Below are 72,089 nucleotides of genomic sequence, written 5' to 3'. Positions count from 1 at the left end.
TCCGACGAGTTGGCGCATGTGTGTTGACTACCGAAAATTGAATTTGGTCACTAGGAAAGATCACTTTTCCTTACCCTTCCTAGACCAAGTTTTGGAAAGAGTTGCAGGACACAAATTCTATTGTTTTCTCGACGGCTATTCCGGGTACTACCAAATCGAAATTTCACCTGAGGATCAAGAAAAAACTACTTTCACTTGTCCTTTTGGTACATTCGCTTTCCAACGAATGCCATTCGGGTTATGTAATGCACCTGCAACATTCCAAAGATACATGCTCAGCATTTTTGAAGATATGAACGAGAAGTTTTTGGAAGTGTTTATGGATGATTTCTCTGTTTTTGGCGATTCTTTTGATGATTACTTGTCACATCTACAAGCAGTCTTAGCTCGATGTATGGAAAAGAATTTGATACTGAATTGGAAGAAATGCCACTTTATGGTGCCAAAGGAAATTGTCCTAGGACATATTGTTTCATCGAAGGGCATGGAAGTTGATAGAGCTAAGATTGATTTAATCACCAAGCTACCTGCACCCAAGACGGTTAGAGATGTTAGATCATTTTTGGGTCATGCCGGATTTTATATGAGGTTCATCAAGGACTTTAGTGTCATAGCTCGACCATTATGTAACCTCCTATCCCTTGATACACCGTTCAATTGGACTGAAACATGTCAAGAGGCATTCGAAAAGTTGAAGTCTATGCTTAGCACTGCACCCATCGTGCGACCACCTGATTGGTCATTACCTTTTGAGATCATGTGCGATGCTAGTGACTATGCGATAGGAGCTGTCCTAGGACAACGCAAGGATAATAAGCCATATGTCATTTACTATGCAAGCAAAACCTTAAACGATGCCCAAATAAATTACACCACCATCGAGAAGGAATTGCTTGCAGTAGTATTTGCATTAGACAAATTTCGCTCTTATATCCTTGGTGCTCCTATTGTTATCTTCACGGACCATGCAGCGCTAAAATATTTGCTGGATAAGAAAGAGGCCAAACCACACTTAATACGACGGATACTTCTACTCCAAGAATTTAACATCACAATCAAAGATAAAAAGGGAGTAGAGAATGTGGTTGCTGACCATTTATCACGGCTAGTTTTTATTGATTCGGTGCCACAGTTTTCCATCAAGGACTCATTCCCCGAAGAGCAGTTATTTGCACTTTCAACTATGCCATGGTATGCTGACATTGTAAACTTTCTTGTCACGAATTGGATGCCAGAGCATTGGAGATTGAATGATAAGAATAATTTCTTGCGTGAAGTAAGGAGTTATTATTATGATGCCCCCTATTTGTTCAAGTATTGCAATGATCAAATCTTTAGAAGATGCATACCGGATCATGAGATGCAAAGTGTACTCTCTTTTTATCATGCCAGTGCTTGCGGAGGATACTTTGCATCTGTGAAAACGGCAGCTAAGGTGTTGCAATGTGGTTTTTATTGGCCTATACTATTTAAAGATGCCCACGAGTTCTATAGGACATGTGACCCATGTCAACGTATTGGAAGTCTAACTCGTAGGCATATGATGCCTCTTCAGCCCATTACTGCTATTAAAATTTTTGACATATGGGGCATCGATTTCATGGGCCCATTCCCACCGTCTTTTGGATATGAGTACATTTTAGTCGGTGTTGAGTACGTGTCTAAATGGGTAGAAGCTGTCGCCTGTAGAACCAATGATCACAAACCTGTTTTGAAATTTCTGAAAGAAAATATTTTTTAATGATTTAGGATACCTAAGATCATAATTAGTGATGGTGGAAAGCACTTTTGTAATAAGCCTTTCAAGATCTTATTGAAAAAGTATGGTGTCACCCATAGAGTTGCTACCCCATATCATCCGCAGACTAGTGGCCAAGTAGAGTTAGCCAATCGCGAGATTAAACGAATTTTAGAGAAAACGGTGAACCCATCACGAAAAGATTGGTCCTTGAAACTATCAGATGCATTATGGGCTTATCGTACTGCATATAAAACTATTCTTGGTATGTCCCCGTATCGGTTAGTCTATGAAAAAGCATGTCATCTACCTATTGAAATAGAACATAAATCGTATTGGGCAATTAGAAAATTGAATTTTGATTTACAAGATGCCGGTCTAGCTAGAAAATTGCAATTGAACGAGCTTAACGAGATTCACAGTGTGGAGTGATTGATTATAACCCTATTTGATTTTGATGAGCTCAAAGCATTTGAGTATATCTTTTGTTTACTAATGAATTCAATCGAGTGTTTCAGTGAAAATCTTGTGAATTTATGGTTAAGTGTCTCTAGATTTGATTCAAGACATTTTGGATAAGTTAAGAAGTCAATTTGAACCAAAGCCTGAGACTCGAGTCGACTCCGGGATATTACGAGTCGACTCCAAGCGTATCAGAAGCATTGGCACAGGCTCGAGTCGACTCCGAAACATTACGAGTCGACTCCGACTGAGAACAGACAGACGAACAGAAAGACCCAACTCAAAACCTGTCAGCGAGTCGACTCCTGAAGAGCGCGAGTCGACTCCGATGTTTAGCGAGTCGACTCCGGAGTAGTATGAGTCGACTCCAGGGAGTTACAGACAAAAAGTCAGAGAGCAATTTTCGACCCTGAGAGCCGAGTCGACTCCTGAGGAACGCGAGTCGACTCCGATGGTTGGCAGGTCGACTCCAAAGAAAGCAAGAGTCGACTCTCAGTGTTATACAAGGCAAAAGTCAGAGAGCAGTTTTCGGACACTGAGAGCCGAGTCGACTCCCGCAAAGCCCGAGTCGACTTCGAGACAGCGCTACTCCAAAAGACAGAAGACAGTGTTTTTGTCTCTGAGACGCGAGTCGACTCCAAGACAGTTCGAGTCGACTCCAAGGCAGCGCTACTCCAAAAGACAGAAGACAGTGTTTTTGTCTCTGAGACGCGAGTCGACTCCAAGACAGTTCGAGTCGACTCCAAGGCAGCGCTACTCCAAAAAAGACAGAAGACTGTTTTTTGGATACTGAGAGCCGAGTAGACTCCGGAACAGTTCGAGTCGACTCCAAGACTGCACGAGCCAAAAGACAGAAGATCGAGAGTTCGGGCTCTGAGCGCCGAGTCGACTCCCAGAATTTTCGAGTCGACTCGAGTGAGCAAAGTTGAAGAATACCTCCTTGGATTTCTTGGAATGAGTCGACTCCAAAAATGCCAGGTCAGCTCCAGGTTTTGGCGAGTCGACTCCGGGTTAAGTCGAGTCGACTCCCAGTCGAGAAGCTCACTTTAATTCAAATCCGGAACAGTTGCCGAGCCGACTCCAGAAAAGCATGAGTCGACTCCTGCTACAGCCGAGTCGACTCCAGATCGCGCGAGTCGACTCCGATCCCAACGGACACATTGTCAGGATGTGCAGAATGTGCAGAACGGCTAGTAAAGTGAGTCTAACGGCTAGTTTCCGTAGGGAATGGCTTAAATAGCCACAGAGAACTGTAGCAAAGCAGAGAAGTGACATTCCACTCAAAGAAAACAAGAATCCTCCATCTGCAAACTGATTTCAACGGAAAAGAAGGAAGAGGGCTATTAACTCCATTCAACCAACTCTTCCCAGCATTAAAGAAGTCTCCATCTGCCTTCAAGTCTTCAAGACATTCAAGAGGAGACCCAGAGTTCAAGAAGCCCTCCTCTACATCGTCATAAAATAGTTTGAGGGATCTTAACTTCTCTATTGTTTATATTGCTGAATATCTGCTTTCCTAGAAGCTGTACTTTTTCTCTTTGTTCTTTCTTTCCATTTGGTTCTTACTTGATTCAATCAGGAGATTGAATCAAGGGTGTATAGGTTTGTTGGTGAGCCTAGGTTGAAACCAACGTGTAAGGGTTCGATTGTGATCCCGGAAAAACAATCGGGGTGGTTCTAGTCGGTGAGCCTGGGAAAACCGACCGAGTTCGTTGTGACCTCGTAAAACAACAAGTTTGGTTGTGAGCTTGTAAAACAACCGGCTGTAATCCGAGGGGTTATAGTGAATTCCCAAGTGAGGCTTGGGGAGTGGACGTAGGAGCAAGGGTTAGCTCCGAACCACTATAAAATCATTGTGTTTGTGATTGCATTTGTCTCTCTTACTTTCATTTCATTCACTGCACATAGCATCTAATTAATCAACTTGCAAAAAGGATTAATTAGTATCTCACAAACCATTTAATTGTAATAATTATTTTAAAACCCAATTCACCCCCCCTCTTGGGTTGTCTATCTGGGCAACAAGTGGTATCAGAGCCTGAACTCTTTTACCCAAAGAGTAAAAGATCAAAATGACAACCCCATTTGGATCTTCCCACATTGAGGGCCAGTCCACCCAAAGACCCCCATTCTTTAATGGATCCGACTACTCATATTAGAAGGCTAGGATGAGAATATTTATCCAAGCCCAAGACTATGAGATGTGGACCATTATACTAAATGGACCATACATCCCGTCCATCTATGTAGAGGGTGTCACTGTACCCAAACTTGAAAAGGATTGGGATGACAATGACTTTAGGAAGGCACAACTCAATGCCAAAGCAATGAATGTGCTTTACTGTGCATTAGATAGAAATGAATTCAATAGAGTCTCTACTTGCAATTCTGCAAAAGAGATTTGGGATAGACTTGAAGTGACCCATGAGGGCACGAATCAAGTCAAAGAATCCAAAATAAATATATTAGTTCATAAGTATGAATTATTTAAGATGGATTCTAATGAAACAATCACTTGCATGTTCACTAGATTTACTGATATTGTCAATGGCCTAAAAAGCCTTGGCAAAAATTATACTAACAGTGAGCTTGTCAGGAAGATTCTTCGCTGTCTACCAAGGTCATGGAAAGCTAAGGTGACGGCAATCCAAGAAGCCAAGGACTTGAACAAGCTTCCACTTGAGGAGCTTCTTGGATCCCTAATGACGCACGAGCTCACAATGAAACAACACGGCGAAGAAGAGTCCTCCCACAAGAAAAAGGTAATAGCCCTCAAATCTGTTTCTACTAATAAAGACTTATCTTGCAGCAGCAGCAGTGAAGAGGAAGACAATGAGGGAGATGATGATGAGGCTCTTCTCGTGCGTAAGTTCAGAAGATTCATCAACCGAAAGAAGTCCTCACATCAAAGGAGAGGCCCCTCAAATTCCTATCACAAGGATAAAGGTAAGGAAAGAGAAAATGAGGGGATTGGATGTTATGAGTGTAAAAAGTCGGGGCACTTCAGAGTTGAGTGTCCTTTGCTGAAGAAGGGGAGCAAGTACAAGAAGAAGAAAGTCCTCGTCTCCACCCTATCGGACTCCGACACATCATCATCATCATCGGATGAAGAACAAGAAGAAAAGGCCAATCTATGTTTTATGGCTAACGACAATGAGGTAACATCCGGAACACATTTAGATTTTACTTTCGATGAATTATATGATGCCTTCAATGAATTAATGGATGAGTACAAGACAATAAACCTTAAAAACAAAGAATTAAAACTAACTAACCAAACTCACCTCCGTAAGTATGATACATTAGTTAAGGAAAAAGATATTATTGTTAAAGAAAATTCAGAACTTAAGACAAGCAATCAAATCTTAATTCAAAAGACTAATACCTTAACTAAAGATAACGATAGGCTGAACAAAGAAATATTAGAACTTAAAAACAATAATCATATCATAAAAGAGAGTCTCACAAAAGACCTAAATAATCTAAAAACAGAAAAACAAAAATTGACACTAGAACTTGAAAAGTACAAACCTTTTGTAGAAAAATTTACATATAGCTCAGAAAAATTAGAGATGATACTTAATAGTCAACGAGCTGTATTCAATAGAGCTGGTTTAGGGTATAAACCTAAAAATAAGCAAAAACTCCTTGGTAATTTCTTTGTTAAAGCTGGCGAAAGTAAAACTAAGAAAATAACATGTTTTTGCTGTGGAACATTAGGACATAAAGCAAATGTGTGTGATTATAGAAAAGAAAAAACTAAAAGAAGAATTAAAAGGGTTTGGGTTCCAAAAGGAACCAACATTACTAACCATGAAGGACCCAAGAAAACTTAGGTACCTAAAATTGTATGATTTTCTTGTGTAGGAGTGTCTTGCAGCCAAGGTCGACAAAAATTGTTGGTACTTGGATAGTGGCTGCTCAAGACACATGACGGGTGACAAGGATCAATTCTTCACCCTTGAGCCTAAGAAGGGAGGTGCTGTGACATTTGGAGACAATAACCAAGGTCACATCATTGGTATAGGTAAAGTACAAATTACTCCTTCAACCTTTATTGATAATGTTCGATATGTTGATGGTCTTAAGCATAATCTACTTAGCATTAGTCAATTATGTGATAGAGGTTTTGATGTTTTGTTCAAACCAACCTTATGCATCATAACCAACTCAAATGACAATAGTTTAGTTTTTAAAAGAATAAGACGTGGGAATGTGTATGTAGTAGACCTTGAGGATCTTGCCAAACATAACCCATGTTTAGTTGTTAATGAAACTAAGGATAATGATGCTAGTTGGTTATGGCACCGTAAGTTAGGTCATGCAAGCATGGACACAATATCAAAGCTAGTTAAAAGAGATTCCGTGATAGGTTTGCCAAAACTAAAGTTTGAAAAGAATAAAATATGTGAAGCTTGTCAATATGGCAAACAATCAAGGAACTCCTTTAAATCAATAAATTGTGTCTCTACCTCTAGACCTCTAGAACTACTACACATGGATCTATTCGGACCAACTAGAACCACAAGTCTAGGTGGAAATAAATATGGTCTAGTTATTGTAGATGATTATTCTAGATACACTTGGGTCATGTTCTTAGCTCATAAAGATCAAGCATTTTCAGTCTTTAAGAAATTTCATAAGGAAGTAACAAATGCTAGAGATACTTCAGTCATAGCTATTAGAAGTGACCATGGAACTGAATTTGAAAATCACTTATTTGATGAGTTTTGTAGTAAAAAGGGGATAACTCATAATTTTTCTGCACCTAGGACACCACAACAAAATGGAGTTGTGGAAAGGAAAAATAGAACTCTAGAGAAAATGGCTAGAACCATGTTATGTGAAAGTAACCTCCCTAAGTACTTTTGGGGAGAAGCCATCAATACCTCTTGTCATATATTAAATAGAGTTTTATTGAGACCCATTATAAAGAAAACACCTTATGAACTTTGGAAAAACAGAAAACCAAAAGTGAACTATTTTCATGTCTTTGGATGTAGGTGTTTTGTTCATAATAATGGAAAAGATAATCTAGAAAAATTTGACTCCAAATCTGATGAGGGTATATTTTTGGGGCACTCTACAACTAGTAAAGCCTATAGAGTTTTCAATAAAAGAACCCTAGTTATAGAAGAATCTATACATGTTGTTTTTGATGATTCTAGTGATACCCCTTCTAATAAGAAAGTTAATCTTGATGATGATGCTGAAATTCTTGAAGAAAAGATTGATGAGATGACATTACAAGATAATGAACAAAAATTACTTGGAAATGCATCATCAAGTCAAGAGGCTATTATGGATCATGAGTTGACTAAGGCTTGGAAGTATGCTCACGGGCATCCTAAGGAATTAATTTTAGATGATCCATCTCAACCTGTTAGAACTAGAGCTTCCCTTAGGAACTTAAATAATCATCTAGCTTTTGTCTCACATTTTGAGCCCAAACACATAGAAGAAGCTGAAAAAGATGTAAATTGGATAAATGCAATGCAAGAAGAATTAAACCAATTTACTAGAAACAAGGTATGGAATCTAGTTGAACGACCTTCTGAATATTCAATTATAGGTACCAAATGGATATATAAAAACAAACTTGATGAAAATGGAATTGTAATAAGGAATAAGGCTAGACTAGTAGCAAAGGGGTATAATCAAGAAGAAGGTATAGATTTTGATGAAACCTTTGCTCCTGTAGCTAGACTCGAGGCAATTAGATTATTATTAGCATTTGCATGCTCTAAGAATTTCAAGTTATTTCAAATGGATGTAAAAAGTGCATTTTTAAATGGGTATATTAATGAGGAGGTGTATGTAGAACAACCTCCGGGTTTTGAGAATCATCAATACCCTAATCATGTGTATAAACTGAACAAAGCACTTTATGGTTTGAAACAAGCACCTAGAGCATGGTATGAAAGGCTTAGCAAATTCTTACTAGAACATGAGTTCTCTAGGGGAAATGTAGATACAACATTGTTTCTAAAGAAGAAAAACAAAGATATGTTATTAGTGCAGATTTATGTTGATGATATTATTTTCGGTGCTACTAACAATCGCCTCTGCGAAGAATTTGCTGACTTGATGCAGAGTGAGTTTGAGATGAGCATGATGAGAGAGCTGAACTATTTCCTCGGGCTTCAAATCAAACAATCTGAAGAAGGGATCTTCATCAATCAAGCCAAATACATCAAGGAGATGCTTAAGAGGTTTGATATGGAGGGAAACAAGTCAATCAGCACACCCATGAGCTCATCATGCAAATTAGACCAAGATGAATCAGGTAAATCTGTAGATCAAAAGTTATATAGAGGTATGATAGGATCTTTATTGTATCTCACTGCAAGTAGACCTGATATCATGTTTAGTGTATGCATGTGTGCTAGATATCAGTCTAATCCTAAGGAATCTCATCTAATTGCAGTCAAGAGAATCTTTAAATACCTAATAGGAACAAAAAATATAGGTCTATGGTATTCTAAAGAATCTAGCCTGAACTTAATAGGATACACAGATTCAGACTTTGCTGGATGTAAACTTGATAGAAAAAGCACCAGCGGGTCATGTCAATTCCTAGGAGAAAACTTAATCTCATGGTTTAGCAAGAAACAAAACTCGGTTGCATTATCTACTGCTGAAGCTGAATATGTTGCAGCCGGGAGTTGTTGTGCTCAAATCATGTGGATCAAACAACAATTGGAAGATTATGGCATTAAACAAGATAAAATTCCCATTAATTGTGATAATACAAGTGCCATTAATCTAACTAAAAATCCAATTCAGCATTCAAGAACTAAACATATTGAGATAAGACATCACTTCATAAGAGATCATGTACTGAATGGTGATGTGACACTTCAATTTGTTTGCACTGATGATCAATTAGCTGATATCTTCACTAAACCCTTGAGTGAAGAGAGATTTAGTGTGCTTAGGAGAGGATTAGGAGTGATTGATCCATCCTAGTGATATTCTCTTCTAGTTCATTGATTTTGATGATTAGATTGTGCTAAATATAGAGTTTCTCATATATGATCATCAAATCAGATCATAACTTAGTGATTGTCCCTCATTTGGTACGATAATAGCATGATTTTTAGGTACGTGCCAGAGTTCGAGACGACTCAAGTAAGTTTCAGAGTCGGCTCATACGAGGGAGTCGACTCGCACATAGACGGGAGTCGACTCGAGATCGATGGCCGCATAAGGGGAGTCGACTCGCCCATAGACGGGAGTCGACTCGAGGTCGATGACAGCATTAGGGGAGTCGACTCGCGCATATTTTGGAGTCGACTCGAGGTCGAGTCGACTCGCGACTTACAGGAGTCGACTCGCGGTCGGGATCCAGGTTTTTAACCCTAATCCAAGCATTTAATCAAAACTTCTATTCACCGCCGCCACTGTTCACAAACCCTAGAGCCGTCTCCTACGTCGTCTCCGACCGTCCTTAGGGTTTTTCCCGTCAATCTTCTTCCGTCCTTTAGGTTCATTCCCCTTCCCTAGGTCAAGAATGCCTCGCAAGTCGGTTGTCTCGAGCCGAAAGAGGCCCCAACCTGCGACCGGTGCCGAGCGACGGTCCAGAGCTCGGAACGATCCCGCGAGGCCACAACCTCCGGTTCGTTCCCCGCCGAGGCCGGTTCCCTCGCGACCGTGCGCCGGGAAGGCGGTCTCCACCGGGAGATACGTCAACTTTGACTATCTCTCCCGGGAGGGCTTCACTATAGGAGAGAGGTTAAGGGCCCAAGGTTTAGAGTTCTTGTGTTCATTAGATCTCCCCACATACCCAGGTCTAGTTAGGGAGTTCTATGGAACCGTGCATAGGGGCAATGGGGGTATAGAGGGAACCGTAGCGGGTGTCCCATTATTTATTTCGGAGGATTTCATAGCTCAAATCCTCCATCTTCCCCAAGTAGGGGTATCTCCTACACACCCCGAGGATAGGACTGAGGCCCTTACGGCCATTTTAGGGAGTCCACCCCAGTCCCCACTAGACGAGGTGTCCGCTGGCTCTCTTTCTGTTGAGATGCGGCTCCTCCTGAGCATTATTTCTAGGACACTATTCCCTAAAACCGGCCGTTTTGACTTTGTGTCTGAGAGGGACCTAGCCCTCATGTATTACATTCTCCAAGACACACCTATTAACTTCCCCAAGATGATCTATAGATACCTATGTGAGCCACTAGACAGACCTAGGCTCACCCTCCCTTATGGGATGCTATACACTCTTATCTTTAGGGAGTCCGAGATCCCTATTCCTGAGGGGGAACCCTCTCGCGCATTGCGATGGACAGATCGCATGGGTGAGGGAACCCTACACAGGATGGGGTTTCATAAGGTAGAGGGAACATGGGTCAGGAAACCATCTTCCTCCACACCTACTACCAGACATTTCCCCAGTCCTGACCCTGATTCAGACTTCCCCACCTTTCCCTCCACCTCAGCTCCCACCACCTCAGCCGGACCCTCCTCCTCAGCTCCACCCACTCAGCCGATGGAGGTTCGGATTTCTCCTGAGCAGCTCCGGGAGTTGCGGCAGGAGATTGTTAGAGATCTTCGGGACGATCTTCTGAGGGAGCTCAGAGGTCCAGCACCTGTCCCCTCTTCTGCGTTGGTTCCCTCCCTATCAGCCGTGACCGAGATGACGGCTCATCTGAGGAAGGAGATCTTCAACGTCAGGAGCCTGATACAAGCCCAGTTCTCCAACATGAGCGATGTCACAAGCAACACACGGAAGATGCGAGATGACATCCGACACGATATGGGGACTACTAGTCAGGGGGCCGAGCGCTTAGCGAATGTGCTGATCGCCAAGCTGGACACACTTCAGGAGACTCTGACCGAGCTCTCCACGACACACAGCAGGGCCACCTCGGCCATTATCACCCAGCTAGGGAATGTCACGGACGGGGTCAGTCTCCTCATGGAGCAGTCCAGACTGAGAGGAGGAGCCACATCCTCGAGGAAGCCCTAGCTGATTATGTTTACTTTGACATGTATTTACTGCTTTACTTATTGTATTCACAAATGTACTTACATATACATCAATACAATGAGTAGACAAATTTCTTCAAAATTGTGCATATTGATCTCTACTTGCTTGTGTGTTCAACTCACTTCCTTTTTGATACGATGACAAAAAGGGAGAGAATATATTTAATAGATATGTAAAAGAAAAAAAGAATACATGAAAATCCATAAAAAGAAAAACTTTTAAAACACACAATAATTTGTTCTTAGTGGATTCGATACCTCGAGGCTCATTATCTCTCTGTTGGGGCTCCTAATGGAGTAATCTCCAGAATCTATTCAAGGAATATTCGGAGATTAGTTGAATCATACTCAAGAACAAATTGGCAGAATTTCCCTCTAAAAATCAAAAATTTAAGTTCAAAAGCTTCAATGCACTAAAAGAAAATCCAGAGAATCAAAACAAAGTTGAATGCATATGTTGAGGGGAAGAATCTGAATTTTTAAGAAAGCAAAATCATTAAATATATATAAGCCAAACAATTGATTGCATGACATGAAGGCTTATATGATTCCAAATGAAAGGGAGAGCTTTAACTCCAAAATTTATTGTTTCACACCTTTCAATTCTGGATAAATTAAATAACCAGACACTTGAATTCATTTCAAAAATTTTATTATAAATTTCCTTGTTTGTTGTGCAATTCACCTTACATATACTCAATGTTTTGTCATCATCAAAAAGGGGGAGATTGTGGAGTGATTGATTATAACCCTATTTGATTTTGATGAGCTCAAAGCATTTGAGTATATCTTTTGTTTACTAATGAATTCAATCGAGTGTTTCAGTAAAAATCTTGTGAATTTATGGTTAAGTGTCTCTAGATTTGGTTCAAGACATTTTGGATAAGTTAAGAAGTCAATTTGAACCAAAGCCTGAGACTCGAGTCGACTCCGGGATATTACGAGTCGACTCCAAGCGTATCAGAAGCATTGGCACAGGCTCGAGTCGACTCCGACTGAGAACAGACAGACGAACAGAAAGACCCAACTCAAAACCTGTCAGCGAGTCGACTCCTGAATAGCGCGAGTCGACTCCGATGTTTGGCGAGTCGACTCCGGAGTAGTATGAGTCGACTCCAGGGAGTTACAGACAAAAAGTCAGAGAGCAATTTTCGACCCTGAGAGCCGAGTCGACTCCTGAGGAACGCGAGTCGACTCCGATGGTTGGCAGGTCGACTCCAAAGAAAGCAAGAGTCGACTCTCAGTGTTATACAAGGCAAAAGTCAGAGAGCAGTTTTCGGACACTGAGAGCCGAGTCGACTCCCGCAAAGCCCGAGTCGACTCCGAGATAGCGCTACTCCAAAAGACAGAAGACAGTGTTTTTGTCTCTGAGACGCGAGTCGACTCCAAGACAGTTCGAGTCGACTCCAAGGCAGCGCTACTCCAAAAGACAGAAGACAGTGTTTTTGTCTCTGAGACGCGAGTCGACTCCAAGACAGTTCGAGTCGACTCCAAGGCAGCGCTACTCCAAAAAAGACAGAAGACTGTTTTTTGGATACTGAGAGCCGAGTAGACTCCGGAACAGTTCGAGTCGACTCCAAGACTGCACGAGCCAAAAGACAGAAGATCGGGAGTTCGGGCTCTGAGCGCCGAGTCGACTCCCAGAATTTCCGAGTCGACTCGAGTGAGCAAAGTTGAAGAATACCTCCTTGGATTCCTTGGAATGAGTCGACTCCAAAAATGCCAGGTCAGCTCCAGGTTTTGGCGAGTCGACTCCGGGTTAAGTCGAGTCGACTCCCAGTCGAGAAGCTCACTTTAATTCAAATCCGGAACAGTTGCCGAGCCGACTCCAGAAAAGCATGAGTCGACTCCTGCTACAGCCGAGTCGACTCCAGATCGCGCGAGTCGACTCCGATCCCAACGGACACATTGTCAGGATGTGCAGAATGTGCAGAACGGCTAGTAAAGTGAGTCTAACGGCTAGTTTCCGTAGGGAATGGCTTAAATAGCCACAGAGGACTGTAGCAAAGCAGAGAAGTGACATTCCACTCAAAGAAAACAAGAATCCTCCATCTGCAAACTGATTTCAACGGAAAAGAAGGAAGAGGGCTATTAACTCCATTCAACCAACTCTTCCCAGCATTAAAGAAGTCTCCATCTGCCTTCAAGTCTTCAAGACATTCAAGAGGAGACCCAGAGTTCAAGAAGCCCTCCTCTACATCGTCATAAAATAGTTTGAGGGATCTTAACTTCTCTATTGTTTATATTGCTGAATATCTGCTTTCCTAGAAGCTGTACTTTTTCTCTTTGTTCTTTCTTTCCATTTGGTTCTTACTTGATTCAATCAGGGGATTGAATCAAGGGTGTATAGGTTTGTTGGTGAGCCTAGGTTGAAACCAACATGTAAGGGTTCGATTGTGATCCCGAGAAAACAATCGGGGTGGTTCTAGTCGGTGAGCCTGGGAAAACCGACCGAGTTCGTTGTGACCTCGTAAAACAACAAGTTTGGTTGTGAGCTTGTAAAACAACCGGCTGTAATCCGAGGGGTTATAGTGAATTCCCAAGTGAGGCTTGGGGAGTGGACGTAGGAGCAAGGGTTAGCTCCGAACCACTATAAAATCATTGTGTTTGTGATTGCATTTGTCTCTCTTACTTTCATTTCATTCACTGCACATAGCATCTAATTAATCAACTTGCAAAAAGGATTAATTAGTATCTCACAAACCATTTAATTGTAATAATTATTTTAAAACCCAATTCACCCCCCCTCTTGGGTTGTCTATCTGGGCAACACGCAGAGATGCTTATGATAATGCTAAAATTTGCAAAGAACGAATGAAGATCTTACATGATAAATCAATTTTGAAAAAAACTTTTGAACCTTTGCAAAAAGTTTTTTTATACGACTCTCGCTTACATCTGTTTCCGGGTAAGTTGCGATCGAGATGGATAGGTCCTTACATTATAAAAACTATTTTTCCACATGGGGCAATTGAGATTGAGAATCCATAGGATGGTACGATATTTAAGGTAAATGGACACAGATTAAAACCTTTTTTTGAGAATTTTGTAGATGAAGAGGACTCCTTTTCCTTGGGGGAGCCTTCTTATGACTGAGCATGAAGGTAAAGGTATGTGTATATTAGTTAGATTTTTTTTTCTTTTATTTTGTAGGTTTTTTTTCTGGATATCAACAGCTCAAGGTATTCTTCTTCTCTCCAATATTATTTTCTCTACTGTCTCTCATACATAGTTTTCTTGTATCTATTACATTGAGGACAATGCAATATTTAAGTTGGGGGGAGGGAAATATCTTGATCAAAAAAAAAAAGGATTTCGTTTTTGCATTTGATTTATTCTACTACTTTCTTTTCTGAGCAAATGCACATGTATTTTCATATCGAGTTTGTGCAACTATTGAGGCAAGGAACACATGCATACTATGACTGATCAGAGACCTATTATTAGATTCCCGCAAATGTACTTAACGACAATAGGAAGGCCTCAGGAGTTTACATTTGTTAACTGCATTCTTGTTAGCTTTATCCGTAAAAGAAGTACGAGTATCCTTGTTCGTACCATAAGGTTCATGATTTGGTTTTCACATAAAGATAGAGGTTGAATATCCCGACTAGATTACTTAGGTGCTTTAAGATCCGACCTTGGTTGACCTATAGTCACGATGCAGTCACATATATAATAAAAATACTTATATGGTTCAGTCTACCTTCTCTTTTCTTGCATAATTATTATAAAAAAATATTCTTATGATGACAAGTCTAGCCTCGTGGCGTAGTCTGGTTCGAGTAATTAAGTCCGAGGGGTGTTTCACCTAATGTCTTGAGCCAACTGGATCGGGGGTCATTGGCTGAAAGCTCGCTACATGGACCTTACTAGAGCCTAATGGGGTTGGACAGTTATAATCGTCATTTGTGTTTATAAATTAAAAGAAAAATCATGAAATAAAAATAAGCATGAATGAGTTGGTCAGGCTGAACCTAGTGACATGTGGTAATGACTGGTTTGACTCCATTGTGTTGGACCTCTGTGTACTTGGGTTGTTTAGTTGGGATTGATAGCTCTTTCTTTACATGCGAACCATTCTTGACAAATTTAGACAACATGTGATATTCTGAAAATTTGATGAATCAGGTTCTAACAAATTGTAGAAAACACTTGTGAACTTGAGTAGTGCACCTAAAACTCGGATGGTGCCCTGTGTGGTGGAGGTATTAGTACTTTGAGAAAGTCATACGATTTTATGCACACTGCACTTTCATATTTTCCTTGCTTTAAAAGTTGCTATGCTTGAAAATATATATTAATTAATTACATGTGTATTAGCTTAGGCTTTATTTCATATTTTTAGGATCTTATGTCATATCATTCATGATGTTTGTGGGTAACATCCCTGAAAACCCTCACAAGACAACACTCGTCCACTAGGATAACCTAGGGGTTTAACGGCTTGTTGCACGTGCTAAGTGCAATCGTGATGCCCTACGAAAGTGGGTACATATCTTAGTTTTATATCTTTAGCTTTAATAAAAAGTCAAAGGATTAACCAACACTTTTTGTACTCTCATGTTATTGTTTACTATGAATTGCTAGAGACTAGCAATAAGCTAGCTGGGGGTGTGATGAGAGCACAAAAGTACGATCTACATACTACTTAAATTAGTATTATTTTTAACAAGATAATGATAATCCCATTGGATTAATATTATATTTTTGTTGAGTGTAGGTGATCGTAAATCAAGGCCAAAATTCGCATTCAGTATAGATTGGGCTTAGACAGATGCATAACTCAAACTGCGTATGCCCAACCTCGTCATAGTCTGATCGAATTCACCATTTATCGAAGGACCAGTGAGGAGATCCCGATCAGTGTACATCCTCCCAGCATCCTGTGAATTTCCATCTTCGCCATCCAGGATGATCCCGCGATGCAAGCGATCGTGATCTTCGAAGCGCATCCACAATCTCCCGAAATCCACTCCTTCAGCCATTCGCATGAGATCAGCCATCTAGGTCCCCGCGTCCACGCTCCTTCCTTCCGTGCATCTTCCGCGTTCATGAGCCAGCGTCAGTTCCTCCCAGCCGTTCGCGAGCGTCTCCGCATCCAATCGTCCGCGTCCAAGGCCCAGCTTCTGAGTTTATCCGTTCGCGTCCCAGAGCATCACAGCAACCGTGATCCCAAAGCATTCGCGTCTCAGCCCCCGGCAAAGGCAATCACAATCTTCACGAGTCCCAGTCTCCTCCAATGCGTCCGTATTCTCCGCGAAGCAATCCTTCCGCGATCAGCTCCTGCATCCGTGAGCTTCCACTCAGCATCCCAAGCTCAACACCCAGCTGTCCGTGGTGGTCTCCTTCCTTACGGATCTGTGATCCGATTTTCAGCCTGGATCCGTCCGCGTGCAGCCTCCCAGCATCATCCTGTGCACAATCTCAGGTGTCCAAACTCTTCATCGTCCATGTCCCAGCTTCCACCCAGCGTCCGAGCTTCCCGCGTCCGGATACTCCGCGTCAACTTTCTTCTTCAATCGATTCCAGCATCCCGTGAATGGTCCCAGCCAGCCGTGAAGCGTCGCAACGTTCGCAAGCCCATGATCCCATGCTTGCCGCCGCCTCCTCCATCACGGCGCATCCGAGGGTCACAGCAGGCCCCGAGTTCGCGATCTCATCACAGCTATCCGCACCCATTTTCCGGCGAGCATTAGGGCTCTTACGAACTATATAAGGATCTCTCTCGGCTGGGAGGGGGGCGCTCATTAATTTTGGGGAAGAAAACAGAGGAACCAGCAGCCATTCAAAGAAAGGAAAAAAAAAAAGAAGAAACAGGGCATCCCCTGTTTTCGAAAAAAATAGAAAAAAACATGAGGAGGCTTATTTCTTTTATGGAGGGCTGATATCCTAGGTGATGGGTGAAGGGAGATCCTTTGGTGTACCGAGTTCATGATGTAAATTCTAATCCTTTGCTTTATACGATTTATCTTTTGATTACGTCATGATTCTTATATGTTGAAAATTCTTTTATGATTTATGCTTATTGATACATGTCTTCCTCGATTATTTGATTCATCGTTGACGTTATAAGGCACGTTGAATGCTTAAAAAAAAGAATTCATGTTATCAAGAACATACTCCATAATTAAATTTTATCTGCTTATAAATCTTAAAGAAAACAAAAAAATCATAGAATTTATCGCATGAATTTGATATTATCAAAGGAGATTCTGGATCCCTACACCATCTTAATCTATCCAAACTTCGATTTATTTTATATCTACAAAACATCATCTTAATCCACGAATTTATTGAATTAATTAATCTGAAATTACACTAATAATCCATATTTCGTTTCCTGAGGAATCGACCTCGGACTTCCGAGTTTTACTGCTTGTGCGATTCTCCTATACTTGGGAGATTAGTTTCGCGAAAGCATTTTTGCGAACACATCACCTTCATAAAGCTCTTGGTACAAGACTGGACTTCAGTACAGCTTTTCATCCACAAACTGATGGACAGTCGGAGCGCACTATTCAGATCTTGGAGGATATGTTAAAGGCTTGTGTCATGGATTTGGGTGGTGCTTGGGATAGTCATTTGTCCCTGGTTGAGTTTGCCTATAACAATAGTTATCAGGCCAGTATTCAGATGGCTCCTTTTGAGGCATTGTATGGCAGAAAATGCCGATCTCCAATTTGTTGGAATGATGTGGGAGAAAGAAAAGTATTGGGTCCAAAGATAGTACAGCAAACTGTGGATAAGATACAGGTGATCAGAGAACGGCTCCTTATAGCTCAGAGTAGACAAAAGAGTTATGCTGACAATAGGAGAAGAGAATTGAAGTTTCAGGTTGGTGATCATATTTTTTTGAAAGTATCTCCTACTAAAGGTGTGATGAGGTTCGGGGTTCGTGGCAAATTGAGCCCTAGGTATGTTGGTCCGTTCGAGATCCTGGATAGAGTTGGAGAAGTGGCATACCGTTTGGCTCTACCACCAGCTTTATCAGGTGTGCATAATGTATTCCATGTTTCAATGCTGAGAAAATATATTCCGGATCCGAACCATGTGGTAGATTTTGAGCCTATAAGTCTGCATGAGGACCTAACGTATGAAGAGTACGCGGTACGGATTGTGGATAGAAAGGATCAAGTGTTGCAACGTCGGACCATTCCTTATGTAAAGGTACAATGGAGCAATCACTCGGAAAGAGAGGCCACTTGGAAGCTCGAGGAAGAAATAAAAGCGAAACACCCTCAACTCCTTGGTATTCCAAGTACGTTAATTTCGCGGATGAAATTTTTTTTTAGGAGGGGAGAATGTGAGAACCAAAAAAAAAAAGAAAGGGTGGACGGGCCGGCCCGAAAAGACCGGGCCCATCCCCCTTATTACGATCGTGCCCTAGGCACGATCGTGGAAGAAGAGGGGTGAAGGGGCGGCGGCAGCGTTCGGGGGGGGGGGGGGGGGTAATCGCCGGAGAGGACCGAGCGCCGGAGAGGAGACCGAGATCCGGCCGGCCGCGGAGGAAGTTTTCTTCGGTGAAGACCTCCCGCAAATCGGGTGAAGAAGCTGGGGATCCGAGGGTTTTGATCCGAGCTTGCTCACCGATTCATCCTTCGATACCCCACCGGAAAGGTCGCCAGAACACCCCGTCGGATCGAGGTAAGTGTGGCTTCTTTCTTTATGCTTCATTTGCTAGGATTAGGGCCTTGTTGATGGGGTATTTGATCGGTGAATTGTCGGAGAAGAGCTCGAAACAGGGAACCCTTGTTTCGGCCCCTCTCCTCCGGATCCTACCGCTACCGGCCGCCGGGTTGGCCAGGATCCATGCCATTTGGGGGGGGGGGATCCTTCCGGTACTTGGGGAAGAAGAAGAAACCTCTTCTTTCCTCCCTCGGGTTCTGCCGGTTCTTGGAGAAGAAGAGGAAAAGACCTCTTCTTCCCTCCCTCTCTTGGCTGACCACCATCGCCGGCGACTGCAACGATGGCGGCCGGCGATGGTTCGGCCGGTGGTGGCCGAGATGCCGTCGGGTGGGGGGGGGGGCGAGCCACCATCTCGATGGTTCTTCTGTTGATGATGGAGGAGGGGGAAGGGAGGAAAAAGGGATTCTTTGCCAGTTCTTGGGAGGAAGAAGAAAAAGAGGAGATCTCTTCTTCTCTCTTTCCCTTGGCCGTTCACCATCGCCGACGACTGCAACAGTGGCGGCCGGCGATGGTTCGGCCAGTAGTGTTGTCGGGTTGGGGAAGGAGAGGGCACAGCCACCATGGCTGTTGCCCTTGAATCAAAAAAATTTGAGGGAGGAAGAAGTATTCCCAACCATTAAGAGAGAGGAATCATCCTTTTCTCTTGGTCTCTTCACTGGGACCGGCCATCGTCGCCGGTGTGGCTGCGGCCACGGCTGGCGACGACATAGGCCGGTGGTACAAGGTAAATATCGGGCCACCCCGACTGCCCTAGATCTGGAGGGATGGAGATATTTGGGGACCTGGTGATGGACCCCATAGTGGATGTGAATTATGGCTTAGAATATTTAAATATTAAGTAATTTAGTTTGTGATTTATAATTGATTTTGTAGGGGAAGAGTCAGCGGTGCCAGGAGATTTTGATTAGGGGTCTCGGCACCCCAGCACGTAGGTTGTGACTCGGATTCGTGATTGAGTCAGTCTACAATTTCTGTAAGAATCTCTACATCTGAGCACTTCTATACATACATTTGATTTATCATTGGAATTATTTTATAATTATGTTGTTATTTGTTTATGAGTTGATATGATACATATGAGGTGTGCATTTTGTTTATTATGAAAGTATTGGAATAATTAAATTGGGAAGGAATAGCATATTTTTGAGAATTTATGAAAATATGTATGTGATTGAAATGTGATTAAACATGTAAAACTAGACATGTAAAATAGGTTGGACTAACCTTGTCATGAGATAGCCTCTACGAGTTTATGCGTAGGATAGCTGCCACGAGCTGATTCGTGGGATAGCCTCCACGGGCTTACGCGTGGGATAGCCTCTACGAGCTTATGCGTAGGATAGCCTCCACGGGCTTATGCGTGGGATAGCTGCCACAAGCTTATGCGTGCGATTTGTGCAGTCTTGGACTGGGACATGAACTTGGTTAGTCCAAAGCCAGAACTGAAAAGTCTGAAAACTTGGGAATCAGAGTAATACGGGAATGGATCACATAATGTGAAAAAGGATTTATGTATATGAAATAGTTATATATATTTGTTGTTTGTTGAGCCTTTGGAATGATGAAATGACATTTATTTGATGCTTTGATTATTTTATTATTATTACTGTGTGTGGCTGTTGGAATTTTTACTAGGCTGGAAAAGCTCATACTACACTTACATTTTTTTCAGAGGCACTGGATTCGTAGAATCTGTCGGGTGGGACAAGAAGTGAGCTCGATCTGGAGTCAGACTGCTAGATAGATAGAAGTTAATTTATCTTTTGCTTATGGACATTTGAATTTATGTAATCATTGAGTACATTTTAGTTGGTTTGGTTTAAATACATTAATTATAGATTATTTGGAATTTTTGTTTATCTTAGGCCTTGCATGATTTTTAGGGCACTGCTCTAGGGCTCATGCGGCCGGTCACGTACCGGACCCGGGTGATGGGTACGGGGCGTGACATTACAGGTGGCAACAAAGTTCATTTACTCAAGCAATAATACATCGAGGTCAATATTGTTACATGGTTTGTAAATAGTCAGGTTCGATTTGTCTAATATTTATGCACATAAAACTTGAGAGTCAAGGCCAATATCGTAAGGATCAGAAGCAAGGTTTGAGATGGATGGCCAGATAAATGAAGAGACATTGAAACCCATCTACTCACTGGCTGGACGCAGGCTCTGGATCGGACCATGAGTGCTTTGTGTTTGAGTCCTTATGTGATAAAATCTCCAGTAATAGAGTCTGCATAAAGGACATCTTCAATTCGCAACATCACGGTGAATGCTAAGCTTTCTAGAACCATCGAGTAGCTTTCCAAAACAGCCTGTCCAACATCCTGCCAAAATTTCAATAGGTGGTTAAGAACTTGCTTTTATTGTTTTTCAGTTGAGGGAAAGACATGTTATTTTAGGATAATGAGGAAAGAGAGAGTTCACTCTGTTGTACTTGATTTTGCTTATGTCAAGGGTTGATTGAGGAATGCCATCCAATCTTTGCTTGATAAGGTGTAAGTTTATGCTCTCTTTTCAAACTGCTCAACCCCAGATGACTTGCCATCCTTATTATGCATCTTTCTCTTCCAAATTACAATGGATGTTTCAATCCAGTTGTTTAAGGTCAAGGACCTTGTGCTTCGTCGACAAGTTTATTGATGCTGGAAACTCTTCAGGGTCAAACACTTCAATAGTAATGCTCCGGTAGATTGCATCCCTGAAATCCACCATTCTTTCATAAAAAGAAAAAAAAAAAGCCCAACTCAAGAAATAGATATCATTAACAGATAATTAGAGTGGGCATGCTTCTTTTTCTTCTAATAGTAATGAGGATCAGGAAAACTAAATAATGCTATCTCATAGGCAAGTTCGGGTTAGGTCGTAGAGTTGGAAACCCAAAATTGTCTAAATTTCAAAATTGCCCTGACCGAGGGATCTCGTGTTTTGTTTTCTTAGTTATTATTTAGTTGCTGCTGAATTACATCCCCAAACTGACTTGTTTAGCTCCCTCAAAAATCAGAATCAGCTAACTAATCCTCTAAAACTTCATTTTTTTCCCCCTCTTGTTTCTTATTTTCAATTAATGTAACATGAATGCTCATTGTGACCCCACTACCATATATATGGAGAACAATTAAGATTCTCACTAATGTCTAGTGCCTGTTCTCATTTGCAGTTCCAGTGGAAGTGAAATCATTGCTATATGGACATCCAATGCCACTATAGGGTCCAATGGCTGATGATTTTGGACTTTTTTAACTGAGCATGTTATGCTGTTGCTTCGTCTCGTGACCAGATTAGCATGGAGTTATATGTCTTGCATTATGGGCTGCACTATAGTCTCCTAACATTATCATTAGGTAAGATTCTTGTGATTGCAATAAACTCGGTCTTTGAGCGTGCCTTGAAAGAAATGTATGCTATCTTTCCACTGACTATAATGTACAATTTTGGTCATGCAATTTTATGTTTATTGTTGTTTTGGCCATTGTTTTAACCAAAGTTCGTCATCTCGATACCAGATCCGTATTGGTACCACACTAGTACAGTATTAGTATGATACCATACAAATTATTTTTTGAATTTTTTTTGGTGTACCTATACTTGATACGCCATCCGTACAGGATACCGGTATCGATCCAGTACGATACGGTAGATTTCGTACCATCCGGTTGGGCAGTACGACATACCATAGTTTTAACCATAAATTATTTTAATATTTTTCTTTTTGCATACTACATTTAATGTCAGGTGAGCAAAGTGGGAAGTGGTGATCGGAGAATAGTTTTCAGTCTGTCATGCACTCAAGCTTACCTCGCCAGCTCTTATTTTGATCACCCAAATGGCCTGCTTGAGATAGATTTTCATGATTTTTTATCTCATGAATTTGGTTCAAGTGACTCTTCCAGAGGGTATAGGAGAGTTATTGTTTTGATATATGTTATTGTCACGCCCCCGCCTCTGCGAGGCACGTGAGGCACCTAGTGCCCACGTGGGGGCCACATGAGGGGGGAACACGGGGCTCCCCTGCCAGATATTGTCCGGTTCTGGGGCTTCACGCAAGCGTCCTTCACCCCTCCCCGGTTTTGTTTTCCACCCAAAACGCGTCTGCAGGATTTGGAGACACCCGCCTCATATGCCCAGGCTCTGGAACGAGTCTTTCCGATGTGGGACTATTGGGCCTCACACCATTCCCACCATCGGACAAGAGTCGTCCTCGGCTCTGATACCACCAAATCTGTCACGCCCCGAGCCCGAGGCGCGGCAGACGCCGCACGCCCGCACGGCGGGCCGCACGGGCGCGCAAGGCAGCAGATCATATCAAAGCAGATACAGCTATTCAAAGATGACATAATTATTTAAATTTATTCAAAAGCAGTCTTACAAAATTTCAAATAACATATGCTGACGTAAGTCAAATACTCTAATCAAGCTAACTAAAGGACCAATAACTGATGGAATCATCGGAAAATCTAACGCACTCCCCAATCCCGTGCGATCAAGCCTCTGGATCTGAAAAATGAAGAAAACAGAATAATGAGCTACACTAGCTCAGTAAGCAACAAAATACCCCAGAGTGGGGTCAGAGCATATCAGATCAAAATACAGGATAATGTCTGGAATAAATCATAAATAACATCGTTTTGTTGTTTTCAAAACTTATTATCATTTTTCCAAAAATATGATATCAGAATCTCAACATGATAGGCTACGGCCACGTAACCCAGTGGCATGGGTTGCACAAAGTGCCAAATTCACTATTTTTATCCACCGATGGCAGCCGGTGTTGCACAAAAGTGCCAAATCCACTATATTTACCCACTGATGGCAGCCGGTGTCCAGAAACCACTATTCTAATCACCGGTGGCACGGTGTCGAAACCGGTTCCTCACAGATTACAAGTCGACAGGTCCAACGTATAATCCCCATTGGCGGGGCCAGAACAGAACAGAACAGATCATAGCCATGCTGAGAATACATATATATAAAAACAGATTTCATAAATTTTCCAGTCATAGTTTACGGATTTCAAAGCATAATTTTCAGAAATTTAACATGCCAGACCCATTTTACTAAATGCAAAACATATATCAAAACATAATCAGTTTATTAAATAATTTAGAAATCACACTCGAAGTATTAAGTTACTTACCTCTTCTCGCTTAATCCCTACTTCAGATAGGCGGATCAGGTTCACCGGCGGTGGCAGAGGCGGCGGAGCAAGGTCTCAGCTCGGTCCGGCAGCTAGCAACGGCGGCGGCGCTCGAAACCGAGGGGGGCGGATCTCAGAACAGGGGATGGCCGCGAGGGGATCCGGATGGCGCTCGGTCGGGAAGGCACGCCGGTCACCAAGGAGAGGAGGAGGAAAGAAGGGAGAGGAAGCGGAGGAGACGGATGAGAGGGAGGAGGGCTCGGAGGTAGTCTCAGGAGGAGGAGGAAAGGGGCTTTATAGCCCTATGGTAATGGCTCTCCGCCGCGTGAATCACGGCGGCCAAGCGAGATCAGCGGCCGCTCGTGCGGCCGCGGGGTGGACGCGAAACCACCGCGATGTAGCCGCGGAGGGTCCGCGGCGTCCTTGTGCCCGGAGAAGTCGGAGGGGATCGCGTCTGCGATCCCCTGTTCTGCCCCTTCCAAAAGAGGAAGACGGGGCTGAAGTCGGCTGGGGCTGCCGACTTCAGCCCGTATCTCACATTCTCTCTCCCTTAAAAAAATTTCGTCCTCGAAATTTAAGAGATCTATGTCTTTCAAATTTAGAAATGCTCAGCCTATTGAGTAATATAAATCCAAGATCTCATTCTCCTCGATCAAAATCAGTGTGATAGATAACTTTGAATCAGTTATCAAAAAAATTCATATAAACTCGTAAGATTAACACTAAATAACAGACTGACTAAAATTTCAGATTGAAATTATCATCTTGATCCACATTCACTCGAGATCGAATCAGGATCAATTCACAACAGGATTGATTAAAATTAGTTGTGTTTGGGATAGAACTTGAAATGAAATAGATCTCATACATTTATCATGGTAGTGTGCTGATCCCTCAAAGGATAATGACCAACCTTAGAGTCAAATCATTAAATGGCTAGAAATGTAATTCACAAAATGAACATGTACTAATGATCATTAGATAGCAACGGTCTATCTCAAAAATGATTTGCATCAAATCACAAGAGCAGGTCTGAGAAGGTAAAGTATTGATACCATGATTCAATATGCCACAAAGCTTTTAACTTAAACTTATAAATCATAAGATGGGAGCAGATAATGCATGGTTTATTCAGATACTTAACAAATTAGACCATATTTAGTCAACAATCAACTAACCCGAGTCATGATACGCTCAAATTATTATTATTATTATTATTTTCTTAGCATACCCAAAAATAGCAAATTCTATCCAAGAGATAACATAATCATACCATGATTGACCTGAGAATCAATAGTGTACACCTTCCCTTATTAACAAAATCTTTCATTATTGAACAACATAGTCTTTCATAATAACATGTTACCAAAACACAGTCAATATTTTTGACCAGTTTAAATTGACTCAGTCCATCATACTTTCGCTGCGCAACTCTGATCAAGATTCTCCAAAATTTCTTAATGATCCCAGATCATCAACATTTTTTTTTTATATAATATCCAAGCAAAATTTTATCCTTGCTTTCCAAGTACACTAGGTCATGATTAACCCTTGAGATAGTTGTCGTATTTGTACTCTCATATGATCAAGTAATCATATTCTAGATCCAATATAAACTAAACCAACTCTAGATTTTCTTGACAATAAACAATTTGCTATTGTCTTCTCTTTTAAGAATATCAATTCTATGCCCCGATGAATTAAAAGATTCCAGATTAACTTACTCATGAACATATTCAACCATCTCAAATCTTTTCTTTTTGAACGACCCAAAAACATTTTAATCCACCAATATTCTCAAAATTTATTAATTGACTTTCTATCAAAATACCAATCTTAATTGTTTCAAGTCTCAAGTAGAGCCAAATAAAAATTCTTAAGTCTCATCCCCAAGTATATTTTCCTTCTATATACGAGTTCCATGCATGACCCACATACAGATTTCAATAAATATTTTCTAGTCCAAACTTTAAACATTTTTTTATAGATGAATCTTAATTTGCCATCAAAATAATTAACTTCAACTAGAAGCAATATCCACAGTGCCTGATATCAAGTTAAACTTCCAAAATAATTACATTGCACGATAATATCTCATGATTAATATTCCTTCACTTAATTTAGCCAAAATCTAATTAATCATAACTTGAAATACAAATTGCTCCACCAAGAAAACTCTCATAGTAGCTTATTCACACTTTGGTAACGACCATAATTAGGTTGCATTCTAATTTTAGCATTTCAAAATTCTGATGAAATAACACAAATTTATCAATAATAAAAGCAAATAAATACCTTCGTCTAATGGCCTAATGTCTACCCATCTCTCAAACTTTCCGACGAATCCTAAAGATCCTAAACTTAAGCTCCGTCTGACTATTTCAAACACAATCCCTAGGAATCTGAAACCTGAGCTCTGATACCATTTGTAACAACCCAGGACCTCACCTAAAATGGCTAGCCGGAAGTTATTATTTGGGTTCCTTGATCCTGTATAAGTACCCAAGATCTACCCAGCAAATAACCGATGTGGGACTAGACACACGCCCGCACGGGTCCTCACATACTCCCCCCATTCAAGCCCTGACGTCCTCGTCAGGCAAAGGGTTCATATCTATTCAAATCAAATCATAAACACCACGATTGACCCGTGGTCAGCCCCAATGGATCCGTGCTGCAGTGTTCCCTAGTCCACATAGGTTATGGGCTGGGTCCGCTCTGATACCAAATGTCACGCCCCCGCCTCTGCGAGGCACGTGAGGCGCCTAGTGCCCACGTGGGGGCCACATGAGGGGGGAACACGGGGCTCCCCTGCCAGATATTGTCCGGTTCTGGGGCTTCACGCAAGCGTCCTTCACCCCTCCCCGGTTTTGTTTTCCACCCAAAACGCGTCTGCAGGATTTGGAGACACCCGCCTCATATGCCCAGGCTCTGGAACGAGTCTTTCCGATGTGGGACTATTGGGCCTCACACCCTTCCCACCATCGGACAAGAGTCGTCCTCGGCTCTGATACCACCAAATCTGTCACGCCCCGAGCCCGAGGCGCGGCAGACGCCGCACGCCCGCACGGCGGGCCGCACAGGCGTGCAAGGCATCGGATCATATCAAAGCAGATACAAATATTCAAAACTGACTTAATTATTTAAATTGTTCAAAAGCGGACTTACAAAATTTCAAAATAGCATATGCCAATATAATTCAAATGTCAAAACTAAACTAACTAAAATGTCAATAACTGAAGAATCATCGGAAACTCTAACGCACTCCCCAATCCCGTGTGATCAAGCCTCTGGATCTGAAAAATGAAGAAAACAGAATAATGAGCTACACTAGCTCAGTAAGCAACAAAATACCCCAGAGTGGGGTCAGAGCATATCAGATCAAAATACAGGATAATGTCTGGAATAAATCATAAATAACATCGTTTTGTTGTTTTCAAAACTTATTATCATTTTTCCAAAAATATGATATCAGAATCTCAACATGATAGGCTACGGCCACGTAACCTAGTGGCATGGGTTGCACAAAGTGCCAAATCCACTATTTTTATCCACCGATGGCAGCCGGTGTTGCACAAAAGTGCCAAATCCACTATATTTACCCACCGATGGCAGCCGGTGTCCAGAAACCACTATTCTAATCACCGGTGGCACGGTGTCGAAACCGGTTCCTCACAGATTACAAGTCGACAGGTCCAACGTATAATCCCCATTGGCGGGGCCAGAACAGAACAGAACAGATCATAGCCATGCTGAGAATACATATATATAAAAACAGATTTCATAAATTTTCCAGTCATAGTTTACGGATTTCAAAGCATAATTTTCAGAAATTTAACATGCCAGACCCATTTTACTAAATGCAAAACATATATCAAAACATAATCAGTTTATTAAATAATTTAGAAATCACACTCGAAGTATTAAGTTACTTACCTCTTCTCGCTTAATCCCTACTTCAGATAGGCGGATCAGGTTCACCGGCGGTGGCAGAGGCGGCGGAGCAAGGTCTCAGCTCGGTCCGGCAGCTAGCAACGGCGGCGACGCTCGAAACCGAGGGGGGCGGATCTCAGAACAGGGGATGGCCGCGAGGGGATCCGGATGGCGCTCGGTCGGGAAGGCACGCCGGTCACCAAGGAGAGGAGGAGGAAAGAAGGGAGAGGAAGCGGAGGAGACGGATGAGAGGGAGGAGGGCTCGGAGGTAGTCTCAGGAGGAGGAGGAAAGGGGCTTTATAGCCCTATGGTAATGGCTCTCCGCCGCGTGAATCACGGCGGCCAAGCGAGATCAGCGGCCGCTCGTGCGGCCGCGGGGTGGACGCGAAACCACCGCGATGTAGCCGCGGAGGGTCCGCGGCGTCCTTGTGCCCGGAGAAGTCGGAGGGGATCGCGTCTGCGATCCCCTGTTCTGCCCCTTCCAAAAGAGGAAGACGGGGCTGAAGTCGGCTGGGGCTGCCGACTTCAGCCCGTATCTCACAGGTAGTTTAATGATATTAACGTGCTTGGACTTTCAGACCTGCACGGACATTTAAGCAGTGAAGTTTCTCATCAACATGTCGTTTCCACCTTGAGATTTGTTGACCAATCTGATGCCATGAAATTGTTTCATGCTTACTCTTGTGAAGCAGTGAGAATTGAAAGACTTCCATCGAAGAGATAGAAAGCTTATCATAATATAACAGCACAGCCAATTGATTTCTGCTCCTTTTTAAGTGTTGATGATCTGTTTCTTTCCTGCGCCTGCAGGATTAATTCTTGATGCTGCTGTTTTTAGAGACACAGAACTGGAATGACCTTCTGCTCTTTCCAACAGTTCTATCGTTGAAATTGACATGGATTTTGGGAAAGACATTTTGTTGGGGAACCATGAAACTGTTATTCAATTACTGCTGCATGCTAGATATCTGGTGAGTTCAAGGAAAAGCCAGAAAAGTTATCGCACATTACTTTGGAGTATTTCATGTTGGGTAAGATTTTGTATTTTACAGTTTGGTGGTGTAATGATGAAATTAATATTTATAAAGTAAAATCCAAAAAAATTATTGATAAAGTGTATAGAAGATTCATACTACTCAAAATTAAATTATTCAAAGTTTGTTGTATTCCACAACTGGAAAGCTCTCAGTGCCAAGTGTGTCAAGCTTTTTCCTCAACATTTTTTAGTACAACTTATTTGTAAAGTTGGACAATTCTCATATTTTTGAGGTTATGTGGCAGCTTCATTAAATGCATATAGTTTTAGAAAATTGTATTTATTCTGTATAGAAGGCATGCTTGTTAATGTTCTGATGGCGACTCGCATTGGATTTTCAATGCTAGTCTGAGAATTGTTTCAAGTTCAATTGTCAAGATATTGCAGAAGGGGCCAATGTGGAAGCCTTAGGATGTAAGGTGCCGAAGGATAATGGAAACCAGAAAAATTATACACGATAAAATCCTTTGTTTTCTTAATAAACAATAAATGTTACACATGCATACAACTGGTGTTCGATACATCGATCCAATGCATAGGATGGTAGGTACGGTTGCTGATTTTTTTTTTTAAAATACAACTTAATGATTGGACTCTTACTTTTAATTGATACACTCTTCCTCATCTCTCTTCCTCCCTTTTTAAAGATGGGTACACAAAGTCGGCTTGGACGGAGCTAACTCTTGCCGACTTCATACACATATTGTGACATGTGCCAAAATTGATTAACTCTCCCTCATTTCTCTTCCTCCTTTTTTTAAATTGGGTACACAAAAGCCGGCTTGACTTTTAATAATCGTACCCCCGCCTCCGGGTTATGTTAAGGTAAACTTTGATGGAGACACGGCGGAGGATGACGCATCTGAGGGCGTGGGCTTTGTGATCAGGGATCATGGGGACAGATTTATTGCAGCTGGAGGGTGGAGCACACTTGGTTTTATGGTCGTGGAAGTGGAGCTGCGGGCATCCTGGGAGGGCATTTTGTATGCCAGACGGGCGCTGGGAGCCGACAGTCTATTCCTCGAGGGTGATTCTTCCACAATGATTGGCTAGATTCGAGGAGTGGACAGATATGGGAATGGCCACCCTCTAATACGAGACACATGTAAATTAGTGCGGAAGTTGACCTTCTGCTAGTTAGCTTATGTATATTGGGAGGCGAACAGTGCAGAAGACTGGATCATTTCTTATATTGTCCGGCATATTGCGGAGGTCTACTGTACTAGCCTAGATTATATTTCATACTCTTTATATTATTTACTCTCTTTTGACATGGAGGTTGTACTCACGTCACAAGTATATGAAATGAAATTTGTTTTAACCATTAAAAAAAAAACAAAAAAAAACTAACCCTTGTAGACTTCATACATATTGGGACCCGCACGACCCGCTAAAGTTTTTCATGTGCCCGCCTGTCAACGGTTCTGATCAGGCCTCCCCCACGAAGCCGCACCGTATTATCCTATTCCGCAGGTCCATCCATTTCCTTCCCCGAAACCTCCGGCCCAGCTCCTCCAGTGTCTCTACAATCCGAGTCTAAAAGCCTAACCCCGTTGTCTCTCTAAACTCTTAACACCTCCAAAACCCTAACCATGGCCACACTCGCCCGTCTCCGCCAACGCCTTCTCCCTCTCCCTCTCCCCCTCCCCCACCTCCTCCTCCGCCGCTTCTCCTCTGCCGCCGCGATCCTGAGCCCCGGCGACCCCTCCGCCGTCCTCACTAGCAAGCAGAAGTCCCGCGCCGCCCTCTCCCTCCTCAAGTCCGAGAAGAACCCCGCCCGCATCGTCGAGATCTGCCGCGCCGCCGACCTGACCCCTGCTTCCCACCTCGACCGAACCGCCCTCTCCATCGCCACCTCCAAGCTCGCCACCTCCGGCTCCTTCGCCGCCCTTCGCTCCTACCTCGACGGCTTCCTTTCCCCCCGCCCTGACATCTCTTCTGACCGGCTCCGCTCCCACGCCATCGTCCTCTTTGGACAGGCCGGTATGCTCGATGACGCCGTTCGTACATTCAAGGCCTCTGATTCTCCCTCCGTCCGGTCCCTCAACGCCCTCCTCTTCGCCTGCATCCTCGCAAAGAAGCACGACGAGGTCGGCCGGATCTTCCGAGATTTCCCCACTTCTTATGGCATCACCCCCAATCTCGACACCTACAACACTGTCATCAAGGCTTTTTGCGAGTCGGGCACATCAAGGTCGTTCTTTTCGGTGCTGGACGAAATGGTCCGAATCGGACTTAAGCCAAATATGATGACTTTTTGCACGGCGCTCGCCGGATTTTACCGGGAGGAACGGTTCGATGATGTGGGAAAGGTTTTGGAGCTGATGAAGAAGCATGATTGCCATCCCGGACTCAGCGCCTACAATGTGAGGATACAGAGCTTGTGCAAGCTTAAGAGGCTTGGTGAGGCGAAGGCATTGTTTAAGGAGATGGTGGCGGAAGGCATGAAGCCAAACTGGGTTACTTACAACCATCTGATATTTGGGTTCTGTAAGGAGGGGGATTTGGAAGAGGGAAAGAAACTCTACAAAGAGATGGGTAAAAGAGGGTGTGTCGCGGATAGTAGCTGCTACTTTACTTTGATTTATTACCTCTGCCAAGGTGGAGACTTTGAAGCGGCGCTGGGAGTGGCCAAGGAGACCATGGCAAGGAATTGGGTTCCGTGCTTTTCAACTATGAAGATGCTTGTGAATGGGCTTGTGAGGGGGGCGAAAGTTGAAGAGGCACGGGAGCTGATTGAGAAGATGAAGGAGAAGTTCTCAGGGAATGCTGATATGTGGAAGGAAGTGGAAGAAGAATTGCCTCAGTAAGTCTGAAGGGAATGATAAGGTATTCCTTGTTGGCTGGCATTGGTTGAAATTCTGGATGAACCAAAATTACATTCAGCAAGATTTAGCTATATGTGCATGGCTTAAATGTTGCAAATGCTTAATTGCATGAAAGTGAATGTTCCTGAGATTTTTTCCTCTATCTTTATAAATGTTTAAAATATCAATGGTCTGTGCTGAAGATTCTTGAGTGCTTTTCTTTTATCATGTAAAATTTGTTGAAACCCTCTAGATTATGGGGAAGAATTTTGGTGATGAAGTATCATGATTATTAAAATGTTGATTCTTTTTCCTCCAGAGATGTAGAATGCAATTTTATTAGCTTAATGGCTTCATTTCACTGGTAAAATGTGGCATATCTGGTCCCTTGTCCTCTTGCAGTTGATCTCCCTATCCATTTTGTGAGTATTAAGTACAATTAATTTGTCTATGCTTGTTGCTTTCTATCCGTCTACCTCTAGCTCTCTCCATGAATGTGCATGTGTTGCTGTGTTAAAATGTAATGTGATGATCCATCTTTACAGAAGGCGATATTTTAAAATTTATATTGTTATCCCACTGTTTATTAATGATCTTTTCTTTATATGATTAAAAAAAGGGTGATGGAAATCATATGTTACAGATTACTGATAATATAACAAGACTGAGAGGAGATATTAACTTTTTCTTGAACTTCATTTGTTGGATTTAGTTGCAATTAATTTAGCTTTCCATTAACATAAAGCTGATCAACCATATATGGGCCTTACAATTTAAGACAATATAAAGAATCTGTTCAAATAACAATCATGTTACCTATAACTACTAGTGTACTCTAATTTGGATTAGTGTCTTATAGAGTAAGAAACAATAAACGTATGTATTGAGAAATGCCAATATAATTAATCAAAGTAAAAAAACATAATGTAAGCTAACAATATGGACCAATTATCGAGTAATATTCAATGCTACCCATCAGTTGGTTTATGTTTTGGATAAACTCCAAGTACTCTCATTCAAAACCTTGCATGCCTGGTGGATCCAGTCATAATATCTGAAAGAGGCAGTATAATAACTGAAAGAGGCCGAAACAGGTGTATGCTCATTTGGCTTTGAGCCTCTCAGTCTTCCAGAAAATATTCCTTATCAAACATTTTGTTTCACACGAACAGTTTACCATTATGGCAGGTTGTGGATCTAATTACATTGATACTTAATGAGAATATCACTGCCAACTTCAGTAAATGGTTTTTTCTTAATCAATGTACATGCAAGTTGATGACTGATTAAGAGTTCTCAGCTGCAAATATGCTTATTGGCATTCGATGATTAAGTTTTGATGAAGCATAGATCCTTTTTAAACCAGTGTGGTATCACTAGATGGAATGATTAAAATTTGATGTTAATGAAGACTTGAAATATTTGGTTGATGAGGAAAGAAAAGGATTGGCTGACTAGGGCCATTTGAAAGTTAATGCCATAATTATGATCATTTCAACTTTTGTTTATGAGAATAACTTTGGGTTACAAGCAGAGTAGAGAACAGGCTTTGAACAGCACAAATCAACTATTCCTGGTTTGGCCTGATTCATTGCGAAACAAAAGTGACCATGGTTAGCATTGATAAGAGACCACAAAAAGGACAAAAAGAGCAACCCTCCACCCAAAGAAAACCACCCACCTCTTCCTCCTGCTACAACTACATTGTCAGTAATGTTATTGTTTATTTGATGATTTTGATTGGTCATAATACCTTTTATTCGAAGGCTGCTGCATCATCTATTATTGTGAAAAGGAGGGAATGAGCACTTCTGGAACATAAATAAGAATAATATTTTTATGACTGAGTTATTGACAATTAGTTTAAGAAAAGAGAGGACTTTATAAACTCAATATGCAGTCAATTGCATATGCCTTGAGGTAACCATATTCCTGGAGCAGAAAGAATGGTTAGGGGCAATACAGTGGGCTGAAAGAAAAATTTGATACTGGTTCTACTAATTCCAGTATCACCATATCAAAAGGAAAGGTATCCCTCCTAAAGATTTTTTTTAAAAAAACCAGAAACTAAGTTTCCAAAGACTGGTACGTTAGATTTTATTAAGAGCCTTTCTGTGCCACACAAGATGGCTCATCAAAAATCAACCCCTCCCCCCCCCCACCCCCCCCAAAAAAAAAAAGAAAGAAAATAACATATATATATATATATAGAGAGAGAGAGAGAGAGAGAGAGAGAGAGAATAGAACATCAATTATGACAGTATAAAAGTAACATTGTTTTCGCTATCAGTTTGATTGTAATTTTCTGACTCTAAATAATGGCATAGTAACTAAAGTCTTCATCAATCTTTATTTACCAAAGATATAGATATAACTATTCTTCATGGACTTCACCATGCTCTTCTTGTTGATGTCTCTTTAGAAGATGTTTCACCAAACTACAGTTGAATATACCTTCTAGAACTTCCTTTTTGGCAATCTCATTTGCAACCTTCTTAGCCTCTTCAAAGCTTCCGACCTTGTGGATCCCATGAATCAAGTGGGCACAGAGATCACTATCGAGTTTCATGCCTTTCGACCTCATCTCAACCATCATAGCTCTCGTGTCCATCCATTTTTTTTATTTTGCACAGCCTTTTAATCTGATTGTATACAGACTCAGTTGGTGGGCAGCCATTCTTTTCCATTAGCTCTTAACTTTCTCAACTTCATCATACTTCTCTTCTTTATAAAATCCATGGATCAGGATATTATATCTGTATTCAGCAGGCAAGCAACTCTCCTTGGTACACATCTCTTCCAGAATAGCATATCCTAAAGCAGTTGAGCCAAGGCTGCTATATGCAACTAACACAGTATGGTATGTGCTGGCATCAAGTTCCATTCCATGCATTTGTCGGAGTTCATGAAATGCATGATTCACTCTCTTGATGTTCTTATTCTGTGTATATGCCCGAATCAGCTCCTCTAGTGGTCTGGCGGTAGTGTGGATACCATGACCTTCAATCTCCTTGGAGGTGTGGAATGCTTGATCTAGCATCCTGTGGCTGCCATATAGTTGGATCATGTAACAGAATAACCTCTTGGTCCAGAGCTCCAGGAAGGATGTCAGGTGTTCAATTATGGACAGTCGGGCACAGTGTGATGTGTGCTTTGGCTCCTTATGCACCATGATTGATATCTAGACAGTGTTTTTGTTGGACTGGACTGAGAAGAATGCAATTTGGCGATTGTTTGAATGAAGTTGAGAGCCATGACCTTGTTGGATGCGGTTGGTCTATGTGCTGTGTTTGTTGGAGGAATGGCTTTGGAAAGTATGAGCAAAGAGATCCATTGGCGTAGGGAGACACAGGCACTCAGGAGGTGAGAGAATGGAGGCAAGGCCTTGGTATAGCTAGTGAGATCAGTGGTTTCATAAATCAATTGATATGATACTTGGGTATTTATATTCAAATTTTGCCAAAGAGAATTATGTGAAGAAAGATATATGAAGTTGATGGAATTAAGTTCATGCAAGTTATATTATTCATTTGGAAAGTGTCAATTTGGACTTAGGTGTGTGAAAGTTTGCAGGAATAGCTTGGGTGAACTGTTAAGCATGGCAGTTACTAAAACAAGCGAAGGTCTTTTTCATTAAGGAAACAGGGCCATTCAGACTAGGGAAGAAAGTTTCCTCCATATGATGGATGATTGATGGTTAATCTAGAGTCAGAAAAATATGCACCTCCTTTTCTAAAAGTCATGTGTACAAAGTTATTTGGGAAGAAAAAAAGAAAAGGAAAAAGGCTGCTATATGTTTAAAAAGGGTTGCTACATGTGATAACTTGGGTAAATTGTATTCAAATTTTGATAACTTGGGTAAGTTATTTTCAAATTTTCTGAAGCAAATTAGGTGGGGAAAGGTAAATGTAAATGATGGAATCAGGTTCATACAATCTACATGTGAATTGATGCAATCTAGTTCATGCAAGCTTTCTGATTCATTTGGAAATTGCCAAATTGTACCTTGTTTGCTTGGATAGCTTGGATGAGCTGTTAAGCATGGTGGATGCTAAAACAAGCACAGGTCTCCAACAAGGAGAAAATGCAAGTTGCGCTTGGGTGAATAAACGAATTTCCTTCATAAGAAGGATGATTGACTTGTAGCCTAGGCTTAGAAAGTTATGCACCTTTTTTCATATATCATTTGCTTGTTGGTTGTTAATTACTGAAAAATGGAAAAGCCTACTGTGTGTTTAAATGGGCTGCTGCCATGCTGTGTAGCTCATGTTTGGATTCTCAACTACTGTTATTGGATTGAACATGGAACTAAAGCAGCTCTGATGTGGCTTCATGATTCAGGTTTACCTTAATGCCTGACATATTTCACTTTCAGGTGGAGTTACATGTTTAGAATGGTTTGCTCAATATTGTGTAGCTTACATTTGGATTGTGAGCTGCTAGTATTTGGTTGAACATTGAACTCAGGCAGCTCTGATCTGGCTTTCATGATTAAGGTAGACCTCAATGCCTGACAATTTTTATTTCAAGTGGATAAAATACATGCAGGTATCTCGCTTTTGGTGGGGCCTGCATTATACTAATTAGACACCTGTACTATCCTACAATGGAAGGTACCTCTGGGGCAGTTAAGCGGGTCTCGGTTACTTTTTAGGCCTGATGGGCTGCATGGCGGTGATGTTGTATAAGCTGGCTTGCTGTTAACATAACCTCCTTATTGCTAGTTTAATCTCATCTGTTTATGGCCGCCTTAGAAAGAGCTTCACTTACTCCTATTAATCCAAACTGATTTGTTTGCAGGGTGTTCAATGAATCTCAGCGTAAGTCCTGATGTTTCCTGCAGAAAATGGCTTCTGTATGTTGGCAACCGTTTATTGATCACCAGGCCCTCTCTACTGAGTTGTGGTAATTTGGTGTTGTTTTGGTAGGGGTTCAACTGCAATTGAATTGATTAAATTCCTGGAGAAAGATACAATTATGCAAAAAGTGGATGTTTACTTTTATATTGAGCTTGGACAAGCTGTGAACTGTCGCCAACATTTGCAAGATATGGCCGAGTTCTATCACAGGATGGTTAGATGAAACAAAATGGATGCTTCCTTGAACAGGAAAGTAAACCCCAGGATAGTTTCTGAAGGAACTGCTAAGACCTTGGCAGCTTTGAAAACTTTCATGCCATTTTTCCTGTGGGAAAGTTTGGAGCCTAAATTCAGAATGAAGTTTTACTGTACTATTGTCGTTACGTTGTTCAGTGAATGCAAATGAATTTTCGAATAGGAATTACCTGGTATAACATAGATGCTGGTCTTACTGTTTGTTCATAGTAATGAATTAGTCAATGGTAAGCTTCAAAGGAATGGAGCTTTGCAAGGTGACAGCTGAATTTGCTTACAGGAGGCTTTAGAATCATACCACATGGATAGCCTTTTTGAAGTTGAGTGTGAATATTCTTTCAGATAAAAAAAAGCAAAAAAAAAAAAAGAAATTGAGTATGAATTTTGCTAAACTAGTTTCCTTAATATGGTGACTAGGCTAAACCAGAAATAATTTGTGGGGCCTTGTAGTGAGAAACTGGGTCAAGTGATACTGGTAGAAGGTGGTAGTTAGGTTGTTATGGTAGATGATAGTTTGCCAATCTTTGGGTATTTTTTATTTTGAACCATGTCTAACATGTTTATAGCTTTGGCAAAAGAAGATTCGGCTATATGATGTGGGGAGATCTCAAGTAATGCATTTTTCTAAAGGCAAGTATTCTTTACCTATTTTATGTCAGCTTTGTGAACTTTCTACCATGCATGTCATAAAAGTAATGCATTGAAATTTAATGAGTGATTCTAATGTCTCAAGAATAAATTATATTTATTTGAAACACTAAGTAGAATTTCTTTTTATTTTCTAGATATAAAATTTATATATCTGAATTCATTCTAAGACTTTTTGTGCAAATTTTTGGATCCCATATAACTAGAGCTCTTTGTCAGGTAAAAGAATGCTTAAGAAAACTAAGGATACTTGCATCATGTGCCTTCCTTGTTATTTACTGCTTTATTTAAGTTACAAGGATCCATGTTCTCAACTCATTAGAATTGCATGAAGGATTGTCTTAAGCATTTACTAACTTAAGTGATAGTGTTTAAAAAAAAGTTGACCATGCTTCAATATAAATGGCAAAGGGTTGCCAAAGACATTTTTCCTCCTTCAAAAAGGTGGTTATCTCTCTTTGATTTCATGGATCATGAATTTTGCCTAAATCACTGATGAAGATGGTCTACATATGTGCATAAGCCACAGCCGGAAGCTGGTGCATCGAGCAAGAAAATTATAATGTATCGAAGTGCATAAAAATATTTTTACCTATGCGAAAAACATGCAGAGATAACAAATATATTGCTTTCAGGGAAGGACATGCTGTTGCTGATCCAACTTTCAATATGGATCCAGTGTCACCCTGGCTACAAGAGCAGCCACTCCACAAAATGAATTGGGCCTTGCAATAATAACCTCCAGACAATTAAATTTGGTTAAAAAAAAAAATTCAAACAGGTTGAGCGTGTGTGCAAGGTTGACAATATCTAAACACTTATTAAACAATCTTAAGTTCTTAACTCAAAACAAGATCTGATATCGTTCATAGTTCAGATCCAAATTGAACCTGGCAAAAATTTGGATCCTAATTGATAAATAAATGGATCTGGCCTAGATCGAAATCTAACATGTTGAAGCTAGACAAAATCCAATATGAACCAGTAAAATAGGCTCAAATTAATGGCAAGCTGAGTTGAAAATTATCTTCACCTTGATTAACCTTGATCAAACTCGATTCGGTAAGAATCAAATATATTTATGTTGTATATATTACATAGATAATAAATGATTGGATTAAAGTTTTAATTAGTATATTTTATTCGTTCTTTGAATCAATTAAATATTCATTCAGGTCTAAATCAAACTTGAAATAAAGATTAAATCAGGCCATAACTCATGCTTGAATTGAGTTGCTTAACAAAGCTGGTAATTGGCTTGGTTTAGAATTAAGTTTGAGTCGACTTCGAAATAATTATAAACAAGTCAAGCTATCAAGTCCAAGCTTGAAACTGATCTCAAACCAAGCTTGATCAGACCCCAGCTAGACTTGCCCCAATCTGGGTTCGGTTACGAAGCTAGTCCGGTTCGCACAGAAAAAAAAGGGTTTTTTAAACTCTTCTTTCCCCTTTTTTTTCGTTTTAGAACCGATCGCAGAAATCCCTCTCCATTCCTCCGTCTTCTCTTCGGCTCCAAGAAACACCCGTTCTCTCTCTGGCGCTCTCCCTCCTCGCGAGTCCGATTCTTCTGTCCTCCAAGACGTCGCCCATCTCTTGCACGGTCTCGAGCAGATCGGTAAGCATATTCTGCTTCGTCTGTAAAAAATGAGAGATTTTTTTCTTTCTTTTGCCAACGAGAGATTTATTTCCCCCTTGATATCTTTTCCGTAAAGAGTCACGCTTTTGAAGGTTTGCTAGTGTGACGTGAAAGAGATCGAAGCAGAGAAGTGATTGAAACTTATTGTTATTTAATGAACTGGAAGTTGATTCTTGGAGGAACGAAAACTATGTCTGTAGTGATTTTTTTTCTAGACGTACATATTATTGAGGGAATCTCCCAGATGGGTGCTCATTAGTACCCGAGTTGTGATTTTTTATAACATGGGCTTCTTAATCTTGAGATATCTCTCAGATTGTCTTCCAAATTTTGGGGATTAGGTTTTAAGGACGACCCATGTTACTTTTGTTGAAACTAAAATGTTCATTTTTTTCCTAAAATAGATATCAGTACCAGGTCTTGTTCCCATAGATTATAAAAAATTTAGAATTTTATATATTTACGCTTTTCTTTCTGATGAAGTATTATCTATTATGCAGTTTCTGTACAAGTTGTTATTATTTTGATCTTATTTTTTGAAAAAATGTTTAGATGGCAACAGCTGCAGCAGATTTACCACCAAAAGGTGGGTTCAGCTTTGATTTATGCCGCAGAAATGATATGCTGTTGATGAAAGGGGTCCAGATGCCATCTTTCAGGAAGACTGGAACCACCATTGTGGGCTTGGTCTTTCAGGTACATAAAGTTGTCCATCTGCAAGTTTGGTCCATTGTAGTGTGTACAATTAATGGTTAAGAGTTAAGACAAACAGATACCTGTACTAGTTTGGCATGCTTTCACTGGGCACTTGATTTATAAACATGAGGAGGGGGTGCTGCAGCTACTTAATGGAGGCTTCTTCTGGTTTCTTTGAAAGAATTAATTCAATGTGATAGTAAAGAATATAAAATATTTAGCACCAAAATGTTATGTAGAATACCCATATCAGTATCTGTCTCAAATCATGGCTAGCACCAACTTGGTTTATCCCATTTGATAGTAATATACATGTTTTTCTATCTGGTATGAGAGCTTAAAAGGATTGTGATTTTTTTTTTCTTTATCTTCCTATGCTACTAGTCCAAAGAAGATTTTGTTTTGACATTTTTGTTGCTTTTTATTACATTCAATCATAGCAACTAGTGTGACTCACCAATAAGAGTTACTTGTGGAACAAGCATGACGATTTAGTGTGTCTCTTTTTTGAGTTTTTGACATTATCCAGGGCTGTCAAGTTTTGAAGAAGTTAATGGCTTTGCCATATAAGACAAAGTGGTTCTAGTGGGAAGAGGGAGATGTAGATCATGTTAGGAACTCTGAGAGTGGGTTCAATTTGTTCAAGTGAGCCTTAATGACATTAAAAGGTAGATTTCAAGAATATATTCTGATGTTACTGATGAGAATTTTGCTGGTAAAAAACTTTATACTTTGAGTAAATGCAAGTGGGATAGAATGGAACTCTTCAATGGTAACAAAAATTAGTGAGAGCATTTTGGGTAAGGCCTCAGTGAGAAAATTGAGTTAATTGGCGTTGAGAGTGCTATCTAAAGTAGATAATTTCTATCATGATTAGATAATCTAAAAATACATTGCTATCATCATTCAAGGTTCTACTAAATAGAGGCTCTTGAAAGATTTTTGCGGGCTAATATAACTAGCGAAAGAGATTATGCATGAAAATCATCTTGAAGTAGCACAAAAGGAAACATTGACATTATTGAAGAGCACATTTGGAGTTCCTACTGCATTGGAGGCATTCTAACTATACAAGAAGTTGTTCTTTTGCATTGCTGGGTGATTTTTGTGCACTGATAGATTACTGGGACAGGGTTTGCCTTTTCTGATCTATGATTATTCCTTTACCAAAATGATGGATCATGGTAGTTGGATCCCTCAGATAATTGGATGGCTAGAATCAGGTGAAGGCCTGGAGAAGAGGTATATTCATGAAGAAGTTGGGAGCCTGGAAAAGTTTGATTATCCTCATATTAACAAACAATAGCACTATGTGCAGTGATTTATGTGGCTTGAGAGCCTTCATGCATGGAAAGACGGTTGGACTACTGCATATTATGGTGATGTTCTTTTGGCTTCCAAGTTGAATGTCAATATGACGAATTCAGGCCTTCTTTTTAGTTGTAGGCATCTAGAGATCTAAAGCTGAGTGCAACTTGCTATTTATTTTATGCTGAAACAAATATGAAGAGAAACCTGCCTAGCATGCTTCTGCCGATATGCTGCTTGTTGAAAACTATTACAATTCTGTTTTGGACTCTGGAGTCTGACACTATAAAGTGTTTGACATGCTAGGTGGTAGTTCGACAGCTTTTATACCTCCTAAGATTTTCTATAACTGTTTTATTTGATTGCTGTAGGATGGAGGCAGATTTGCTTTATGATTCTTGATTTTGCAAACACACATGTACAAATAACATAGAAATGTGCATCAAAATGTTTGGCTTTTAGGTTTGAATCATTTTGCATTTGTGCTTATCTCAACATCTATCATTGTCATTTTCAGGATGGTGTTATTCTAGGTGCAGATACTAGGGCAACTGAAGGACCTATAGTAGCTGACAAGAATTGTGAAAAGATTCATTACATGGCACCAAATATTTACTGCTGTGGTGCAGGAACTGCTGCTGATACAGAGGCAGTTACTGGTATAAATAATAGAAATTATAAGATGTTGAAACTGCATCACGACAGTAACTTATACTGACTTGAAGCTTTCGTTCTGTTATTTGAAGTTACTTGACAACTACCTACTTCTCATAGAAGTTAAACTTAGGAATTGATTTTTCTTCAGATATGGTCAGCTCTCAACTGCAGCTGCACCGTTATGCAACTGGACGAGAATCAAGGGTTATTACTGCCCTTACACTTTTAAAGTCACACCTTTTCAGGTTAGGCAGTTCAGAAACTATCTAAAATTGTCTTTGCACAATTTGTAAATAAATTTAATGTTGAATTTTTGGACAGTTATCAAGGGCATATTAGCGCTGCCTTGGTCCTTGGTGGCGTTGATGTTACGGGACCTCATTTGCACACAGTGAGTACAAATTTGTCTGCTGTCCTCCAAGCATTTCTGATCTGTTTCTTGACAGTGAATGCTATATGCAATGGACAAATATCATGCAGGTCTATCCTCATGGTTCAACCGATACCCTCCCTTTTGCTACGATGGGTTCTGGATCTCTTGCTGCTATGGCTGTATTTGAATCAAAATTCAGAGAGGGACTAACTGTGAGTTAACTAAGTTTACTGAATTGTGATATGTTGCTTATGTTATGCATATGGTAAAGCCAATATGTATTATCCATGACAGATTTGGGGCTCCTTGTGAGATTTTCGTACTCATGAAGGTAGCTTTCTGATTACAGTAAAGTAGGAACATTGCATGTGTAAGTTTGTAGTGTTCCACCCTCATAATTGAGGGTAATCATGGTATTAGAACATGTAGATCAGCCCTAGAAAATTGTTAGTCTTATTGCAGGTGAAAGTGTCATAACCAGGTTCCCTATTTCTGTGATTGTCTAGAATTGGACACTGAATTCACGTTAATAGGTTGCATTTAGAATTCTCACACATTTAGCATTTTTTGTTCTTTCTATTAGCATGTTTGTAGATTACATTCATATATGTCTATTGGTGGGAAATTTATGCTAAATCTTTGGACAGACCTGTAAAGAATCCATTATATGTTTTTGTTTTGAAAGCATTCTTCTTGAAAAATCTGATGACCTGCATGAGCTTTCAGAAGATCCTACCTATTGAAGCTGCTAAAATCCTAGCAATGATATGAAATTCAAGTGATTACATTAGTTCATATGTAATTATGTAGTAGATAATCTCTGAAGTGATATAAACCATCAAGTTTTTAGATATACACATATGCAGCTTGCTCTCTCTCTCTCTCTCTCTCTGTGTGTGTGTGTGTGAAAATCTTTGCCGCTTTGGAAACTATTCCATGTATAACATTGAAAACATACCACAAGAAATGTTTAATGTCAAGAAAGCTGGAAGTGTTGGGATTTATAGGGGTAAAAATCTAATATTGTTGAAAATGAGAAGCTCAATATGAATACGTGATCCCGGAACTTTATATGGATATAGACTTTGTAAATATAGAATTTGCTTCATAAAAAGATTCAGCGATCTGGAACAGTTATAACATGTATTTTCAACAAATATTTGACAAATCATTGATGGAGTATTTTGACACACTTTCCTGAGATGAGAGATCTGTTCAATAAATTTGTTCATTTATGATGTTAAATTAGAACAGGAGAGGAGTTTGAGTTTTCTTCTGATGTACAAGACTACTTGTGTAACATTTCAAATATTCATATTAATCTTGAATTTTGGTGTTTCTTTTGCAGAGAGATGAGGGAATAAAACTTGTATGTGAGGCAATATGCTCTGGCATCTTCAATGACTTGGGGAGTGGGAGCAATGTTGATGTTTGTGTGATAACAAAGGTATCCATTGTATAATTGCCTGCCATGTTGATGTGACATTTGATTTTTCTCTAATGGGGCCATTCCTAATATTATCTGTTAATTTGCCTTTTGCTAATTAGGGCCACAAAGATTACTTGAGAAATCATCAATTGCCAAATCCAAGGACCTATGTCAGTTCCAAAGGCTATTCCTTTGTCAAAGGGCATACTGGTAATTTCTTATCCATATATGCATGGGGTTTACCTGTATCATGTCTGTGTATATATACATAGAGTTACCTGTATCTTTCAAGAAAAATAAGACTAGTTGATCTGAGGTTTTGAGAGAAGTTGGAAAAACAATACAGTTTGTTAAGAAATTATTAGGCTGTAAATGTTGAGTGCAAGCACATCCAAAAACAAGCATGGGAGAAGCAACAAAAAGAAAACTGTAGCAATCACAAATAACAAAAATTCAGTTATTCATGACCATTTCATGAATTATGATAGAAACACTGAAGTACTCAATATTTGGTTAATTGTTCATATTGGAGTTATTTGAAGATATTTAATTATAATATCAGGGTTGGTTTGGAGATATTCTTTTCAAATTTCATATCATTCTCAAAAAAAGAACAAATGACTATTTTATAAACTAACTTGGAATTTTTTTTGGATTGATATTGGCAAAATAGTTCTCATGAAATTTGTAAGGATTGAATTTCCTCTAGTTGTTCTAAGCTTTTTTAAAAGAAAACTATGAGTAACATATATAGAAGTATGAAAAACAAAGTTGAAGATTACTGCTAAACAATCTAAAGATCACATATTGACCAGAGTTTCAGTACCTGTATTAACAACACAGGTCTGACCGCAAATAGTGACAAGAAGGTTTGATAACTTTTTTTCTAATGTGGTGCTTTTACTAGATCTTGCAATATGTCAGGGGCTTTGTGGTAAAAAAGGACATATATTTGTCACAGTGACCTGCACCAATGATCTCCTAGATTTCTTTCTTGATCTATTCATTTTTAACTTTTGTGTTGTAGCTTTCTAATTCCTGGGTGAATTGTATGCAGAAGTCTTGTCTACCAAGATCACTCCGTTGAAGGAAAGAAAGGTGGAGGCTGTTGAGGGAGATGCCATGGAAGAGTGACTCATAAGATGTATTAGTCATGTGGATTTCATATTCTAACTTGAATACTTCCATTTCTGGTTTATCTCGGTTCTTATATTCTGTGTTCATGCTATTAGATTGTTATAAACTGCAAATGGTCTTTTGCTTCAAAGCCCCATAATCTAATTCAGCCATACCACAATAGTACTGTTTATACTTGCAGTAAGCATAACCCTACACATGGGGTCAAAGTTAATTTAGCTGTATCATTGCGCTTGCATGATTTGCCCCTTGGATATAGGTAATTTGAAATTTTTCTGTACTAATATTATTCTCGATAAATGTTTTGATTTCTGCATTGATAGATGGCTGGCAGTTAATATGTTGTATTCTGAAATAAAACCTGTGGCATGCCCGTGCTGGGCATGAGCACTGTCTCTGGATTTAGTTTCTTGCTCCATCTTCCCTTTGTTGGAGATTCTGTTGTTCTTCTCCTATTCAAGGCAAGTGATGGTACAGATTAGCAGTCATCATTGCGAAAAAAAAATTTGGCTAGACCATTGATGCTATCCAATCAGAAATTCTGTTGATTTATTGGAATGTATTCCGCGGTGTTTGGGTCCTGTGAGCAGGATTCGATTTCTGATTCATCTAAGCTTGGATATGGTGAATTACAAGCCCCTTTTTTTCTTTTTTTCAAATGCATTTGGCTCCATTGCTGATCTCATCGTGATAGTGAAACTTGAATGATGATAACGACCCCGTTGGTTGCATTGAATGTTGTATTAGCAGCTATGTTGCATCGCCTAAATTACTTGAACAACTGATAGTAGATGGAAGCTGTTAGATTCAAATTAATGGAAACCGAACATTTTTCTGAGGACATGATTCTCAGTGTTCAGCAGCTACGTGTCAACTTCTAGTAAGCTGAAGTTGTCAAATGAATGTGGACCATCACGGGGCTGTTTGATGATGAATTTGTTTACTCAAGTGCCATGAACCGTAAACCCTAAACCCAAACTCCTCCATTAGTTGGACGTATGCAAGCACACCCTCATTCGGTCAGGGGGCTAGGGCAACTCAAAATTTAGCCTACTTTCGGTGACTCCCATTACTTTGAATTTGTTGAAAGTTGAATGTGTGTGATGGGAGTATGCTCCCGAGTGCTGCTGGGATTAATCCTATGATCCCAATCCAGTCCATCGCCTGCTGTCTCTCCAAGGGGATTGCAGAATCCATAAAGAGAGGGTCTGAATGAGAGAAATTTTTATGGATTGATTTGGTTATCCAAGACCACATCATTTACCAGAAGGATGATGGTAGCCTTTGATAGCTGCAGGACAATCTATGCTTTGTAAATTTAATATATCTATCATGGTTACCATCTCTTATTATTACCCTCCAAAATAATGAACCTGGAAAAAGTTGGGTTTTAATATATTCTAGTTTGCATTCCTCTTTGAACTTCCAAATTTACAAAGCGGAGAAATGCCAAGCAGCATGGAGGTTGCAATGGGAAAATCAAAACCGCTATGAACTAGAAAATCTAGAAATTCACATTTGGATATTTGGAGACCTACTAACGTTGGCTACATAGCCTAAACAACATCCTAAAAGGTTGCATGGAGCACCTTAGAAAGCTTAAGAAAATGCTAAAAGCCTAAAATCTAATTTTAATTAAACAACCTGGATTCCTTATCAATAAATATTACCGAATACAGGTACTTAAAATTCTCAAACCCAAAGATTCTAACCCATGCCATTGCACATATCCAATCATAATATTAAATTTAGCTATTGCTAAAGGCAGCGATACATAAAGATTAAGCCGGGAATTATTAACCCAGACGCTCCAAGATGACGGGATTATTGAGGGAATACTTTCAACCAAGATTGGAAGAGGAAAAACACATCAAAACGCGAATCAAATTCCATTCACTTCCACGCCAGCACTAATCCCGAAGGTCAGCAAAAACCATATGAGTCCATATGGTCCGTAAAAACCACAACTTATATCATGTCCATATGGCTGCCAACGCTGCTGGTCAAAAATCTTGAAATCTCTTTGAATTTTGTTGCACGTCAAAGCCTTTGCAGATCATTTTACTCTTCTTTTCTTTTCTCCTTTATTTCTATTCTTTTCCCATTCTCTATTGTTTCTTTTTTTCTTTTGCAGTGAATCTTTTAAAAAATCACTTGGAGTGTTTCTCTTGATTTTTTTTAAAAACATTGTAGCTTCATGCGGGGGCTGTATAGGTCTGGTCTACAATTGAGCTGGTAGACCACGTTTAGGGTTATAATTTCTTTATAAAGCAAATATAAATATCAAATTAATAGGGCACATATGATCATAAGCAGATGGTCGCCGGGTCCACCAATAGATTTATCTTGCTTGACTATGCCAAAAGCTTATAGATATATAAAATTAGGTTCAGTAGTAAGAAGTGGTCTAGGTCCTAGCTTACCAACCTTGCATTCATGGCACATGAATTGTGGAGTTTAGGGAGTGTATCCATGATTTCAAAGATATAAGGTGAGTATTGATGCAACGATAAGATTGCTCCATTATAACCGAAAGTCATAGGTTCGAAAAATGAAAATAGCATACGGAGGTAAGGCTGCATATATTTGATCCTTCCGAGACCATGTAATAGTGGGAGCCTTATGCACTGAACTACTTTTTTTAATCCGTGGTTTGATCAAGAAATATTTGAGGAATTATCTAATTAGTGTTGGATCAATACAAGTTTCACCCGGGAGAAGCAAAAATTAATGACACATAAACCGAATTAGTCCCAACCCTATTTGGGTTGGGGTTTGCATCAAGGATTATATAGTTTAGTTTGGGTACTGGTCCAATTTTTCAAAATGGTGTCAATTAGATACGGTTAATAAGTTTTGACTTGATTTATATAGATAGAGATATATTCAGGTTGAGATGGTTTAGACGTGTTTGAATTATGATACTATAAGGATGGTCGGTCTTTTTCCAATACCAATTATTTAATTTATCTTGTAAATGAGTCACTAAGGATTTTGGGGTTGGATTGGATGTGTTAGATTGGGTTAGTTGAAGATTGAGCCTAACAAATTAGACTACGGTACGAATCATAGGTTAAACTGGGAAATGCAGGATGACCTGTGGGTGAATTCTGGTAGAAAGATCTGGACTTAATGTTGGGCTAAGTTGGATATGGATCAAGATTTCATATATTTCCATCACTCAATCCAACCTGATCTACTGCCACCCCTAGTTTCACTTTTTTCCTACTATTAAGTTTATATTTAAATATCATGCGAGTTCCATCTCTTTTTCTAGCTCTACTTAATGTTTCAAATTAGATATCATATAATTTTCTTTTGTAAATTAAAAAAATGAAGGAAATTAAGGTTACAATTCACCTCCCAGTATGAACTAGGAAAACAAAATCTTTTGACGATGCATGCCAATCCCTTCTTTCAAAATGGATGATTATTGTTGGGTTTATAGAACGGATCAAGATAGAAAATGATCATTAAGCTGATTCCTGTTAACTTCACACCTGCAGTAACACTAACAGATTAACAAGTGATCAATTCTAAACTATATTATCAGATAGTATCCAATGCTCCAACACCAAGGTTCTTCTCCGTCAATCCCTACCGAGCCAGTAGAAGGCCAAACCCCGGTGGTGGCCCACTCGAGTAGGTTCTCCATGGATCAATGCAGACGTAGACTGGTGATGGCAACCGCACCCAGCCTGGCTTCGAGGACATGGATAGCCTCTATTAATTCTACTATCAGGGACAACCTCTTCTATGCCCACCATCTGAAAGGCCCTCGAGGGAGCTAGAGGGACCTCGCTGACCCCACTGGCTCGATACCTCCTTCCTCATCTACAACGAGAATGCCATGCTTGGGAGGATCAAAGTAAGAGACTGCATTGATTCTGAAAATTTATGATACAAGTACCATCTGTTGCCGTTGAAACCCGGCCTGCCTGATAGGCACTGAGATGGGGAGCTTTCTGTGAGGTCAGTGAGATTTTTGTTCAGATCGGGGAAGGTCCGGCTTGAACTCATTGCCGGTCTTTGAGCTTGAGGAAGAGGGACTGGTTGGTGATTGTTGTGCTCGGGCGAGGACTCCAGATCCGACCTGAAACAAGGAAGAAAAAGTCCCTCTGATTCCTAAGTTAGAAAGAAAACGAATAGAAGAGGTCTGAGAAAGAGAGTTTTTGATCAGGCATTAGATGAGCGTATATGGATGGAGTTCATTAGAATCGGCTAAGAAGGTGTTTAGTATGGAGTGATCGTCCCAGGATCAAGGATGATGTGGGTGGAGATGATGAGATCACCGCATTTGGTTGCACGGCGGTTATCCTACGTGGCAGTGATTCTAAATCACCTCCATTCTTCAAATCACTACCCAAACCGGTGATGGGATACCCATCCTTAAGGTCGGAAATCCAAGATCACTCCAGAGCAGTGATCCTGGGTTGAAAGTTAAAGACAAAAATACCTCTCAATTTAGCAGAAAAATTAATATATCAATATACCATCAATATATTATGTCAATGTTATATAGTTATTTATATATATATAATATTATGTTGATATTATATATTATATTAATGATATATATTATATTATAATATATTACTAATCATATTATTATCATATTATTATTGAAGGATAATTTTAAATTATAGTAGAAATATATTATTATATTTTATATTTATATAATAAAAATATTTAATATATTACTCATATTTACCTTATTTTTCTAATCAAAATAATTATTAGTATTAAAAAATATATTATAAGTATAAATAAAAATATTAATTTTATAATGAAAAATAACATATTTTTATAAGATTAATATTTTATAGGAGTAATAAATAGATTTTTATAGAATATATTAATAATTAATATGTTGATAAATATATTAATATTTTATTATAATATATTTTATATGATTAATAAATATATGATAAGGGCTACTAAAAGTAGAATATGTGACAAAATTATGGAGCTATTATAGGAATTAGCATATTGACTTACTTTTTTGATTCATGAGAATTAAAAACACATAAAAAATCTATCTAAGATATATCAGAGGTATTTGTGGTATTATGTGGTCGGTGATCTTGGATCTCCATACCATACGAGATTTTTAATTACTGGACGATGGCTTACCAAACACATTGATCTTAAATCATTGGGATCAAATCATCCTAGCATTCGGATCACCAGAGATCTTAGATCACCGTGGTGATCTTGTTCGGGTTACCAAACACCCCCTAAGAGTTTATTTGTCTATTGAGGGTTTGTTGGAGGAGAATCTTAACTAACCTCAAATCTCAACTACTTAACTTTGGATCTCAACAGCTAAGATCAACGCATAGTAGGCCGATCTGCAACGGCCTTCTGTTGCATGATTCTTAACCTCCTGTGGAGTGGTGGGCCACATGGCGAGCTCTAGTAGGTTGGTTCTGACCATGTCAGTTGGGGCTAATACGACTTGACTTGGATAAAGTAGTGTCCACATGGTGAGTGAACTCATTGGTTGGTTTTGATTCAGTCATAACATTTGTCCCTACTTTTGCAACCGAGCTACCATCTTCTGCTCACGTGAAAGTGGTGGGCTCACTACAAAATAATTGATATCTCCCGGCGCTATATTTCGTCTATACCGACGCTTTTAAGCGTCGGCGAATTTCTCACCCACGCTCCCCAAAGCGTGGCTCCGACGTCGGGCAGGTGGGCGTGGGGCCGGTTTAGGCCGACGCGTGAAGAAAGCGTCGGCGGTCTATGCCGACGCTTTAAAGCGTCGGCGAAGGTGGCCTATGCCGACGTTTTTAAGCGTCGTTAACTATGCCGTTAGCCGACGCTTTTAAGCGTCGGCAAACTTCGACCAACCTCGGCACTGTTGGACTACACAGACGCTTTAAAGCGTCGGCGAAGGTTGCCTATGCCGACGTTTTTAAGCGTCGTTAACTATGCACTTAGCCGACGCTTTTAAGCGTCGGCAAACGTGGACCAACCTCGGCACTGTTGGACTACACAGACGCTTTAAAGCGTCGTTAAAGGCGTGCCATTTTTTGCCAGTATTGTGCCGGTCGCTTTTGCTGACGCTTAAAAGCGTCGGGAAATAAAATTTTTTTTTAAAAAAAAATTATAAAAGTAATTTTTAATACCCTGTACACATTAAATTCTAACAAAACAAATACACTAAATCACATATATAACAAAATACACGTCACAAACAAGAACTTTGATTACATTCATATTATAATATTTGATTACATTGTACTTCAAAAACATTCTAAAAATATACATCTCAAATTCCTAAGTACACAATCTACGATATGTATCAAGGATCGACGGCATCATCATCTCTACGAGTAGATGAAGTATCATCAACCTACAAGAAAAAAAAATACTTTAGAAACTAAAAATACGAAAGTCATCACGCTCATACAAGAATACATTATAATTATATAAAATATTCAAATATATTTAGTTATGTACTGGAGGAGCAAATCTCTGTAAAAAAGATGAAATATGGTCAAGCTGATCCTGCAAAGATTGTATCTTCAACTCTTGGCTCTGCTTCAACTCCGCCATATCAGTCATATGACTCTGCCTCATCTCCTCTATCCTTGTCTCATATGACTGCTTTATCTGTGCCATCTCTGTCTTCAAACTACAAACCTCTGCAGTGCTAGTACCTTGTCTGGCATCTTGGGTATATCGGCTCACTGCAGACAGCTGAGTGGGGGTAACTCCGATACCGTAACCCCTCACGCGTCCATAACGTTCTGGGCCCATCAATTCTGCATAGACCTGAGCCTCGACGCGACTGGCCGCGTCGGATGATGATGACTCCCCGACGCGCTCTGAAATAAGATTTGTAGCTCTTTCCTATATCTCTCTCAAAAAAATAAACAGTCACATTAATAATTTAAAAGAAGTAAAATTAATAAAAAAATTATGATCAAATAAAAAATGAATACATACAACTATATCTCTCGACTCGTCCCGGACAAAGCTGCCATCTCGGTGAGTGTGGGTCATCTTATAAAACTCTACCTCACCAGGCTCTCTTCCATACTCTACTATCTACACATACGGAAAGTATATTGGTAAACTATATATCATGATACGTGCTATATGTTAGTAGAGTTTCAAATAGTTTCAAAAGAACTTACGAATTCATTTCTACGTCTCGCATAACTCTTCGAGCCTGAAGTATGAGGAACTGCTTGAGATGCTCGTGCAGCTCTACCAATATTAGAATATGTCTGCCAAAATAAAAGCACACAGTATAATATGATTCAATGTATATATTTGCAATCTATATTAGTAATAAAGATAATAGAAGATATTGAAACAATATACATGACCTGTCCTCTTTCAGAAAACCAGTAGTGAACAAGCTCCCTCCACTGCTGAGGGTATACATCAGGAGGAGTCACACGAGCAACCTCCTCCTCTGTCATACCCTCGCGCTTGAAGTCCGTCTTCAATTTTGCTTTATATTCTTTCCATTTACGGTTGAGGGACTTTAGCACCCAATCATGGCTCTCTGGAGGGAGTACAAACTTACCCTACAACAAGGTACAGAATGTTATAATAATATTAAACCTCTAAAATAAAATTATGGTACAAAGCAAATTAACATACAGAAGGTGTCGAATTAAAAAGAATAAATTCAATTCATTACCTCTATAAGTTTAAGAAGCTCAACCTTATACGAAGGAAGCATGTCATTTCACTTCGTATAGTTGAGCGGACACAGCTGACCCTTGCGTGCAACCGATCCTAAAAAGCTTGATAGAAGACTTCCAGCTCTATTGATGGGCTGCCCCAATTCGTTGCATCGGATGATGATCTTCTCACCCGGAGGAAGCTTCCACACATCCTTTGCTTGAGTGGGTCCCCATCTCGTCCTCACCGTCCCTTGTCCATCTATTAAAATTAAATAAAATATGTCTTAAAAAGTTGAAGACAAATATGAACATAAAATATGAACTTTAAATCGAATTACCCTGGATCCGGAGCTCATCCTCCGGGCAATCAGCAGGAGGCTCGTGCTGAGATCCTGACTCGTGCTGCTGGTGCTCACATGGCTGCTGGGACTGTAGGGACTGATCAGAAGTAGATCCCACCTGAGAATGCTGGAACTCCACATCTCTAAATCATCTCCCCCGGGGCATATTGTTACCTGGTATGCATAAAAAAGAATCAATATTTGGTTAAATAATAAATTTATACTAAATAAAGTTCCCCACCATCTTTTGCTCTTATTTTAGTTTAGTGAGTTCCCCACCATCTTTTGCTCTTATTTTAGTTTAGTGAGTTCCCCACCATACTGCATGCTGCAATGCAATCGATAATTATGTATCTCACTTGCAAAAGCAAAGTTTCATAACCAATTTACAAGCATTGGATTGTGCTTTATTGCTTGGTCTGAAGTTGCAAAAAATGAATGTTACCAAATTAACCAAGGAATCAATGTTACCAAAAACTGGGGAGTACAGGAATCAATGTGCAAGTTGCAACAGCTGAGAAGGAACTAACAAGGATATCTGACTGCATCAGCAGTCTGACAAGCAGAGAAGGAACTAACAAGGAGAGAGGCTAGACTATGTGACGACATTTTATATGACTGCATCAACAGTCTGACAAGCAGAGGAGGAACCAACAAGGAGAGAGGGCAGATTATGTGTTGAAAGTTCAAGAACGAGAAACGAAAGAGCTATAACAGAGAGTACTTAGAAATGATTTGGAAGAACATGCAAAAGCAGTGGACATAGCCATAAAAGGAAGTAATCAGTGGAGAATGATTCATAAAGCACAGTACCAGAAGAATTCATAAAGTGGAGAAGCAATTAGTGTCTTCAAGCTTATAGCCTCATTCTAAATTCCAAGTAAGACCGTTTTCATTACAAATGGGGATTAAAGATCTGATATGGAAATATGACATTATCTGTTAAGACCATTACAGATAATGTTGGTGGAGACAAGGAGAAGGTATTACTTTGGATTCTCCTAATGAGATTTAGGTAAAAAGCAGACAAGCCCACCTTTTTTAAAGTGCAGCAAGTTTATAATCAACCGAATGTCACATCTAGAGCTACAAACCTTTCTCCTCCAAAAGCACTTAGAATTATATTAATGAAAAGATATCGAAGAGTAGCATGTGGGAGCATGGAGAATGGATATGGCACAAGCTTCACATCTTGAGGCATTTGGTTCTGCACTTACAGTTTCTTGTTGGATGCAGCTGGAACAGTTGATGCTCCATGATCCACTATCACAAGACCAGATGACAACAGTTCTTGCCAAGCAGCAGGCTATAGTCAAAGGAGGAAAAAAGTCCCACATGATTCAGGCCGGAGATGAGCTGATTAAGGCAAAAGCCCGTATATGGTCCTAATTTTTGTAGATGAGCTGATTTAATACCTTTAAGAAATGCCATGATGTATGTTATTAGCATATAATACAATGTTAATTGATGAAACTAGATTAGAATTAGAAATAAGAATTGCAGAGGACAGTTGATGATTACTCAAATTTGAGTTACTGCTTTTGGGATTTGGGAGAGGGTAGTGATGTGAAAAATGCTGGAGTGCTGAAGGATGGACTTTGAAGCCTACAGGAGGAGGGAACCAGTATAGGAACATGAAGACATTGGGGGAGGGGGATTTGCTGTACTTCTGTTTTTAAATGAGTCAGGAATCAGAGTGCTTAGGTTGTAGGGGTTATACGCAAATTTGGAGTATCAATTAGGTGGTTAAGAATAATTTATCTTATAGACAATGGGAACTTCATCTTGCCTGATGCACCTAATTGCTGTGATCGATCATATTCTACATCTGGGAGCAGTCCTTAAACAGAGTTCGGGGCCTTATTTTAATTCATGTAACTTCTGTTCTTTTTCATCTGTACATTCATGCAACTCACAGCAAATTGGCTATTCTTTGCACTAGTGACCTATAAGAGAGTATATTATGTCTGCTTTTCTAGGCTTTAACATCTCAAAGAATGGATATTTTTCTCCATAGTATCTGTACCTTGTGCTTTGACTAACACATCTCTGACTGTGACAAGGTTGTATTTTTAGTCATCTTTGACCATCATAATAGTAAAATCTAAAGCGGCTTAGTCATCTCTGACCACCTGTATAGTGAAACTTAAAGCAGCAGCTATTACTGTGTCAGAGTAGCATTATGAAGAACTGCAGCTCTGACATAGGCAAGAATAGCATCAGATTGCAGCAACTACACTAGCATTGATAATGGTGGCACAATGCTAAACTATTCATAGATGGCCCATGGTTCAGAAACTTTTGTGATTGAGTTAAAATAGAGACCAAGACCTTGAAGCAACTTGAGGGAGAATACTCTTTCAAAACTTGATTTTACAGAAAGCATCTTACATCAAATGGTGAGTATATCAGCCAACAACAGCAGAATGCAAGTGACGGCCGTACCCTAGGTTCCTAACACAAGTTTTCATCTTCTCCTGTTTAGGTCCAAACACCACTAGTTGCAATTGACATTCACATTCACATTCTGAAAATCAGAGTGTATTAAGTCATATATCTTTTAATGGTCCATGCTTAAGCATAAAGGAAATTAAATATTGACATGACACTTGAGTAACAGAATAAGCATCATATAAAGTAACATGCAGTTTTTCTTTTTAACAATAATGAATGGAAGGCAAGAATATCTAGTCCATGCCCCAAATCAGCAAGCATGCAATTGATGGTTTGATGTTACAAAACACAAAGCTCTTCAGCATTATAAGAAGTCAAAACTTAGATTATTGGAACTTGGTGGTTTTCCTTCCCATGTTTCTGATGGCCCGAGAAGACCTTTCCACTAAGTTGAATGTTGTCAACAGGCCTTAAAGTTCATAGCATCTATACTATTCGTGCTTCACAATTTCAAGCTTTGCGGTTGCTTCTTCATCGAGTATTTTGTGGGAAACATGATTTCCACCTAATTGAATGCTTTCAAGTTTAAACCCCTAATATTGTGCATTAATATTTGACTATAGCCTGCTGCTTGGCAAGAACTGTTGCTTTCATATAATCTCCAAGGAGGAAAAAAGTCCCACATGATTCAGGCCGGAGAGTGTTGGGTTGATAAAAACGGTACTCAAATGGGCTTACAAGCCTATAAATCCAGTAGAAAATTCAGTCCAAATCTTGATAGATTATCTAAACAGGCTCTTAGGAGAACTGATTTGATACTTAATTTTTTAACTTAGCCAAATAGTAACAAAATAATAAAAAATAATAATTGTTCAATGTGCATCAACGATCATACTTATCAGGGTTGCCGCTCGATCGAGGTTTGAGGTCTGCTCGGATGGCGCCGGAGAGAAGGGAGGAGGAGGAGATCCTCGGGCGGAGGCAAAGCTAGAGTATCAGTAAAAAAAGAAAAAAACACCCACGAACACACGAATAAGAAGAGGCGGAGGAGGAGAACAAGCGAGACGAGAAGGAGGGAGAAAAGGGAGGAGGAGAAAAATACCTCAGGTGGAGGTCGGGGTTGGTCGGTCGGCGCCGGAGAGGAAGAAGGAGGAGAGGAGGTTGGAGTCGAACGCTCGGCACCGGAGAGGAGGAAGACGGGTGGCAAAGGCAGCGCCAGAGAGGAGGAAGATGGAAGCTAAGGCAGTGCCGGAGAGGAGGAAGACGGAAGCCGAAGAGGAGAAATAGGGCAGAATGAGGGAGGGATCGATCGGGGTCGGGCACTGGGTTTTAAGGGTTTCTAGCCTTAGACGACGCTTAGAAGCGTCGTCTTTGATCGACGCTTATACGCGTCGTGTTTACTCGACGCTTATTAGCGTCGTCTTAGGCCGGGGACAATAATGACGCTTAAAAGCGTCGTCCTAGGTCCAGTTCCCACGCTTCGCAGCAACGCTTTCGCTAGACGACTATGACGACGCTTTTAAGCGTCGTTTATTCTTCAAAATGCCGACGCTCTTAAAAAGCGTCGGCAAAAATTGGCACGGCAGAAAATTTTGCCGACGCTTTTTCCTAGCGTCGGCAAAAAAGGGTCGGCCTTTTCTAATTTTACTGTAGTGGCTATATGGCGAGCTCTAGTAGGTCGGTTTTGACCATGCCAGTTGGGGCTAATACGACTTGACTTGGATAAAGTAGTGTCCACATGGTGAGTGTTCATTGGTTGGTTTTGATCCAGTCATAACATTTGTCCCCACTTCTGCAACCGAGCTACCATCTTCTGCTCAAGTGAATGAAGTAGTTGTGCTGATTTGTCATGCTAAGCTAAGTTGCTGAGTTTGATGAGTTGAGTTGTTGAGTCAAATTGGCGAATTAAGTTGACCAAGTTAAAAAGTGAGTTGCTAAATCGATGAAGCTAGCTTCATTTGGAAGAGCTGTTAGCAGTAGAGCTTTTAGAAGTAGAGCTGTTGGCAGTAGAGCTTTTAGAAGTAGAGCTTTTGAAAGTAGAGCTTTTGAAAGTAGAGCTTTCTGAAGTAGAGCTTTTATTGTTTGGTAACTATATTTCTAAATTGTTGTGCCACTTTAACATGTGTTTGGTAAACAAACTAAAAAAGTACTTTTGGTATGACAAAATGACTATAAAGAACATTGCATAGTATTAATACATAAATATATGACGTAGTATAATATTACTGTAATGTAATATAATAATATATTTATAGTATAATACAATAATAAAGATATAAAATATTATAATTATTAGTGTAAATTAAATTTTCATAATATAACAAATTTTCTAACTATGTGATAAAATTGGTTAAACAATTATTAAAGAGACATTATGTGTAATTGTTATATTTTATCACTAGTATTTTGGTTAAAAAAAAGCAGCTTTCCGGCTGGGCCTAAAAGTACTTTCTTAGAAAAGCACCAAAATGAAGCTTTTTCCAAAAAAGTTGTTTTTAATTTTCTGAAAAAGCTAAAACAGCTTTTCAAAATTTTTATCAAATATTTCTATTTCATCTAAAAGTACTTTTGCAAGATCAGAAACTATTTTTTGGCCTTCCAAAAGCTTCTCTAAATGAGCCTAAGATCATGAACGCAGCTGCCCGGCCGACCTGATGAGTCGAGCTAGCTTTTGATCTTCATGCCATTTCTAGGGCCAAGCTTAGCATTTATTACTTTGCGATGTCCGCCAAGCTTCCCAGGGTGCCATCATTGCCAGCGAGAATTTCAAAGTAATGATCAGACCTCTTAAAGTGGCGATTCGAGGGACTGTCGAAGGTCGTATGGGTGTTGCCACATGGCAAGGCATCTGCCGAGCATTTGAATAATTGGATTAATCAAAACCGTTCAGGCTCCTATATAAGTTGAGGTTCCTTTCTGAGGTACCACTTTCACCTTCTCGTGAATCTTGAGAGCTTTGTAAGCCCAAGCATTTAACCTCATCAAAGAGAAAGAAGACTATTTGGGCGACAACGCCACCCATGTGAGCCTTCCTTCGCCACTGACCTTGAAAAAGAGTGTCTTGGGTGAAGAGGACGTAAGAAGGATTAGGATGGAGTTTTGTATTCCCTCTAACTTTACTCTTTAGTTTTCCTGCCCTTCTAGTTGGATAACGTATAACAACCTAAGATCTCATTCAAAAAAGCTTACCGAAAGGTATTATTTGAGTTACCTTGATCCTATATAAGTATCCAAAATCTATCCAGTGAATAACCGATATAGAATTAAACACACGCTCAAATGGGTTCTCACATACTCTCTTCATTTAAGCCCTAATATTCTCGTCGTGCTAAGGGTTCGAATTCATTTAAATCTAATAACAAGTACGACAATTGGCCCGTGGTCAGTCTCAATGAATTCATACTACAATGTCCTCTAGTTCACATAGGTTATGGGCTAGGTTCTGCTTTGATAACATTTGTAACAACCCAGGACTTCATCTAAAAAGGCTAGCGAGAATGTATTATTTGGATTTTTTGATTCTGTATAAGTACTCAAGATTTATCCAGCAAATAACTGATATGGAACTAAACACACGTTCACACGGTCCTCACATAACATCTAGTGGAGCCGAAAAGCTATGGAAATTTTACGGACATGTTTTAGGCTCCCAGTTCTAAACTTTTCTGCCGAACTTATGTCGGCTTACCGACTAGTACTCCCCCCACAAATACCAAGACTCAGGACTCCGCCAACTATGACTCGTGGCTTGAGACCGAGAACGGTGGAGGTGGCCATAGCAGCTCCACAGACCACAGGCTAAGATCATTAAAAAAAAGTTACCTATAAAGCTTGAAGCTGCCGCGTGTGTCATGCAGCGAAGAGGCCAAAGGCATTGAGAAACTGGATTGAGAAGAACCAGGAGGAGGAGGTGTTGATGGTCGAAGGGATCGAATTGGAGCGAGATGTGCATGTGAAGTTTGATGTGTATATAAACACGTCAGAGCATAAAAAATTTGGGTCGGACAGGAAGGAGTTGGCGGGGAGCTTTACGAAGGTGCCACACGAGCACAAGCAAGACAAGAAGGGGAAGGGGCTGAAGACAACGTTGCTGTTGGGCCTGACTCAGCTGTTGGAGAATCCAAAGTCTGAGGGGGTTGTAATCGTTCTTGTGACTTTGGTGCCAAGAAAGGAAGAGGGAAAAACGAAGGTTGAGAGCTTTAGAATTGAGTTGGCTAATTGAGTGGGAGTTTTTCTGTGTTGTGGGAATCAGGTGAGTCTATATGTGGGTGCTCCATGTTGGTCTATTTGTGTTTTGATTTGATTGTAATTTGGGGTAGGAGTGTTTCTATGCCTTTGATATGGTTTGCAATTTAGATAAAAATTGAAGGATAATGCCCTCTCTAAACTAGATCATGCTTCAAGAGGCACTCTTCTGTTGGTAGGGGTGCAAATGGGCTGGGTCGGGTCGAGTCATGAGTGACCCCGATCCAACCCAGTTTCTTGTTCGGGTCCTAATTTTAGACCTAGACCCGACCCGATAAAAAATCAGATTGGATTGGGTCAGGTCCACCGCTGTAATTTTTGACCCAACGGGTCATTCGGGTTGGGTCGGATCCATGTATAACCCGGACCCAACCTAAAAAATTCGGATCTGGTTCGGATTTGGTTGGGTTCAGTTCGGGTCAACCCATTCATGGCTTTAGAACTTATATTTGCACCCTCGTGGGCTGCAGCCCGCTAGCCCAAATAATATTATAGATTAGAGTCGGGTCGAGTCGGAGGATTGAAAACCCAATATTAGCCAAATTTCAAATGGGTCGGGTCGGGTCAGGTCGGGTCTGAATTCAGCGAACCTAGGTCCAACCCAGAAAATGGAACGAGTCCAATTTTAGAATCCGACCTGGCCCCACGATCCTCCAAAATAGGCCAAATCGGATCTAAGCGGGTCAAGTCAGGTTGGGTCGGGTCACAGGTCAACCCGACCCACTTGCAGCCTTTTCTGTAAGTAATTAGAATACTAAATTAAATTAATAACCTAAATGAGCTCCATAGTGAAAATCTAATATAGGATATGATTCTAGCGTCCAACAAGCATTTTCCAAATATAAAATAGATTTTAGGTCTCATCCTGAGAGGCAATTAGACTTGCCCTCTTGTTGGATGAAGCCAAGAAGGGGTTGGCCTATGCAATCTCACTTGTTTGATAATCAATCGGTGGTATCTCATGCTACCTAATTCATCCACAACATACAAATAGTGATTGATTTATAACTTATTTAGTGTTTTGTTTCCAAAAAATTAAATTATTTTTAAATTTCTGATATATGTTTTTCTTTTGAATTTGAATGTTTGTTTTAGATTGCGCTGAGATGTCCAATAAAAATAAAATTTTCACTATGCAACGAAGTTTACCAGCATTGCTGAAGACCTCTTCCTTCTCTCAGGGCACATGTTAGGTTCCAATGTACTTAAAATTTAATTATTGTAGGATCATACAGTATAAATCCCAGATGAAATCTTAAACATTCCGTTTTAGGGAATGAAGCCACATATCTTGGTGGTGTGCCTCTTCATGGATTGCATTTTCATCAGGGATCAGAGGCTATCCATGGAAATTTTTGAAGCCATGCATGCACAGCTGCTTTTCTAAGTTTGTCCTACATAATCTTGGTTGCAGAAAATTCCTACTCTAGGGTATGTGCCAAATGGCTGTCATCCTAAATTTTATTATTTAATTGAGAGGATCAAGCTATGCCATACCATACCAAATAGAATGATATAGAATGTACCGAACTATACAGATTCAATACCGGTATGCAGTACGGAAACATACTGATTTTAGGTATATCGAATCGGCCTCCGTACCGAGTGTACCCAGGGCTGTACCTTGGAGAAAATAGTTTATTCTAAATGGACAGAGGATTTTAGTGGCTATGTCCCTGTTCTGTAACATAGAAAAGTGGGAAAAGAGTCTAGCATTGCTAACAAAATTAATTTATGGAACCCAAAATTGTAGTTGCTAATATGACATTATCATTTTTATCATCATGATATCTGCAAGAATATAAAAGAATAACACTTCAAATTCAGGAAGGTGATAAAAAAATATTGCTTAATCCTTGGTTACATAGTTCCATTCACCCAATCGTCTGCCTACTTTGCTTAGTTAAAATCAACCATGCATCCATGTACTGCAAAAAATTAGTAAAAATTATATCACAAGGGGTCCCTCTACCCTATTCTTTTGTTCTGTCTAGGCCATAGATCCTGCTCCAAATAATAGTTTGCATACCATCATCTCAGGTAAAAGCTTGGACAGTATCAACGAACCTTTAGCAAGAAGCCTCCCAGACAGCGAGACGGAGCATGGATTCTGCCGTTGCACACAAACCCGTCCCAATATTAAATCCAAGAAGCTAGGTGATAACAAGACACAAACAAACCTTCGAACAAAGTCTAATCATCAAACAAAATCCTTATTAACTTTCATGAACGAAACCTACAAGAGTATCCAAAAGACTCGCTTGTTTTACCTGCCAACTTCAGCTATAAAAGGCTCAGATGGGTAATCATTAACTCCGTGCGCTTCTCTTCATCACTGCTTAGTTCGCATTAAGCTAGTGGTGGAGAGGAGAGCACAGCCATGGGCGTCGCCGGGAGGGAACGCGGCGTTCTGAAGCTCGTGCACCCCGGCGGGTTCGTGGAGGTCCACCGGCAGCCGGTGGCGGCAGCGGACATCATGGCAAAAAACCCAAGGCATTCCATCACCGGGACAGACGTGTTTAAGAATCCAAGGTTGGTGGTCCGGCCTGACGCACTTCTGATGACTGGCGACGTGTTCTACATCGTCCCCAATCGCACGATCTATCGTTTGTTGCAGGCCTCCAACTGCATATGATGTCGAGTGCTGGTTTGCATTGGAATAAAAGATCAGTTCCCTGCCAGAAAAAAAGATATTAATAAAAGTTTAAATGAGCTGAGATCTTGCTCTTTCTTTTGTTGCTTGTTTAGAGTTATGAGCTCGTTCCATATATGAATGTTTTTAATGATGATCTAACATCGTTACAATCACAATAACTTCAGGACAGACACATTCACACCTGCGTACATGCACAAACGTACCAAAAAAATTATGCTTAGTCTATGTGTACTGCATGTTGAATATTGTCATTCATGATGCATCTGAGATCCTAATCTGCACTTAATCACAACTGAAATTTATTGCGAGCACAATACATTGCAATTACTAGCATAACTTGAAGTGGTTTTCTAACATATATATATCCACCGAGCTAAAGTGACATAAAGTAATAATGGATGCTAGTGCTCAGGTTGGGTCTGTCCAGCTTCACACAAAGCCAGAACCCAACTCTGGTCAGGTCTTAAGGGTAGAATCCATATGTAAAACTAACTTGCTGGGTTTCATTGAGCCCATTAAGATCTCATCAGATCGTGTCGAGTTTTGCGAGACAGATGATGAATGTAACTTGAGATCAGGTCTCAGATTAGGATAATACCGATTTATTATTTGAACTTTAAGAATGGTGATCCAAGGGGATCACCAAACTGTGGAACACTCTTACCATTACGAATATTTAGAATGGTCTCTAGACTCGATGTGGAATATTATGGTCATTATGAGCAGAGCTGAACAGGTCCAGAAGCAAGATCCGCTACATTGAAAAGCCGAGTCGCAAACCAAACTTCAGAAGGCCATAATTTGATCATACGATGCCCAATTGAGATGATCTTTTTTTTAAAAAAATTGGGTATCTTTTCAAGATATAAAACTTTAGGTCAAAATTCAATTGTTTAGATCCCAAAATGGGCTGGTTAAACCGAAAGTTTTTTTTTGGAATAAAATTTTGACCGGGAATAGCTCTTTATCTCATAAGAATCTGACGGAGCGAAGGCAGAGTTAATTTAAAAGTTGAGGTCTACTTTCTCGAGATTTTGAGCTTTTTTCTACTAGATATGTTTATTTTAGGAAAAAGAGTCATACTAGAATTAGGAAGAGGAATTCGATCCAAATTGTGTTAGAACAGACCTCACATTATAAATATAAGCTATGTACCTTATTTTTTTTAAGGATCAATGAAAGAAAAAAAGAAGAATATAAGCCCTATTTTTAAGATTCCTCCATCTACTTCTAGTTTTATTTTGAGAGGTTCAAGTTGAGTGGGTTAAAGAAAATTTTCCTTCTCCCTAAACGGGTCAAATGGATTACATCCAAATCAAGTTGGATCTAGACCAGATTTGTGTCTACTTGACCTTGCATGGGCCATCTGACGATTGGCTTTAATCTGCAGAGAGTCATGCAGATCTAGCATTAAGTTGAGAAATAATACGATGCTCTCTCATGAACATTTATCTTGCATTTTAATGTGAATATATTTATTTAGCTAATAAATGTGTGACCGTCAAGGCACATAATATATGGTGTGCCACCAAAAATGATCATGTTAAATGAAGCTATTTTATATTGCTTACTTGATAGCTAGCTAAGCCTATTTCTAAGGCTTGTCTATATAAGATGTTTGTAGTTATGTAATATCATGGTTCTTTTGCAAGAATTTCTTGCTTATCATGCCGCATCTATGCGAGGGGTTTCAGAGTCTTCTGACTTCTGAGGACTCCGTCTGTGTTCTTTGTTGTTTTAGCCTACAGGTTCAGGCTCTGGCTCGGCCTGAGTTCCATTAGGCCTGACAAATTCTTTCAAAGTTTGTAATTAATACACTATGTTTTCATCATGTGACTGGACGCAAAACAAAAAGTATTCTTAAATTTGGAATATATATATATATATATATATATATATATATATATATATATATATATATATATATATATATATATATATATGTATGTATGTATATATATATGTATGTGTATGTATATATATATGTGTATGTATATATATATGTGTATGTATTGTATATGTATGTATGTATGTATGTATGTATGTATATATATATATATACATATATATATACATACATACATACATACATACATATACAATACATACACATATATATATATACATACACATACATATATATATACATACATACATATATATATATATATATATATATATATATATATATATATATATATATATATATATATATATATATATATATATATGTTGGAAGTCTCCTTCTTTTTAGTAGTTTGTAATGTTGAGAAGGGTTTTAGTCCCACATTGCTTGTGTAGAGTTTTTTAGATAGTTTTATAAGCATTCATATCCTACACATGATTAGCAGTTTTTATCTGTTTTGCACAAAATAACTGCACTAGCAGTTATGTTTTGAACAGACACTATTCCAAAAGTTATGTTGGTTCAGAGTTTAGTTCAGGGTTATAAATTGTCAATTTCTTTCACAGATTATATTAACTTCTTCTATAAAAAATCTTTCATTCCGTTGTTCTGGGGAATCCTCGTTTTGCTGGCTAGGATTCTATTTCGGTTTTGTTGTATCCTGGAGCAAATCTGCTGGATCACCAACAGTAACATAGTGGGGGCAAAATTCGCTTAAGGACAGTGTTAATTCACGCTTCAAGACCGGTTTCAAATACTAGAGTTCCTTCTGCTTTAACAATATATACATACATATCTATGTATGTATGTATGTAGGGGATTGATAACCTACTTTTTGTTATGGTAGGTTATCAATCTACCTATTTTTCATTAAACAAAAAATACCTTTATTTTTTATAACTCTTAAGGATATTTTATGTCTTTTCATAATTTCACATTAACTCACCCTCTCAACTCCCAACTAATACTCTCTCTCTTTCTATTTTGGCGGCAAATACACACACACACGCACACTCTCTCCGGCGATAAACATTCTGTTCTTACGGCAGGGTGCGACTCATTAGTGAGCCTCTTACATTACAAACTAAGGTATCAAATTTGCCACATCTTCTAGTATCTTTGAAAACAAATATTAGATATTGCCTATACTAGTTTACCGCATCTATTCGTTGCTTTATTAGGCTTGCTGCATTTCGGTGGGCACTTATATTAGAAATTCAATGCATCAATTAGTTTGTCTGTATCTTCTAGTTTCTCTGAATGGAAATATTAGAAATCTTCTAGTTTGCTGCATCTTGTAGGCTTGTTGTAGTTTTGTTGCTTTCTTGGCTAATTCTTATTAACCTTTAGCCAAAAAAAAATGCTAATTCTTATTAACAACTCTTATTTGGAAAAACTGAATTGTGTGTCATCTATTCTTATTTCTTGGCTAATTCTTAGACCATCGTTGGTTATAGGCTAAGTATGTTCATGAGTTTGGAAAAATCAATTATTTTTATAGGCATATGTTGTCTCGTTGCAATATACCCTTTATTTCTCAAAATGCCAGTTACTCAATTTTTTTTGCTAAGACCTCCTAATGCATATTACACTATGTGTGTCATATAGCTATTTCATAGTTATGATATGTTTTTTCAATTAGATGTCAACAATTCCATTTATTGACACTAGTGGAGGTCACTCAAAGCAAACATGTCTTTGTGGAAGTACTGAGTGTTATCTTTCACAAGAAAGACATGAGGAAAGCACCAGATCTACTTGTAATGAGCCCTTATATTCAGATGATCAATTTGAAATTGAAAACTCTGTAGATGAAGATGGTGACACTAGTATTTTTCCGTATGCCAAACAGTCATTCAATAGTGATAATGATGCATATATGTGGTATTCTTACTTTGCTAGAAAGAATAGTTTTTCGATAAGGCGGAATCATTTTTAAGGAGGTAAAAATCATCCATTGGGAATCTATTAGAGGGAATTTGTTTGTCATCATACTGGTAAAGGTCAACCAAGCAAAGTGTTTGAAGTTGAACGACAAAGAAATAGAAAATCATCAAGATGTGGCTGTGGGGCAAAAATGATAATATCAAAAGACATTGTTGATGGGGTTTCTCAATGGAAAGTTACTAAATTTGATAATATTCACAATCATGAATTATTGAAAAATAATGAGGTTCGATTTCTTCCTGCATATCGTGACATAGATGTCGTTGATTAACAGTGTATTGAAATATTATCAAAAGCTAGTTGTTCAATAAAAATCATAATGAGGGTTCTTGAATTGGAAAAGGAATTGGAATCAGGTAATTTATCATTTACAGATCGGAACGTTAGAAACTTAATTCATTCTCAAAGTTATCAAGGTGAGAAGATGATGCACTAGAACTTCTTAAGTTGTGTAAGAGTTTGAAAGACCAAGATGCAGACTTTTGTTATGACTTTACAGTGGATGAAAATCAGAAGCTGCAACACATTATTTGGTCTTTTGGTGACTCTGTTCGAGCATATCAGACTTTTGGTGACATGTCTTTGATACAATATATCGTTTGAATCGTTACGATATGCCACTTGGAGTATGGGTGGGCTTAGATAACCATGGAAATTCAATTTTTTTTGGTTGCGTTTTATTGCAGGATGAAAAAGCTCCTTCATTTGCATGGGCCTTGAAGATATGTACATATATTTACATTTTTTCTAATGGTAGATTTGGACTGTATATATTTATCATAAAATTTTATTTAAGTTAATTTTTAATATATTTTTATGCAGACTTTTCTTCCATTTATGAACGAAAATTCTCCACAAACGATTTTAACAGACCAAGATCTTGCACTCACAGAGGCTATATCAACAGAGTTGCCAAGTACAAAGCATGCATTTTGCATTTGGTACATAGTAGCAAAGCTGCCAACTTGGTTCTCTTTTATTTTAGGTGGGCGATATAATGATTTCAAGGCTGAGTTCTATAGGTTGTATCATTTGGAGAGGATTGAGTATTTTGAAAAGCAATGGGATAATATGGTTTGTCAATTTGGATTTGCTTCAGATAGATATATTGGTTTATTGTTTTCTCATCAAGCATGTTGGGTGCTACCATATTTGTGAGATTTCTTTTTTGCTGGAATGACAACAACTGGACGTTCAGATTCTATAAATTCATTTTTGAAAGCATTTTTGAATGCAAGAACAAGTCTAAAGGATTTTGTTGAGCAGGTAAATTAGACTACGCTTTATTTATTTTGTTAGTGAACATATAAATTTAATATTTGAGTTAAAATTCTAATATTTGTCTAATGAATTCCCATTACAATTTTCTAGATGGGTATTGCTATGAGTATAAGAAACCAAGCTGGGGAAGAAGCGGCCATGCGTCAAACATATCTCAATCCCAGCATAAAAACATCTATGCCAATGGAAGAACATGTGGTGCGGACACCAGTACCGGACCGCTTGTTACGTGGGGCTACAGTCGTCAAAGGAGGATGGTCCAGCCACTTTCGTTGTGGCTGGATTGATTTGATTTTATATTATTTTGTTTTATATTGATTGGGTTTATTTGCATATTGTTATTTTAGGGCTTTTATGGGATTATTTTATTTGCAGAGGATTTTTTGTTATTTTGTAACCCTATATATGGGTCAATGCACTTGATTAGGGTTAATGAATGACTGATTGAATGATTAGCCTCCTTTCTCTTCTTCTTCCTCCTCCTTCCTTTCTTTCTCCTCTTCTTTTCCTTCCTCTCCTCTCTTTCCCGTGGTTGTCTTGCATCAACATGCCTCCAATATTTTCACCCCTTATGCTTTTGAATTGCTACAAAACGAGATGGTTTTGTTTAATCAATATGCAACAATTGAAATGGGAGCTGAAATATACACAGTAAGACATTGTACGAAGAATGATGGGGGGTGTTTCGTGACTTGGGATCAAATGAATAAGGAAATTCATTGCAGCTGCATTCCTTTCTTTCTCCTCTTCTTTTCCTTCCTCTCCTCCCTTTCCCGTGGTTGTCCTGCATCAACATGCCTCCAATATTTTCAACCCTTATGCTTTTGAATTGCTACAAAACGAGATGATTTTGTTTAATCAATATGCAACAATTGAAATGGGAGCTGAAATATACACAGTAAGACATTGTACGAAGAATGATGGGGGGTGTTTCGTGACTTGGGATCAAATGAATGAGGAAATTCATTGCAGCTGCATTCCTTTCTTTCTCCTCTTCTTTTCCTTCCTCTCCTCCCTTTCCCGTGGTTGTCCTGCATCAACATGCCTCCAATATTTTCAACCCTTATGCTTTTGAATTGCTACAAAACGAGATGGTTTTGTTTAATCAATATGCAACAATTGAAATGGGAGCTGAAATATACACAGTAAGACATTGTACGAAGAATAATGGGGGGTGTTTCGTGACTTGGGATCAAATGAATGAGGAAATTCATTGCAGCTGCATTCCTTTCTTTCTCCTCTTCTTTTCCTTCCTCTCCTCCCTTTCCCGTGGTTGTCCTGCATCAACATGCCTCCAATATTTTCACCCCTTATGCTTTTGAATTGCTACAAAACGAGATGGTTTTGTTTAATCAATATGCAACAATTGAAATGGGAGCTGAAATATACACAGTAAGACATTGTACGAAGAATGATGGGGGGTGTTTCGTGACTTGGGATCAAATGAATGAAGAAATTCATTGCAGCTGCATTCCTTTCTTTCTCCTCTTCTTTTCCTTCCTCTCCTCCCTTTCTCGTGGTTGTCCTGCATCAACATGCCTCCAATATTTTCACCCCTTATGCTTTTGAATTGCTACAAAACGAGATGGTTTTGTTTAATCAATATGCAACAATTGAAATGGGAGCTGAAATATACACAGTAAGACATTGTACGAAGAATGATGGGGGGTGTTTCGTGACTTGGGATCAAATGAATGAGGAAATTCATTGCAGCTGCATTCCTTTCTTTTTCCTCTTCTTTTCCTTCCTCTCCTCTCTTTCCCGTGGTTGTCCTGCATCAACATGCCTCCAATATTTTCACCCCTTATGCTTTTGAATTGCTACAAAACGAGATGGTTTTGTTTAATCAATATGCAACAATTAAAATGGGAGCTGAAATATACACAGTAAGACATTGTACGAAGAATGATGGGGGGTGTTTCGTGACTTGGGATCAAGTGAATGAGGAAATTCATTGCAGCTGCAAAAAATTTGAGTTCTCAGGTACTTTGTGAAGATATGCTATAAGAGTTCTCTTCATAAAAAACTACTTTTATCTCCTAGAAAAGTATTATCCAATACGATGGAGACGTGAAAGCTCATTAATATTGAAATTCAGTCATATCATAAGAAAGAAAGATGGCAACTTGGAGCAAGCATTTCAATCTCATGTTGCAATTCTGCATTTAGAGTCTTCCAAGTTCAAAAGGGCATGCACAATGTACTAATAAAGAGTTGCAAAAACTTATAAGCCTTATTAGAGGCATGCCAATAGGCGATGATTCAACATTGGAATTGGAAAGTTGCCAAGTAGAGTCATTAAATCATGATGATTGTCAGTCCATTCGAAATCTAGAACCATCCAAAACTAAGGGACGTCCGAAAGGGAAAAGACTAGTTGGAGGAGTTGAGGTTGCTAAGAAACCAAGGAGATGCCACATACCAAATTGTGGTGGAACAAACCACAATTCAAGGAATTGCCCAAACGAAAAAAGGCATATTAAAAAAAGGTATTTTTAGTCTTTTTTATAAACTTATAATTACTTGATGCATGTCCATATTAAAAGAATTTGTTTTCTTATTCTTGTATGTTAATAATGCTTTTAGGACACAGAAGGGCGGGAAACAAGGAAATAAACTATCTCAAAAATAATTGTTGCAGCTTTTGTTCTGATACTTGAGAGATTATTTTAAAGAAGAGTAGATATATGTGGTTCTTGGAGCAGACGATCTCTAAGTAGGGATAGAACTCGTATTTGCATATTCAAGCGTCCATCATATTTGCATATTCTTTATGTGGAATCATTCAATTTGATGCCGATGGTTAGAAAGGTCGTATAAATGTATTTCTAGAATTTTTAAATAATTTGTGGTATCAAAGGGTTTATTGAAAGTATTCTTTTATATAGATGCCCTACTACTTTATCGCCGGAGAGAGAGAGAGTATTAATTGGGAGTTGAGAGGATAAGCTAATGTGGGATTGTAAAAAGACATAAAATATCTTTTAAGAGTTATAAAAAGTAAGAGTACTTTTTGTCTACCGAAAAATGGGTAGATTGATAACCTACTATAATAGAGAGAAGGTTATCAATCCCTATATATATATATATATATATATATATATATATATATATATATATATATATATATATATATATATATATATATATATATATATATATATATATATATATATATATATATATATATATTCTGCCCCAGCTCGAGTATAGAGCACCACAAATTTGGCTGGCCTATCTTGCGTCTGTTCGGCACGAATTGTGAGGGATGCAAAGCTCTCCTGTTAGCCATTAACCGCTGCTGCTCCAAAACATAAAAAAAACCTAGATAATTAACACGACTTGCTTGATATTATTTTGGCATGCAGTATCCAAACCTCGCCCTGCTCTTCCAACCCTCTTCCTCTCTCTCCCTCCCTCTCACTCTCTCCATTTACAACAGCTGCCACATCATTCAAAAAGAAAAAAAAAATATTAGTTACTAGAACCCACTCCTCTCTCTCTCTCCTTGGCATGCACTCTAAAATAAATACAAATGTATCGCAACAATAAGTACAAATACTAAAAAATAAATAGAAACTCAATTGTTTGGCAAAACTTCTGGTTGGTCAGAAAGCATTTTCTGACTCTCCAAAAATACTTTTGGATGGAATAAAGGTGTTTGGTAAAAAAATTGACTAGCTGTTTTAGTTTTTGCTAGAAAGCTAAAATAGCTTCTTGGAAAAAACTCCAAAATAGAGCTTCTTCGAAAAAGTACTTTTAGCATGCATCGAAAAATTATTTTGATTTATAAATTTTTTTTGAACCAAAATACCTATGATAAAATATTATAATTACGAAAAATGATAATATTAATATATAATAATAATTATAATATTTTATATCTTTATTATTATATTATACTATAAATATAATATTATATGACATTATATTATAATATATTAATATGTTATATTATATAATATCAAATTATATTATATTATTATGCTATAGTAGACAATATTATATTACTACATTATAATAATATTATATTATATTACAGTAATATCATACTATATTATATATTTATATTTTAATACATATCATATTTTATTATGCCTATTATATAATATTATGTAATGTCTTTTATAGTCATTTTATAATACCAAAAGTATTTTTTCAGTTTGTTTACCAAACATATATTAAAGTTTTACAATACTTTAGAAATATAGTTACCAAACAACAAATAGCTTTTTATAAGGCCTATTTTAATTAAATTAGGGCTCACTCATAACAAACAATAATATTTGAGGATAAACACAAAACTTAAAAAAAGTAAATACAAAAAAGTCCAAAATAAACACAAACGATTTTAGAATAAAAAAAAATAGTGAATGATAAATAGAAAATGGCATGGATGCTCGTTCCCTTTCAACATTCCCCTCTAGGAATAAATAAAAAGTTGTCAAAAATAAACACCAACTACTCTACATTAAACATAATTCTTATAGGATAAATACTTAATGGATCTCAATAATTAATGACCCTTTTTTTTTAACTACGTGGCAACTGCTGTAATGCGGAGAGAGAGAGAGAGAGAGAGGGAGAGCACGTGAGCCTGTGTATCGAGGGCGAGACAGGCGTGGGCAGTGCATTCCATCCCCTCGCATTTATTAATGCATTTTTTTAGATTTTCAGAGCGGATAGACGCTAACAACTGACGAAAGGTGCTCCTTTCTCACGATTGGTGCCTAATCGATGGCCAAATAGGTTGATTGGACCAGGGACTCGCTAGCATGGTCGATCTCTCTCTCTCTATCTGAGATAGATTACGCTACATTCGACCGGATCTAGAGGCAAATCCAGTCACCTCTCGCCCATCCTTTCAAACGGCC

The 72,089-nt window shown here is 39.3% G+C and overlaps 5 protein-coding genes and 1 long non-coding RNA gene across 6 annotated transcripts; 3 read left to right on the top strand and 3 right to left on the bottom strand.

The window, feature by feature from the left end:
- The first annotated feature begins 30,510 nt into the window (after positions 1 to 30,510).
- PPR336 (pentatricopeptide repeat 336) lies at positions 30,511 to 36,817 on the top strand. Its single transcript, XM_008805417.6, has 2 exons — positions 30,511 to 31,820; positions 36,599 to 36,817. Exon 1 carries the CDS (start codon positions 30,584 to 30,586, stop codon positions 31,799 to 31,801), a length of 1,218 nt encoding a protein of 405 aa, XP_008803639.3. The 5' UTR covers positions 30,511 to 30,583; the 3' UTR covers positions 31,802 to 31,820; positions 36,599 to 36,817.
- Positions 34,485 to 34,970, bottom strand: LOC149752865 (pentatricopeptide repeat-containing protein At1g11630, mitochondrial-like). Its single transcript, XM_089925645.1, has one exon. It carries the CDS (start codon positions 34,968 to 34,970, stop codon positions 34,485 to 34,487), a length of 486 nt encoding a protein of 161 aa, XP_089781771.1.
- Positions 36,818 to 39,004: 2,187 nt separating the features above from the next.
- LOC103717140 (proteasome subunit beta type-7-B-like) lies at positions 39,005 to 44,956 on the top strand. The gene is made up of 9 exons (XM_008805416.6): positions 39,005 to 39,175; positions 39,749 to 39,892; positions 41,718 to 41,859; positions 42,006 to 42,102; positions 42,179 to 42,248; positions 42,338 to 42,442; positions 43,579 to 43,677; positions 43,779 to 43,869; positions 44,717 to 44,956. The coding sequence occupies exons 2-9, from the start codon at positions 39,749 to 39,751 to the stop codon at positions 44,791 to 44,793; spliced, it is 825 nt and encodes a 274-aa protein (XP_008803638.4). The 5' UTR covers positions 39,005 to 39,175; the 3' UTR covers positions 44,794 to 44,956.
- Positions 44,957 to 48,601: 3,645 nt separating this feature from the next.
- Positions 48,602 to 59,637, top strand: LOC149752862 (polyphenol oxidase, chloroplastic-like; the record flags this gene model as incomplete). Its single annotated transcript, XM_089925644.1, has 4 exons — positions 48,602 to 48,689; positions 53,744 to 53,769; positions 54,023 to 54,161; positions 59,038 to 59,637. Coding segments are annotated over 4 exons (618 nt in total), but the record flags the coding sequence as incomplete, so codon positions are not given.
- Positions 51,441 to 51,845, bottom strand: LOC149752864 (uncharacterized). Its single transcript, XR_016396455.1, has 2 exons — positions 51,754 to 51,845; positions 51,441 to 51,657 (listed from the first exon to the last, which is right to left on the bottom strand). It is a non-coding gene; the product is annotated as an uncharacterized LOC149752864 (long non-coding RNA).
- LOC149752863 (uncharacterized) lies at positions 51,855 to 52,929 on the bottom strand. The gene is made up of 4 exons (XM_089925397.1): positions 52,784 to 52,929; positions 52,460 to 52,704; positions 52,140 to 52,343; positions 51,855 to 52,037 (listed from the first exon to the last, which is right to left on the bottom strand). Exons 2-4 carry the CDS (start codon positions 52,499 to 52,501, stop codon positions 51,921 to 51,923), a joined length of 363 nt encoding a protein of 120 aa, XP_089781523.1. The 5' UTR covers positions 52,502 to 52,704; positions 52,784 to 52,929; the 3' UTR covers positions 51,855 to 51,920.
- Positions 59,638 to 72,089: the final 12,452 nt, after the last annotated feature.

Source organism: Phoenix dactylifera, chromosome 9, assembly GCF_051530095.1.
Source record: "Phoenix dactylifera cultivar Ajwa chromosome 9, Ajwa_hap1_PhDact_Kaust_v1.1, whole genome shotgun sequence".
NCBI classification, from domain to species: Eukaryota; Viridiplantae; Streptophyta; class Magnoliopsida; order Arecales; family Arecaceae; genus Phoenix; species Phoenix dactylifera.
This window is presented reverse-complemented; position numbering and strand designations above follow the sequence as displayed.

Bases quoted from the DNA above. Each gene is read 5' to 3' on its own strand.
- LOC103717140 (XM_008805416.6), top strand. From the start codon at position 39,749: ATGGCAACAGCTGCAGCAGATTTACCACCAAAAGGTGGGTTCAGCTTT. The intron at 42,103-42,178 runs GTTAGGCAGTTC...ATTTTTGGACAG, and splicing joins TTAAAGTCACACCTTTTCAG to TTATCAAGGGCATATTAGCG. The intron at 42,443-43,578 runs GTGAGTTAACTA...TTTCTTTTGCAG, and splicing joins AATTCAGAGAGGGACTAACT to AGAGATGAGGGAATAAAACT.
- LOC149752865 (XM_089925645.1), bottom strand. From the start codon at position 34,970: ATGGTGCATAAGGAGCCAAAGCACACATCACACTGTGCCCGACTGTCC.
- LOC149752863 (XM_089925397.1), bottom strand. From the start codon at position 52,501: ATGCTTCCTTCGTATAAGGTTGAGCTTCTTAAACTTATAGAG. The intron at 52,344-52,459 runs GTAATGAATTGA...ACCTTGTTGTAG, and splicing joins AGCTTCTTAAACTTATAGAG to GGTAAGTTTGTACTCCCTCC. The intron at 52,038-52,139 runs GTCATGTATATT...TTATTTTGGCAG, and splicing joins GGTTTTCTGAAAGAGGACAG to ACATATTCTAATATTGGTAG.
- PPR336 (XM_008805417.6), top strand. From the start codon at position 30,584: ATGGCCACACTCGCCCGTCTCCGCCAACGCCTTCTCCCTCTCCCTCTC.